This window comes from Argiope bruennichi, chromosome 2 (assembly GCF_947563725.1).
Source record: "Argiope bruennichi chromosome 2, qqArgBrue1.1, whole genome shotgun sequence".
Taxonomy (NCBI): domain Eukaryota; kingdom Metazoa; phylum Arthropoda; class Arachnida; order Araneae; family Araneidae; genus Argiope; species Argiope bruennichi.
In genome coordinates this window covers 81,378,730-81,450,818 of record NC_079152.1, presented here as the reverse complement: position 1 = coordinate 81,450,818, position 72,089 = coordinate 81,378,730, and the positions used below count along the sequence as shown (strand labels likewise).

Here is a 72,089-nt window from a genome sequence, read left to right as displayed (position 1 = left end):
GAATATGCTTCTTTAATTCTACGAAACTCACGATTCGATATTTTCTCAGTAGATATCAAATTAGGTAGATGCCTAAGGTCGCTTTGCAGATTGATTAAAAAGATGTTTTTAGTCTAGGTGCTAAATATATTTATAAAAAAAATACAATCTCTATGAATTACAAAATGTAAGGATAGTATTAATACCTTTTCAAAAATAATTAATCAAGTTCCTACCTATACATACTACTTTATACATACCGAATGTCTATTTAATAATATAATTTACAAACGTAAAAACATTGTTAGCAAAAATCGTAATAAATAAAAAAATAAATAAAAATATGGATTTTTACTAACATATTAAAATAAAAAAAAATAATCTAACATAAATCTTTAGCATGTTGTTAAATTAAAAATTTGTTGAATTATGCGTTGTCTAAGACTTCAAAATTTGTAAATACACCCCGACTTTTTTTAGTAGACAACATGAGTTCTAGCCTTGTTGTCCATTCATATTTCTACAATGATTAGCTGTACTGTTAACCTATTTATATTTCCTTCTATGCCCGATATTGTTAATAATTTGGTATAATCGAAGAGAGGAAACAGTCTTAAGAAACTACAGTTTCATATTTTTAATCACATATAAATACTTTTCTGGGTGAGAGCAAAACATCCATTTAGCTGTCATTAATCACAAACCAAAACTACAGCTTCTTTCATTCAGCATGCTATTGCATATAATTTGTTATTATTTGAAATGGCGGCGTATACACCTATAGCGACATATTTTTACAGACTTTTGAGGAAGAATGTCGATTTTTAAAAGTGTGGTTTATTATTCCTAAAAGATGTTTTCTGATTTTAATAATTATTTTTTATTTCAAAGTACATGGTGACATTTATCTTTGACGAAAAATTACAATGGCTTTGATATTACAATACAAAATTAATTAGAACATGAAATGGGCTGTTGTTCAATCTATGTATTTTGATTTTGAAACTCTTACAAATTTAGTTGGTTAGGGCTTGAAAAAATGTTAATATTTTAAAAAGAAATTAACATTAATTCGGGTACCATACATTTATTCTTACTCTAATAGCACAAGTTTAGTTTTACAATCATTATTATGTTATGAACATGATAAACGTCCATTTAGATTCATACAGTAATTTTCAAGTCCTCCATAAGTATCAAATTTGTATTGATAAATCGAGAAAAACTTGCATATGAAGAATTTTATCACAAAATCTATCATTAAACTTTAAGCTTGCATTCATTGTTTTTCTGTTATTAAAACGTAACTGGGTACAGGCAGTAATTAGGAATGGGGACTCGCTCTCTTTTACCTTTTGTCAGTGGAAAACGAAAAAAAAAATTACATTTTATTTATTATTTATACTAATTTTTGCTGACTGTAGCTGCAAACGTATTAAATAAAAAAGTGAACAAAAATTTTCTGAATGCCATTATTTATCATCTACATCATTTTTTTATCAGTAGCTAAACCCTATATATGCTTTAAGTCTTTACGAAATAGTATTTACGAATAAGATTGAGTTTTTATCCTTAGATTTTCTTCTGATAATCAGGATCGTATTCGCATTTGACTCTAAAAATTGTCTTCGTGCGGTAATAAGAAACAGACATTTAATGTAATAAAACATATTTTTTATATGTACTTGAATAGTTTGCTATATGATATGAAATTATATTTAATTTAGGAATGCAACAATTAATTTTAAAATTATTTTATATTAAAAAGTCATTTAATATTTTATTTACTAAGACATAAATTAAGGCAGTGTAAAAAGCCAATATTAATAGATTTATTTGCAAGATGAATAATTTATTTTAATTTTTTTTACTAGTACAAATTTAAGACAAATAATAGATATGATTGTGAAAAAAAATGAGTAAAATCTCTTAAAGACATGCTAGATTAGTACATCTAGTACATAAAATAACTGGTATTACGCATTCACAAAAACGTGACTGTTCTTCTATGAAAATCACTATCGAATTATTAATTTCACAAAAGAGATTATAAGTTCTTAGTATCGTTTGATTCTGAAAAGCGGTTAACAAAAGTGGTATTTTTATTCGATGCATCATTTTTTTTTGGTGAGAATATTTCATGAAAGTTTTAAGAATGTTTGCTTAGTGAACTCTGTCGACGGAATTCTTGCATCAGTAAGAAAAAAAAATCGATTTCTTAAGTTTCCTAAATTTTTTATGAAACTTTCTTTAGGAAAACGTAACACATGAACAAAGAATAACATCAACGACAAGAAGACTAACATTAGTTTTAAGAATGATCTTCGTTTGGTTTCACCACAGCAGAATTGTATAAAGAAATACATCTAACCATTTTACTTTATTTTTCTTCAAAAAGGGCTCCTGGAAAGAAATCGACTGTTTATTTAAAAAAAAAGGAACCCTGTTGATATAGTTTTTTATTTATTTATAAGTGTTATAGTATTTTTCTGTTGCAAATTTCGAACAATAATTCCGGTATTTTTTGGTGCACAACTAAGTCATTTCGAATAATTGAAAGTTAAAGTAAAATGCTAATGTGTTGACTTATTTTTTACGACAATTTAAATGCTGTAGTTGAAAAACTTTTAGTTCCAATGTACTGACTTATTTTTTTAAGGCCATTTAAATGCTTTACTTGCAGAACTTTTAGCACTAATGTGTTGACTTATTTTTTACGACCATTTAAATGCTTACAGAGCTTTTAGATCTAATGTATTGACCTATTTTTTTAATGCTATACTTGCAGTACTTTTAGCTTTAGGTACTTGTTAATGAAACTGGATGCGCTTATAACCGATTAAACTTTCTAATTATGTTGAATCAATCTATCACTTCTTCAATTACTTGGCTATCCATTTTGACTTCCATCTCATTCTGACTCCGATGTTTGTAGATTATTGATTGATTGATTATCAATCGCAGAAAACAAGAGTAATGGTGGCAAGGAAGATTGAAATATACCGTAAAATTATTTTCTAATGATCTGAGACGAAAAGAAAGGATCTCACAGTTTACGTTCCAAAATTAACGCCCATATGTCGAAAAGATGCTCTAATTATTTTAAGGTAATATATGGCTGCTGGGATTTTCTATTAATCTATAATCTGAAATTAAAGCAGTAGATAATAAAAACTGCATAGCAAAATAAAAAATTAAAGCTAGTTTTGGAAAGTATCTAACTAAACCTGTAGAGAAAATATAATTCTTTAAACTGCTATTTGCTAACCCTATATTATACTCACAGTGAATTTTTACATTTTATTATGCATGTTTCCTATGTTATTAATTTGGCCAAATTGCATCTAGTATTCCTTAATATATATTTGTTGAGAACAATTGCTAGTTTCAAAGATTTACAAGTTCGAATTAAAGATATTTTCCTTGATTGGACATTTACAGTGTACTGAAGAAGAAACGAATGTACTATCTCTTGAACTTTGTTCGTAATGCTAATATATTTCTTTTTTATTCGGATTTAAGTTCCATTTGGATGTTTGACGAAAATTGGATGTTTGACGACAAAGCATATGTCATTACTTTGAATCTCACTCAAATGCTAAGCATTTGCGTTAACATTCAACTCCCTTTGCACACAATCCTGATGATAAAGATTTTATTTTTTAATAAAAATTAGCAAATTTTATTATAGATCAAGAATATTCTTTTTTATATTAAATATATAAATATATTAAATGTTTTTACAATAATATAAAATGAAAATTCAACTCCCATGATTCTATATACAGGGTGACTGTTAAAGTTTGTTTCAGCTTTTTAAATTGAAAACAGCGTCTCGTATAGACAAGAAGATAATGAGTATCCGTAGTAAAGTAACTACAATGATTTTATTGAGACAGGTTACCGCGCATGTAGTAGTGGAATAAGAAAGTTAGAGAAAATAAAGGATGTCGGCCCAAAAATCCAGTAAAAAAAAACGTATGCTGTACCATAATAAAAACAGAGGAAAGTTTTCATAGAGTTATTTGTAAAATTGGCCTAGATACATATGATAAAAATTATGAACATTCCATTACTTGAAAAAAGTTTCGTTTGAAAGTGAAAAATATGTATCCCGGTATTAGCATACAGTTTATCTTACGTTATAAACGGCAAAGGGAAATTTAAGCATCAAAGCAAAATAATAAGAGAAAAAACTGAAAAATTCACTTCGAGGATACATTTTTTAATTTTAAGGTGAATCCTTTTTCATGACACGAAGAATGCATTATTTTAATAACACATATCATCAATAATTTTACAGATAACTCTATGAAACTTTTTCCTAAATTTTTATTTTGGTATATCGTACATATCTTCCTAATTTCATCGATTTTCTTAATATATTGACCATACTCACTTTACTATTAGAATATTTCACTTTCCCTGCTGCACAAGATACCATATTGCTATACAAGACCGGTTATTGAATTTATACAATGGATACAAAATCTATACGGACTTCACCGAACACTCTGTACATATAGGAAAATTGTATTTTATGTAATTGTATTCTAGATAATCACTAACAAAAATTAAACCATTTTTAATATATGTAATGGAAGAGTTCTACAAATTAGAAGGTTAGTTTTTAAATTTGCATATAAAATATAAGACTGTAATAAATGAAACATTTTAAAAATACAAAGCATTAACCAACGGATGATAATTAACGGCAGGCAGAGCTATGAATTCACAGCATTTCCCTTTGACAGATATTCGACCGTAGTTAAAGTAGCCAATAAATTTTATAAAGGTAATGCGAGGGGCGTACATTAAATATTCATCTTTATACATTATTGTTTATGAGATGCAAAGTCAACTACCTATGTCTATGCTAATTATAATTCAACTATTTAAAGATTTGTTGCAGTTATATAGTTATGGTCATTGGACTAATGAAGGGATATAAAGGAAACAGATTTTTCCTTTGTTCTTATTATATAGATAAGTACCTGGAGAGCATTGTGATGAAATTGATTTTTTTTTCAAGAAATGAGTTTGGTCCCATTGGCGTTCTATGAAATCTTAACAGTGCTTTTAAGTATTTAAACGTACTGGGTTATATTTCTTCATGCTCCATGTCTTTTCATTTGACAACGAAAATGTACAACAGCTTAATGCATTCTTTCGCAAAGTTCTAGAATGTCATGTGGATTAAGATATTTCTTTTATTGCAATGATTCTCGAATTTTTCGAATAGGAATTCTATTTAGTGCCTATTGTTTCATTTAGAGCAAGACATTCGAACATCAATGCCTTAATCCTTCATATTGCGACTGTATTTGAAAGTGCAGATTAAATAATGCGGATATAACCGTAATATGGCAATATTTCTGAAGATATTCAAAAGAACACGAATAGAGTATCGACAGCAACAAGTAGATATAAAAGCAGAAATATAAATTCGCTAATTTCTAAATGCATTAATTAAGCTCATTTTTTCTTCTGTTCTGTAGTTATTCTGTACAAAAGCATATTTAATAATACAAGAATAAAACTGAAAGTTTGATGGTAAAATATTTTGGTAAACAATGATTTAATCATGAACTTTACTAGATCAGCTGTCATTTCTGTTGCAATCATGGTATGATAACATGCAATCAATCACGTTAGTTGAAGCATGCCAGGCTGTGTTCAAGTTCTATAATCCTCCAAATGTAAATCTCTCATTATAAAATGAAAGATTTCATACAATGTTATATGCGAGTGTATGTAAGGCTAAGAAATGCTAATTTATATTATACGCTCGCAAGAAATCCTGAAGCAAAAACATAAAAAAAAATTATTATTGTTTTGATTATAGACGATGTGTGATAAAAAAAAACAAAAATATATTTCCCTTTGAAAATGCATCTGGATGCATTTTAGATTGGAAAAATCTATAAAAGATATTTTTGTTTATATTTTTTAAAGATATTAATGAAGCCTGAGTTTCCAATTTCAAAAAGTTATAAAGAATATATTAAGATATGCAAAATAAGATCATATGTGAAACTAATTGGCATTTCATTGAATTATCATACAGATGAAAAAGAAATAATGTTTGTTACTTTTCTTTAAAAAAATTATGTAAAGATGTTTAAGAAAATATTTTCTTTATTTTTATGTTTTAATGATACAAATAAATAATAGCTGACTCTTCATTGTGAAGTTTTGTAGTATAAATTAATGGCGCAAATAAATATAGCAATGCGTATTTAATATTGACTAAATCACATGCCTAAATTGTGTCGATTGACCGGTGTGTGCTTCTCGGAAGTACTAGGGCCCTATAACTGTTTTACAACAGAATATTCATATATTTCCAAACAATACAGAGGAAAACTATTTATATATTGCAATTTCAGATACTTCATTTTTGATATTAGTTCACATTTTGTTGATATAAATTGCAAAAATAATTTGGACATCAATATTTCACCAATGAAAGAAACTAGCTCCAGATATCAGAAATGGAGCATTCATTATGTATGTTCTTTTCATTTTTTATAACATATTTCGTTTGTGACTTTTTATAACAAAATAATTTACATAAAAGTTTCACTACTGATGCAGATCAAGGACTAACAGTGTTATTACTATATTAAATGCACGTTACGTAATTACATGCGTCCTGATGTGTTTTATTGTTATATCATTAGGTATTTAATATGCATGGATTTTTGAAAATAAAGTTTTATCTTTCTTGGAGTATGTTATGTTTAATTAGTAAGAAAAATTATAAACATTTTTGAATATAGTGAAATAAATTATGAACATTTTTTTCAATAAAATAAATTTTAAAAATGTTATTCCTTCCTTTGCACTGGATAAGGTATTTAAAAAAAAATTATAAGCATAGTAGAAATTAAAAACAGCTAGTGGGATCTTCCCTCAACTTTCCTGAATGTTATCTAATAAAGATATGCATAAAATAGTGGACTTTGAATAAGCCATTGAATGCCATAAATAATAGATAATAAGAAATATTGATTTTTGGCGTGAATTAAACACTTTGGTGAATATTTCGTGGGATCCTTAGTGATTATTTTGGCCGCATTTTTCCCTCGCCCGCGGTTACAAGCATTCAAAAATCAATTTAATTGTAACTAAAGTTTGACACAGTATTGCAATTGTATTCACAAATTATTTGACTAAATTTCACATATTTAACCCTTTCTAGCACCGTGGGAAGTATGCTTCCCACCAAATTTAACAATCTTTGTATGAAATTATGTAGGTTGGCATAAGTTCTGACACATTTTTTTAGTAAGTCAGAAAACTATATGCTTCAGTTCTTTATCTCATATAAAATGGCGAGTCTTGATTTGTTACTTAATTATTAATTAACCAAATTAATTAATTAATTAAATAAAATCTATCTAATAAGCTAAATGAATCCCTTTTCTTATTCTAATTTCAAGCCTAAAAATTTTTTAACATAATATGATTGGAAAAAAAGGGCCCTTTAAAGGGTTAAATCATTGTGTTTTTTTTTTATTTACCATTTGTACATGGTTATGAGTCTGCAGAGGGACAGAAAGTCATTCTCTTAAATAATTTCACTCCAAATTTGAAAGGAGCAACACTTGAAATATTAAATATGTGCACAAAATTTTAGACATCTAGCTCTCTTTGTTTTGCAGTTATCGCATTAACAACCGGACATACAAATTCCCTCTTAATGGATTCTTCTCAAAATTTAATAAAAATCTGTAGATTTCAAATAAATGTCATATACTAAATTTCATCCATCTAACCCAAAGTTTTTATCATGGTTATAGCGTTCATAGAGGAATAGACGGATAGATATAATCCTGACAAGATGTTTCTTGGACTCAGAGAGACTGAAATATTAGATTCACCGAAATCTTGAGAATGAATTGTTTGACGAATACAATACTTTCTCTATATTTAATATAAGATAAAGTAACAAGTTCTCTAAAGCTAAAGAAAACTTCTCCGAACTAAATTGCATTTTTTTTTTTGATTTCCTAAAAATATCTTTTTTTACAAGCTTTTCCACTAAACCCACTTCATAAGTAATCCATCATTTCTGAAGTCAGAGGATGGCACTTTAGATTCACTCAGTCTGCGAGGCAGGAAAAACCATTCGTCATCTACGAAATAGAGCACACAGTTATGTGTCAACTGCATAATAGTATCACTTGTTTTCTTTGAGAAAATGATGCATGTTCCATCGAAACAACGTTTATTATCTGCACTTAAGCGGGGAAAACGCTGAGTTTGTTTTTACATTTATCTAATTACTTCATACTAGGAGTGCAAAATTTATTATGCAGAGATAAGCGTCAGTTATCTCTGTTACGACAGTTCTCTAATGTGATGGGACAAAAACTATGCTAGTAAGGATTACTTTCTGTTTTCTCTTTATAATTTATCTCACAGCATCATAAAAAAATCTTTCAGATAGAGTTTTTTTTTTTTTTTACTTTAGAAACTATTGTTGTAACCACTACAACTTTGATAGAGTTTTTGAAACATAATGAGAAAATGATATAAAATGAAAATCTTTGATATAAATAATCAAGATAATAAATATTCTGATTAAAATAAGTCTTATCTGCGTTGATGAATAAAATAACCACAATTAATATCAAAAGCTTGCCAAAAATTCACTGTAAATAATTTCTTGATTGTATGTATTTCTAGTAGTATTATGGTCTACATTTTGATGCATTTTTATATAATTATTTAAAATCAATGGGTTGATGGAATACGGATGAGTATTATACACTCATTGTCACTTGTTCTAGAATTTTTATATTTTATTCATTTATGTATTCTTGTCGAAAATACATTCTTCTAACACTTCCTAGATGTTAGTCTCAGTTTTAGTAATCAATATATAATATAATTAGATATTGATTCGTTAAGTTAATGTTCGACTAATTTCAAAATTATGTTTCGAATAATAATAGTTTTCAAGAAATTCAATTTAATATTCAATAATTTTCGAAAACTAATTATTTCTTATAATATGTTCCTTATGAATTACAATCGAATATCATTGACTTACTGACTCATCACTATACCTTTTGAAACAATGGGAATTATATTTCCAAGCTACAATTTGTGGCCTTAACTTTCAAAAAAAATTCACATACAATCAAAATATATTGCAGGAATATAAAATATTGTCCATGTTTATAACTGCTGCGTATATAACAAAAATTCCACAATATATTTATGTTAAATGAATAATGAAATGCTATTTTTCCCTATCATCATCTTCATAGTTTTCCCTCTTAATGAGAAAAGCATGAAGCAAATAAATATTTTTTAAAAAATTTATTATTAAAAAATAGTCTCATGATAGCATATAAAAAGCATTTTAAGGGAAAACGAACATTTAATATTGAAATTCTAGATTCTTTAAAAAATGATTTGAAATTCTTTAGTTCAATTGCATTTCTGATGCTTTTAGATTGAATAATATTTTTAAATATGATTGATATCCACGGCGCAATGAATTAAATGTATCAATAGTTAAATATGTGTGTCAAAGTATTAAAAATTAAAAGAATCAATTTATAAGTTAATTTTATTTTAAGTTGAAGAAAAGATGTAACAAATTCTTATTATTAAATATAATTTCCTAAAGAATTGATTCTAAGTTAAACATATTCATTCAGTTAAGAACTATTTAACAGGTTGCTTATTTCTTGTTGACTATTTTAAAATTCATCCAAATATGTTATATTTAGATAGATTGAAATAGAAAAGAAAAAATAAATAAACCATGAAAACAACGTAAAACTATGAAAAACCCAATATATTTTCCATATATATAATTATAATGTGATAATGTAGTATAAAATAATTTTCGTTATTTAGAGGTATTTGAAAGTTAATGAAAGAAAAAATAACACATTTCATATACAGATAAGGCTGTGGATGGCGTAATGTATATGTCTTTCGAGGCACTGAAATTTCTCTTTTTTTTAAAATTTTTTTCTTATTCAACTATCCAGAAACTAAAGAGATTCTTTTTTTCTCAATTTCACCAGCTGAAGAAAAACGCGCAATTAATTATTTGACGGAACAATGAAAAGCGTTTGGATTCAGTTCAGTGATGAAATCTAATTTTTAAAATTCTTTAAAAAAATTATTGAAAATTTCCAAAAATTCAGAAAAAATTTACATAGCAATTAAATTGATATCATTAAAAGAAGCAGATTTTTAAATTTTAAAATGGTATAAAAAATCAGTTTTCTGCAATAATACTTTCGTGTGTTATCGCGAGAAAATTTTCTTCAATTTTTAATTAATTAAAATTATAATCTAAATTTTAAAAATTGCTTTGCGGTGCACGTTTTAACTCTTCAGAAGATATATTTGGCAGTTCTAAATTTAAAAGTAAACACTCCCCTGCAAAGCGCCAAAAGTCACGCATATATTAAGCTTAATTATTAAAAAAGATAATTTAACCCAAATTTTTACTAGGTATAAGTTTTATTTCAACGTTTTCATTGAAGGTTTATTATCTTAAATGAAATCGTTTTTCCAAATATTTTACATAAGTTTTAGTACTATTATTATTAACAATTGATTTTCAACAAAATTTATTAATAAGAAATTTTTACCGTCTAATGTGTCCAATAAATAATAGAAATAAATATGTAAACTATATATATATATATATATATTAAAAGGAATGTCAAACATATGTAAGAAGTTACTTTTGAAAGTAATCATCTTAAAGAAATATCCCGGATTCTATATTGAATATAGTTTGAAGATTGTAAAATATGTAAGAAATGATGTCATATCCGAAAAATTATGAAACCCCACTAAAAGTTGATGTTTCGAGAATTGTAAAATTTATATATAATGTAGATTTGGAATATTTTCTTATTTTAGAAATAGCACAAATATATGCATCATTTTTATTATTAAGATTTCTTTCAAAAGTTTATATTCTAGAAAGTCAGCTTACTCGAATCAAGTTTACGCGAAATCATTAATTCCGTGTATTTTTTTTGTGTGTGTATGGGAGGGTATCTCGGATTACAATAAGTAGAATAACTCATTACTGCAAACATAGCATACTAAAAATAAATAAGAATCTGTATTCATTAAATATTGTCCCGGTATGATCATTATTATCTGTTATATATGTATGAATATACCGCATTTTATATTTTTGTAAGGATTTTTGAAAGTAATAATTTACTTTTGGAATTCTTCTTGATAATTATTTCAAAGAAAAATATACTATATGAAGGAAATATAAATGATATCGCTCTCTAGACTTTTAGGGATCACTGAAATTGTTTAGGAGCTACTGTAGCTTCTTCATCAGAAGAAGGTTTCTGTTGTTCTAAGTTTTTAACTTTGGAATTCACATTTCAGTGTCCAATTAAATATCCATTTAGATATTTCTACGTTAGATGGGAGGATGACATATCTCTATTAAATCTTTGAAGTTTAAACAGTAAGGACGTCCTCTTCATCTGACAGGGCTCAAAACTGAAACATTGCTTTCAAGCTGACCTTTAAATCAATTGATAAGTTAATGCAGCCAATGAAACCTTTAAAAAGTAATGTTTATCATAACAATAAAATTCAAAAAAAATATTTTTTTTTACAATTTTTTATTTATCTTTTTTTATATTTGTAAAAATATAATTTTATAAGTTACTTTAAACTTACGTTCTTAGTTGAATGGCTCTTCTGAAGTCAAAATGTTGCATATTTCCAATTATTAACTAATATCTTAAAAAAATTATCGTGAGCTAAATGGTCAATATAAATTTAATTTCGAATTCGTATAAGTAAGTTTTTGTGATAACATGTTTGAAAAAACAATTCTATATTTGAAATAAAAATGAATTAGGAAAAGATTAAAAGTTTCGAAAATCGAAACAAAAAGAATAATTTCTAGGAAAAAATCTAGTCACCAACTAAATTTATTTTATCATGAAAAATGAGAATTCATGTACATTTATTATAATAAGTAATATGTAATTGATCAAAATAACATAATGATTAAAATTCCAATTTATTTGTCGTTTTCATCACATCATGTTATTTTATTTGTGTGTATCATTTAAGAAAATGTTTGGGGCGATCGAGACTAAAGAAATTTTATTTTAAAAGCGATGAATAAGCATGAATTTTATTTATATATATTCTTTATAGTAATTATTGATCTAATATATGATCAAAGGATCTGAAGTTCATTATTTTTGTATCTGTAAATATATATTTTTAACTTGTTGATATTAACAAACACAGTACTTCATGACCAATCAAAAATCTCAAAATTTTGAAAAGGAAATAACATTTACATAAAAATATTAATATAATACTATTAATAATAGTTAAATCATAACGTTATTCATTTACTCAAACTTTAATGGGATAAAGTTAATATTTATGATTTTTAATGATTTTTTTCGCACAAATTACATTTTCTCTGGCAGTAAAAATTATAACTTTCTTTAAGTTGCAAATAGACAGATCAAACCCATGTTGCTAATATGCGCTATTTAAATTATGATTCAAAAGAAAAGTTGATAAGAGTTTGATTTCAAATGAATAAAAGAAAATTTCCGTACCAATGCATTATCGTTAAATTTTTTTGTAATGCTGGTACATTCTCCCTTTATTCTTTCTTTACAATTAAAAATCTTAAATATAAAAAAAAATCTGAAAATGAAATAGAAAATTTTAGAGTAAATTTATTACAAGTTATTAAATTTTCAACTACCCTTTTACTTGAAATTTAACGCAAATTTAACAAAATTTTGAAAGAATTTTTTAATACATTATAATAAATAAATAAACAAAACACCGAATACGGAATGTATATATATGTTTGTTTGAACTATCAAACATAAAGACGTATACATGTGATTTCTGTTGATTGTTTTTAGTTATCTCAGACAAATATTTGTCTTATTTTAGCAAGCAAATCATCTATTTTCATTTTCTATAATATAATATATAAAATATCATAAAAGCTTAATTTTTTTTGTTTTGAAATATCTTCTAATCATTTAATTTCAAATTCAAAATTAATCTGAAAACATATTAGACAATAAAAATTGATTGGTAAAGTGATTTTTTTATATCAGAAATGACTGGAAAAAGAAAAAATTCTAATGGAAATAAAAATTTTATAACAGAAACGCCTGAATAAGGCAAGGAATTATTTGAATATAAAGCAAAGCATTATTTGAAGCAAGGAATTATTTGGAAATTCGCATTAAAATTAGTAAAAATAATAGTAGATCAATTTAGCAGTAGAATTAGAGCTTCCACTTAAAGAAAATATTTCAATATCTTATTTAACTTATTTTTCTTTGAAATTCCCTCTATTTGAAAGAAAAAAAAAAACTTCTTCTCAACTATTTACTTTAACAATAGGATCTGGGTGTAAATCCTTGAGCTGAACGGAAGAATTCGTATACAAATCAATCTCCAATAGAACAAATTTGTTTTGATTTATCGAAATAAGCGCTCCTTAAATCTGCCTTATCCAGTTCACCGATATCTTTCTCCTCAACACTACTGATTTACGAATATAAATAAATTGATAATTGAATCTCCTCAATACTACTGATTTACGAATATTGAGCTTTCGTTCCGACTCCTTCAACATGATCAATCAAATTGCGCACATTTGTAGACAAATCAGACCCGGATAATTCTAGATAAGTTATTTCTTCTAAATTTACAGCTTCCATTTCTTGTGAAAAATTAAAATCATTAAATGTCTTTTTTAAAGAGTTTTTTTATTTGCTGAATATTGAGATATATTGTTCATTTCAATCAGGAAAATTTTCTTTCTGTTCTGTGCTTCTAAATTTATCTGAATAATTCGACGTAAATGGCATCATTTAAATGTATATTCTATTAAAATAATGTGAGATGCTTTGCTTTAAAAAATAATTCTTACACTACGTTGAAAATGTTGCATATATATTAAAATATAATGATTGAGCCTAGATAAATTTATTTTTTTCTTTATTGATGCCATTGATATTATATGTCTGACGTGATATTTCCTATTTCACAAAATAAAAAAAAAAAAAAAAATAAGATTTTTTCAAGACTTTTTTAGATTCAACCAACACTTTTGAAATAATTCTTTTTCTCTGGATTTCAATTCAATCGTCGCTATAAAAATACGTCTCCAATCTAGCAAAAAAAAGTTATCAAAAACTATTTTTGCGGATTACTGTAGTCTGTAGAAGAATATTTTCATTGTTTTTCCAACTACCAGAAAACGATTGTTGTTCCATTTCTAAGCTTGAAACTGCTTATTTTCATTTTATATTTCACGAAATAATATCTATGTATTATAAATATGATAAATACATAAACTCAATTTATCCACACTTTCCAGTTTTAACCTTTTTTTTAACTTTTTAAATCCAAAGATAAAAACACTTTCGCTTCCATTTCAGAACCTGTAATTTTTGAAAGATTTTCAAAATCTATTTTCTTCAGCTATTTTTAAAAGTCGATAGAACAATTCTCGAAATTGCACTTTCCAAACTAAATGGATCTCTTTTTTCTTTGTATATAAAATATGGTGTGCTTCCCACGACGGACTTTTTTACAAGCGAATAAGTATGTTGCGTTTTTTTAAATGCTTATGGTTCAGATATTTTTTAAATACTATATTACGATTTAGTTTCATCTTTCAATATTAAAAAATGCGTAATGCGTGAGTGCGTGCGTGCCTACCTGCTCGTGTGAGAGTGAGTGAGCGTATTAACATACGTTTCTTCCAAAAGTGCCATGATATAACAAATGTTTAGTTCTTTCAAACGCGACATGATGCAACAAATGTCTAGTTCTTTCAAGTGTGCCATTATATAACAAATGTTTAGTTCTTTCAAGCGCGACATGATGCAACAAATGTCTAGTTCTTTCAAGTGTGCCATTATATAACAAATGTTTAGTTCTTTCAAGCGCGACATGATGCAACAAATGTCTAGTTCTTTCAAGTGTGCCATTATATAACAAATGTTTAGTTCTTTCAAGCGCGACATGATGCAACAAATGTCTAGTTCTTTCAAGTGTGTCATTATATAACAAATGTTTAGTTCTTTCAAACGCGACATGATGCAACAAATGTCTAGTTCTTTCAAGTGTGCCATTATATAGCAAATGTTTAGTTCTTTCAAACGCGACATGATGCAACAAATGTCTAGTTCTTTCAAGTGTGCCATTATATAACAAATGTTTAGTTCTTTCAAGCGCGACATGATGCAACAAATGTCTAGTTCTTTCAAGTGTGCCATTATATAACAAATGTCTAGTTCTTTCATAAATGACGTCCTTTAATGAATATGAAATTAACTAATTGATTCCTTGACATTTTTGTCATAAGTATATCATTGTATATAAATGGTACACTCATTATATGAATAGAAGGTACTATTCAAAGAGAGAGAAAACTGCAATACATATTCTGAAAATATTATATTCTTCTTCTCTGATAACAACGGAAACAACTTTGTAACTCTTTCTAAGGTAACATGAATTTAGTTTGTTTCTTTGTCACCCAATTATATTAAAAAAAGTTAAGGGGGTTTAATTTATTTTTCTTTTTCAAACTGCCATTCGATCTATGAGAAAAATTATAAAATTAACAGCTTACGAATAATTATAGAGTTTTTTCGAAAGTAAATTAATTTTTTAGCGAAAATGGAAGATGATTTTTCTTATAGTCTATAAATATTTTACTGAATTTTTTATTCTTCACTTTGGTCAACATCGATCAGGCAGCATCATAATTCAGCATTCATAAAACTTCTGATCCTTCTGAAAGAAGATAATCTGAGTCAGTCTTAGATTTCTTTATTTGAAGTATGGTCTTGCCTTGAAAAATTATAGAAACCCTAAAAACTATTAATCCGTTGGTGTCAATATCTGGAGAATATGTTGAGTAATAATACATCTCATCCAAGTCATAAAAGCATTTGATAAGATGTCAAATTTTTATGAAGTCTCACAATATCTTGGTTTTCACTATATATTTTCTGTGATCAATGGGATTATATAGGTAATAGTTTTCGAAGTGCTCTTAACTGTTTTATCTTTTATATTTGATGTTCTCTTGCATTTAACATTATTGTAGACAGCCTATTTCTTTTTCCCAACGGATATTAGTTTTTAAAGTGAATTATGGGAATCCTCTGATTAAGTTTTGAAAGAAAACCCTAGAAATTTTATGTGACCATAATCGGTCGAATGCGATAAATTTAATATCTCAATGATTTAACATGTTGTTATTCGGTGGATAGCATCAATCAATGGATTATAATCGATTATCAGTCATTAAATTATTTAGCAGAGTTTAAACTTATGTGCGTACTAGTAACGTCAGCACTCTATGTTATAATTTACAGAATATAACTGTGGGTCTCACAATTTGTTTGATTATTCTAAAAATATGGATTTCAAATTTTTATAATAATAATAATAACAAAGCCTTATAAATCAAAACCTAATAAGAAGAAAAAAGTTAAAATAAAAAATCTACTTTTTAGTACCCTAATCAGTATTACTTTAATAAATACACTTATTCTGTTTTAAGTATAGAGCAATGTTATACAAATTATATTTCTAGGTGGTGAAAATATGGCCTTTATAGCTCTAGATATAGAATCGTATGAAACATTTAACAGTTCCATTAATTCATGAAAAAGTAGCAGCAACTTTCCCTAGTTACAGGAATTTATAGTTCACATATCAACGACGTTTTCCTTTATGGTATTTCCATGGGGCAACAAAACCACACATAGCTTTATATAAAAATGATACATATGGTGATTACTTAAAAATGACACGTGTCACAAATATTTTTTAAACAATATTTTTATTGACAGTATTCTTTGTTATAGAAGTTTGGCAACATTTAATTTTATCTATATTCTTCATGCAAAATATTCATACTTTTCCAAAGCGGAGAATTTCAAAACTTAAATTTAAAAAATTGCCATTGAGTGAAAACTTCCATTATGGAATCTTACATGGCATGAAAGTTGTATGAATGCATAATTTTAAATGTACTTTAGCAATTAATTATATGTTTCGCCTTAACTACTCTTCTTTATTTCTATCCACAGCAATATGTGTGTATTATATGAGTAGACATAACCCCAGAATGGTCAAAGTTATAACAGGCCAAAAAAAAAAAAAAAAAATAGTGAGTTAATTATTTTACCATTACCTGATTTTAAGTAAATAATTAAAATACCATCTCACTGAATTCTGATTAAAGATCTCAGAAAAAATATATTTTGATTTAAAATTAATACTGGGCATGAATTTCCAAAGTTTAGTCCTAAATCCAAATCCATTATGGAATTACTGACATTAAAAAAATTCCAATATTAAGCATTAGAAGTTTTATATGTGTCGAAATGAATGAAAAGATTTTATATACATTTCAACAATGAAAAGTTTTAGAAGTAAAATGGACAATGAAAACGATAAATAAATTATGTATAAAATACTTTTTAAAACTTATTGAATCTAAACTATAACTAAATTAGTATAATTCAGAATATTTTTAATGGTATGGAACATAAATTTTGTTTTAGTGCAATGATGTTCTCAAAAGTCATCTAAAGAAAAATTTAATTTTCAATTAAAACGAAAAACCAGCTAAGAGGTGCCTTTCAAGCCGCCATCAACAATTATATATGACAAATTTGGTAGTTGTTTTTTCAGTGCTTCATCCTGTGTAGTATAGAGAAGCTCCAACGGGAGACACAAGTTCACTATTGTAATTATGTATATGTACGTGTGTATGTATGTATGCATGCATGTAAAATCAGTTATATATCTAAACTATATTCTAAAGCATCAAAAGCATCAAAAATTATTTTTGTGAAATTGCTGTCGAACCTCCATGTTAATATATTTAATATTCAGGTATGATTAGAATGGTTGTTTACACCAATCTTTATATTTAATTAATGAGCTATCTATAAAAATCATTAAGTCTTTTACAACTATAAATTTTACAATATTTAATAGCGAAAATAATTTTTTTTTGAAGTGTAACTGAATATTTTTTCAGGAATCCATAAAAAAATGTCACGGAGTTTGAAATGCAAGCGAAAATATTTTTGCAGATTATTTAACACAATTTTAGAATAAAGTATTTTTTTTTGTGAGGGGGAAACGTTTCATGATTACTGAGAAAAATCAAAAAAAAAAAAAGGATTTAATTTCATTGAAAGACCCTGGCAACTTCGTTAAATAGACTAGAAGATTAAATGCTTTCATCAAGAAATTTTTCAGAGACCGGGATCGTGAACGAAATTCGCAAGAGCTAAAGAGAAATCAATATCACAACTTGAAAGCGTCTTTTAAAATAAAAAAAGAATGATTTTCTTGGTAATATGATTTTCTAATGAAACTTTAAGTTCTGTCGTTGCAATATCAGTATGATTATGTTGAACATTTATTAACTGTTATTGGTTAAATTAATTGCCCAGCTAAGAAGAAATTCCTTGAAATATAAAAAGTAAATGTTTTAATGGTGCTAATAAGTTTTTCTCCGGTTATAATTTCCTTACTATTTTCTTAAATATAATGCAATAAATTAATTTCATTCTAATTTCTTTATAAAAAAAACAAATTAGAAAGGCCAAATTTAACACAAACGTCACTTGATGCTACCATGGATGTATTGAATTTAAAAAAAATTATATCTAAAAAAAATGTGATTGTTTCCAATCATATAGGGCACAATAGATAATGACGAAAAAATTTACAGTGTGAGTAATAATCTTTAATAATTAAAGAATACAGTAGGATGCATTTTTAAAAACAATTATACATCACATTCTAAGTAAAAAGCAGTTAAGATATTTGTAACTATAATTCTGGCAATTATTGTAATTTCATATAGTTAGATATATTTCGAATGTTGACATATGAAATTAAAGATTTCTAAATTAATATTTCTTTCAAGAATAAACTAGCCAAAAATTTTGAAATAAACTTACATTGAAAAAGAATTTTCTTATTCGTTGAAAATTTGATAGAAATCAATAAAGTTGGGCTTAAATCCATATAATAAATTTAATCCTCTTAACTGAAAGCGTTTTTGAGTTATTTTATTCACATATAAACATAATAACAAAATGTGTTTTTAAGATTCAAGAACACATGGAACACAAGAACATATCCAGTTCGAATTTTTAGAAAAATACAATATTTCTTCTGTACTTTTTACGTGAAAATAAAAATATTAAAATCACAGATTCACTCTAGTTTACTATTTATATTGAGACCAATTATTTAGCTTCTGAATCCATACAATTTTTGAATACTACTATTTATATTCAAAATTTTCTTCCTAAAATATAAAACAATTTGAAAATCGAAATATACAAAAGATTTTATTAATCAAGCTACTAATAATGAAATAAAATATACAAAGAAAGTAGATTATTCCTCAGAAAACATTTAATTTTTAATAATCATTTTCTCAAAGTTTAAAATATTATCTAATATTAAAAAGATTTCTATTAACAAAATGGAATAAATGAGAAAATAATGGATAGATTCCCTTTTCTTCGATGGAAACTATTCCTATTGTGCTCTTCAAAAACATATTAACAAGTAAAGAGAACTGATGTTTGAAAGCAGGATTATTATGATTAATTAAAAAAATACTTGGAAATTTGTAATCTAATGGAAAAAAATCCATTTTTATAAAAAAATAAAATACCCTTGTATTTAAATACAATATGTATCTGTTAAGAAAACTGTAGTTCTTCAAAAATTGGTATAATTATAATTATAGAATAAATGATGAATAAAATAATGATATAAATAATAAATAGAATTACGATATAAATAATAATTAGAATTATGATATAAATAATGAATGATTATAGAATAAATAATGAAAAGAGTTATGGAATAAATAATAAAGAGAATTATGTAATAAATAATGAATAAATATGGAATAAACAATGAATGAACGATATAAAGTAATATTTATTGTCTTTCTTTTATATATTTAGTCGAAAGTGGTATTCTGCATAAAATTAAAGAACATGAGTTATCTTGCATTGGAAAATCTGGAGAGATTTCAATATGATATTCATGTTGATGTAGCCTTTGAATGTGAAGCAAAATGAAAAGCTGGGAAAAATAAAAGAATTAAAAATTAATATTTATTTCATGAAAATATAATTTATTGTTAATATTTAAGGAAGGAAAACAACCTCTTGATCTACCCGTCAATTCTCTTCATACAATAAAATTCCATCAAGACTTTAAGGTAGCAATGTATCTTAATGCTTAATTAAATTATTGAAAAAATAAAACATGATATTTCTATAAATTCAGAATATTTCGGTCTCATTCCTGTTAAAATCAGCAAATCAGTCATCCATTCACAATTAGATAGTATCTGAAAACAGAGATAAACAATTGTATAAATAAAATAATAAAAAGCATGGAAGCTTTAGGAAGAGGATTAAGAAATTATACATATAATAATTTCAAAAAGATAGTTTTTGGTATGCAAATTAACTTGTAGAATGTTAGTTCAAAACTAAACAATCGTAGAGACAATTTTAATTGAAAATATTTAAGTGAAACCTGATTTATATAATGGAAAATTTGTTGAAACTTCGCGAAAAATCTGTACATAATGCATTATGTAGTATTTAGTACAATGTAGCATATAGATCATCGTTTCATGTACTAAATATTATAATTCACTTTCATGTTTTCTTAGAGTATACTTTGATAAACAAAATATTCGCTATAAAAAAAAGTCAACTAATCAAAAAGTTTTATTGCAGTAAAGTAACCATCTTCATAAATCCTGTTATTTTACTTAACCATTTCTCATAAGAGATATAATTTTGTAGTTAATTTTCATCGAATTTATGATATGATAGAGATCTTAATTATTGTACACTTGAATTGTATAATACGATACATTATTTCTAACATTTTCAATTAATTATATGTCAACTCATTTTCAACTTAACCATATGTCAATAGTTAAAAATTTTGATTCCACATCATTAACGCCAACTAATAGATCTAATAACTAATTTCAGATTTTTATAATATTTATAATGATAAATAATAATATAAATTTTAAAAATAAATCTAGACAACAATTTAAAATTAAAAAAATATGTCTACTTATTAGGCAATAATAATTTGTTTATAAATGTTTTAAATTTTTATGATGACTCATTTAACTTTTATATGTTTTCTTGAGAAAGCATTCTTCTATTTCTTTCAATTTATAGTCAAATTTAGATTTAACTTTTCGACATACAAATTATAAAGCAAGTTAATTTTTAATTTAAAAAATTCGATTTCTGAATTTTGATATATATTCTATTTCTACATCTAGATGATTAAAAAATAACCATTATTATTTTCAATTATAAGGGTCGTTCTATGAAGAGGTTTCCTTATTTTCTTTCGCAAGGAAGCTGTATTTAAAAATTAATGAATCCACTGAAGCAAGATCTATACAAAGCTAATTAATTGTTAGGCTGAGGGATTTCAATAAATTTAATTTCTATTTTAAGCAATTAATAGTTTAGAAGATGCTGAAAATATGAAAAGAAAAAAAAATCTGATCTTTTTATTCATAATGTAATAGTAATCATTGGAAATAATCACATTGCTTAATGGTTGTAATCAAAAAATTAACTGTTCAACGGACATCGTAATTATGAAAAAATATATATATACTATTAATAAAATATTATTAAAATTCGTAATATAGTTGACGCTGTAGATTGTTTAAATATAATTTTAAATATATTCTTAACATTTTTTAAAATGAGAATTTAATATAACATAACCATTTAAAGAATCTCCAAAAGCATCATATTTAACTCTAAATTGGAAACCTCCGTAAATCTGAAACTGCATAATCATGCATTCATAAAATTTTTGCGTTGTAACTAAATTAAAAATGTTAATTTATATTGAAAGTATTTACATTATTTTTACATCATTACGAAATTATATTATTTTACAAAAATTTTTCCACAAATTTCAAAAGTATAGTATTTTAGATTTAAAGCAAAATATGCAATTTCAGTAATGTTACATACCCAAAATTTTGCATAAAATTAAAAATTACATTAAAAATTATCTCATTATATTTCATTTTTATAGAACATAATATTTTTGTCCTATCTTAACGTGATATAAAATTAATTTTACAATTTGAACTTTTGTAATAATTTCATATAGAGAATTCCTCTCTGCATAAGGTCGGGCACCTATTTTTAAATCGTTAGAACTTTCGAAAACGCACCAAGTGACTCAGTGGAAAAGTACTTAATCTCACTTGAATCATTAAATAATTGCCCGAATCATTGTGAATTGTAAAATTTTATAGATGTGTCTAATCTTATTATTGACGTTTAGTAATATATTCTCAATACACTAATATTTTAAACAAAAAATTCTTCTCTAGGCGATGAAAATGAAAGTTATCGAAATGCGCATATTTTTTTCGCTGTTGTGTGTGTCCATATCTATAGGCTTAGAAATATGCTGCAACATAATGATAAGAATTAGCACTCCATAGTTTTTTTTTCTGAAACAAAACGTATTTTGCAGAAATAATTTTATATTATGAGGATGATATAACAAATTGTTAAGAAAAGCTCAAAGGAATATCTCAGAGATTAAGATAGTATATTTTTTTAAAAAATACACATTGTTCTCAATAAATCTTAACAATATAATTGGAATTAAAATGTTGTATATGTACTATAAGTACTATACGTACTATGTTTATTCGGCTTCAATGAATTTTGAAAAAAATAATTCATTCCAGACTTTAACATAAGTGGTTTTTTTTTAGTTTTTAATTTTTTTTCAAATTTAAGAAGCTGCTAAATGTACTGTTTTATAAATTTCATATGTTTTAAATGTATTTAAAGGTATTTGTCATAAAGTATCTTTAAAAACGTAGTTTAATTCTTAGTATTGTTATTATATCTATTCATATTCTAAACACACAAAAAAATGAATCAATTCTTTGCTCAATGGAACTCGATATACGGGTAAGACGAACGAATTTTTGAAGATTCTGAATTCTCATGCAAACGATTCTTTAAATAATTTAACTCTTAGTGACAAGGAATCATGGCATTAGTAAAAAGACAATAATAAAGCAAGATGAATTTTTCTTTCATGTAACATTTCATTCCTGAATAGGGGATTTCGTCCCATCGTATGATGTTTCATTGTTGTATAAATATCTATTTTTTAAAATAAGTTGGCTGCTCATGCATTGAGGGAAAAAATAAAGTTACATTTTCATCAAAAATCATACCGCTGAATAGTGGTAAAATCAATATTCATCAATAGAACCACTAATACCTAGATGAGAAGTCGTAAGATAAGTAAGCGATTTTGTAGTTCTCGGCTTACTTCCGTTTCATTAATGGAATGTACCTCAAGGGAATAACTTGTGATGGCTCTTAATCCAACCATTAAGTATTAAATCCGTATTCCATTTTACGAATGACCAGTCTATCCACTTCGACCGGCCATTCTACTCGAACTCCCTTCATGGACGCTTAGATTGAAATCTCAACAAACCTCCCTGCCTCCTTTAATGGACCCTAAAGTTCCTCTCCTTCCGATTTCACAAAATTATCATTCCAAATGACCGTTTCAAACGGAATAACTGAAATTTGAAAGTATTGGATCTACAAATTTTGAGTCCAATTGGATTTGAATTTTGATTGAGAATTTTCGCATATTTTTATTATAGTGGCCGGTTTTAAAGTTCTATCAATCCATTGACGTGGTTTGGAATGATCGGGAATGTCCGGTTTTAAGAACTGAATCATAATTATCATTCAGTTTATCCTGGATACTTTAGGAACTGAATGCTAATTATCATTCAGTTTATCCTGGATATTTGGCAAGACTTGGACAGGGCAGTATCAGTATCTTGATGCATGTTATGTTTTGACTTTGAGATCGACGTTTACAAGATACAATTTTATTGGAGATTAGTCATATTTGAGTGTAGTTCGTCAAATCTGCTGATATGGTTCAAAAAATTATTTTGGTGTTTGCCATGAAAGTTTGTATAATTGTGAAGGTTGTATTGTAATCTAATCATAAATGAAAATAAGATTTGATTCAAAATAGTTCGCTTGTAATATCAAAATGGACAATAATCTCTTCAATTAAATACTTCTGTCAAATATGTACCTAGAAAGTTGTACAATACATCAAAAAATCTGATATTATCAATCTTTATTATCATCTTCTAGTACCAACAAGTTTAGAAAACAAATATTGAAATAGTAAATATATCTTTAAGCGTATAGAATATTGTAACCTACTTAGCATTTTGAGAATAATCGTTTTAATGTACTTTCAGTTTCTCTTATATGTATCTATAGCTAAATTTATGAACTCAACTCGAAAACTCTAATGTACCGTCCATTTAATATTGGAAGGCTATAAATAAAAGATATCCTAATTATGAGAAAAAAGTAGTCTAAAAAATTTGTAAAACGGTAGGCGCTCAGATCTCCCTAAATTCGAAAATAAGACTTTTTTTCCAAAAAATGCCAGTCTAAGTTTGAACATGGTAACTAGGAATGCAGTAAGAATAGGGATTAAGCCTAATGCCTGATCAATTAAACAAAAATTTTAGATTGTCAAATTCTTTAAAATAAGATTCCTGAAAGTTGTCTCTATGTCCTTTTGTGTGTATAAGGACATGATTAAAAAAATACAGAAAAAAAACTTAAATAAATGACATCATGCAAAAGGTTTTATTACTATCTTATTTTTTACGCAATAATGTAGATGGAAAAGTTTCATTGTTGAGAAAAGTATACACTTAAACTGTGCATTTGTGACTAATTTTGAATTAAATAAATAAAACTGTCTAATTTTTTAACTATCAATATGTCTATAAAAAACGAAAAATCAAATATTCAGTACGGAATATAATCCTTTACGGAACGCTAAAAAGGATTCACTTCATTGTATTATGAAGTGTGAAAAAGATCGAATATTTGTTAAATTTCAATTTAAAAAAATGGTGGACTAGGATAAATGTTGGAATTCTTGTATTTTACTTCTCTGAGAAAATAATATCTAAATTAAAATCGCATAGGGAAATAAATATTTTTAGTTAGGATCATGTCATAAAATTTTTATTGCTGATGAGTTAATCGAAAGGGATTTCTAAAATGTGCTATAAATATAATGACAAATTCAATTAGGATTTAGGAAATAGCGTTCCAAAAAGATTATACGAGTAAATATTGATTTTTCAAAATTCAATTAAGTAGTTAACATTTAAAGATTTATGTTCTGATCTGTAATTTAAAATCAAATAAAATTCCATGATTTAAGTTTCGGTAATTACATCGTATTTTTATAATTAAGTTGTGAAAGGTTTACAGCACTTATTTAACTCCTTATCATTAGAACACTTAATTATTCGAAACTAAAACATATTGTCTATTTGCTAAAGAAAAGATATCTTTGTGAAGAAATAATTAATAAATGAGTGATGAAACTTCCATTTTTTTATTCAATGAACTATGCTGTGGATTTATCTTTCTGGAAAAAATTATTTTAATGGAAGACAAATTTCGCTTTTCAAAATGCTGTTTACTTTTAATAACATTGAACTTTCTTCAGTTCATACTGAAAATAATACAAGTTTTTTTCTTCAATATTTGAAGATCTCGTTTTTGAAATTGAGCAAACATGACTTTAAATTCATTTCTTTGTCTGTTATAAAACTTAATGCTGGTATATTTTCCCATGTCTTCGACAAAGATTTTACTAAATCGAGAGAAAATAATTATTTTCTATGATGAAAAAAATAACATTTTGGAAGCCATAAGTAATATTTGAAACTGTTTTAAATTCAAAGAAAAAAATTATAATAGTCTCTTTGGATCTTCTAATCAATTTCATTGTATAGTAAATCGATTTTTTTTTCTTTTGAACTATTATATCCTAAATTTAAGCAGATTTATGGTATATTGATACCATAATCACTTACCAAATTTTATTCATTTATTATGTTGCAGATTTTAGTTATCGTACTGAAATGCACGGGGTGAAGTAGAAAATTTCCTTGTAAATAGATTTGAAGCATAATTCAAGTAAATGATTTCGAAGCTGAAATGATGAATCAATCAGACTGAATCAATTATATTTTGAGATATGCTCACTGAAGAAATGACATATTTTAAATTATATATATATAAAAATATTAAAATGTATAAAATATATTTATTTATATATTTATATTGTTATTTTTAGCCATCAATTTAAATTTAAAGTTAAAAAAAACTAAAGCTTTTTTCTTTCTTTTTTTTAGAATTTCTGTTTGAAGAATAGTTTTTCGCAATATGCTAAATAATACAATTGGAATCTAAGTCTTCATTTCACAGACCGTTTTTGAGGAGCCAAATTTTATACAAATAAATCTCCCCCTAAATAATAATAAAAAAAAATCATAATTTATGAGCTATTGCTCTGAAAGTATACAGTGGTTTAATTGCATTATTCTTATGTTGTAAAAAAAGCTAAATTCATTAATTTTTTTAAAGAGAATAAAAATAGCCTTCACGTAATATTTTGTTTTTATTTATTTTAATATTAGAAACAACTTTTTCTTCTCACTCTGAGGTTTTCTTCAAAGTTTTTTTTAATGCAATAGTTCACTAAAATTAAGACATTTTGTCCAGAAATTTGCAAAAGGAACTATCACCTTCCGATTCTTTATCTTTAAAACTCAACAAGAAATTCCATTCTGCAAAATCTAATTACAGTTAAACATATTCCACAAATATATATACTACAAAAAATTGAACCAGTACTTATTTTCTTTACTATTTTCTTGCTTTCTTATATATTCGGCACTGCTGGATAAGAATACTTTGATGTCTAAAATGTTTATATAAAAATACATGCGTATAAATTATTATATAAATTATTCTTATTATCTGAAAAGTTATCAGTTAAACCAAACAATTTTTAAAGCCGTCGAAAATTAACTTATTCAACAACGTATAAATAAACATGTAATAAAGAATATCACTTCCTTTCATAAAAAGTTTACATAACGATGAATATTAATCTCTAAATCATGTAAAAAATAAACATGTAAGAAATAATTTCACTTCCTTTCATAAGAAGTTTACATGACGATGAATATTAATTTCTAAAAACATGTAAGAAGTAAACATGTAAGAAAGAATTTCATTTCCTTTCATAAGAAGTTTACATGACGATGAATATTAATTTCTTCAATCAATATTTAAATATCGATCACTAATCTACCTACGATGAAAATTTCCTGAAACCTAAAAATGTGAACCAGAAATACCTGGCTTCGGCAAAGATTCATATTTACTCATTTTTCGAGTTTCATATTTAGATAGTTAACGTAACACTTTTCAAAGCAAAAAAAAGGCTATTGGATGGAAATCGTACGGATGGAATCAGTAATACGAATAGAAATCAATGATCTCTTGTCGGAAGGTGTATAATTATTTATATCCAGTGTTATTTTAAATTATTAAAATTTAAAACATATAATAAATTTTCACGGCACCTTAACTAAAGACCCTTTTATTTGTCACAATACTCATAATCCATTCAAAAGTTCTTATAGCGTGTACATATTTTATGTGTTTCACTTTCATGACTTAAGCGAAAGAGACACACATCATAAGAAGAACTGTCATCAAAAACATTAAACAAAAACTTATTGGTTTAAGTTCGTCTTCTTTCATTTGTGGTTTTGTTTAAAAATGTCACTTCCTAAGAATCTAAATATTGTATAACATAAATCATGATTTAAGAAATATTGAAAATTCCATATTTAGAAACGTTGACCAATATTGCCAAAACTATGTTGTAAGTTCCTAGTTTAACAGCGACATCAATATTGAAAAAAAAAACATTATTGCTCATTTGTGTTGGACAATATTATATTGCATTTTGATATTAATGTTTTTCAAGAAATCTGAGGACCTTGATGCGTTTGCAAATACTCAGATTTTGTATAATTGTCTCCAGAATAAAAACGTTTAATTTTAATTAAAAATTTAATAAAGCATTTTAAATTGCCCATTATTTATTTGAAGAAGAATAAATTAATGAAATAGAAAGCCCACTAAACATAATATAAAAAGTTTTGCTTTAAAAAAAATTGCTGTTAAATTTTAATATTTTTTTAAACATATAAAACATTTTAAAATTATTCTGTTGAAAGAAACTATAAAGAATTATAATGAGAAAAAGAATCGGTTTATAAATTTCTATTTAATCTTTTCTTAAATTTAATATTTTAAGAAAATAAGCATTATAGTAAACCTGTAAGACACTTTTGCGGGTAAATTTATTTATTGTTAATAACCTCATTAAAAACATCCATTGAATAATGGAATATGAACTCCATAGGTATTGTCTTTTTTCAAATTCAAATGATATTATGATATGAATAAGATGCACACTGGTAACTGTCCAGCAGTTTATTGGACCCTCACCAGTATGCATCATAGTCATCACTCCTAATTAACCTTCTGAATTATTAATTGCTTTATAAAGTATTATGATTTTTAATAATCCGTTTTTCAAATAAAATTCCTTCTAATTCCAATTCCAGCAATATTTTTCACTAGCAATTATTAGTAAGAAAGCTGATTTTTTTCTTCAACTCCATATTATATTCTTAATAGAAAATCATTTCCTCTTAGCTCCACATCATAAAAAAGTAGTCTACTTAAATAAAATTTTCAAAATTAGATGTTTTTTTAAATTTTATTTTACGCATCAAGTCGAATTACATACATTCATATTTTATTGACAAAATCTAACATAACAATTCAAGATTTTAGAAGGCCCTGTGAAATATTATATTTAGAATATACTCCATAAATCTTATATTTTCAATTAAAACGTTCCTGATAACATTGTTCTTTAAAAAAAACAATATTATACAATATTTTTTTCAGATTTTTAGACAAGCATATTTTTCAGAAAATATTTCATCTAAATATGGCATTTTTAATCCCGAAATTTATCTTAAAAATTTTTTTTGTAGCGTTATTTTTTTCTTATCAATTCACTAACCTTTTAAAAATCACATTTACATATTAGTTTATATTTCAGCTTTCTAACTTAAATAAAACGAGAGAAACTTAGTGAGTCATCGGATTTTCATTGATGCTTAGATAAGAGGTTGTAAATGTATTTAATATAAAGTGTTTTCAGGAATGAAATTAATTCACTAATTATCTGCAATTGTCCTTCATTAACTTTTTTAATGAATTTTAGATTTGTTTAAATTGTCTTATACTACAACCTATAAAAGTTAGCAAAAATATTTAAATGATTTTACTATATAACATAAAATATAATAATAATTAAATTAATAATTATTTTTTAATTAATTCGGTTCCCATGCAATCTATAGAAATAAAAACAATTGTCGGCTCTGTCACAAAATATGTCAAAATATTTCATGTCTATAACTCAATAAATAACAAAGTCAAAAATAATCTCTTTCACAATTTTATACTACAATCAAGTAAAAAGAATCATATTTATAAATGAACTTGCTTAAAGCATGAATAATGTTTCCAACATTCATTGTAAGAGGAACAGAAACGTGATTCGCATGTACAATATCCATCTTTGAATTTTCTTTATTTAATTCAATCAGTTACTAATAAGTAATGACACATCTATATTAAACCTTAGAGCATAAGCGCATTCATTCATTAAATGCCCAGGAGAGTCAGCTCAGCCTTTTAGTTTTAGAATAATAATTCGTCCCCTGGGAGGACAGTGCACGAAAGAGGCCAAAAGATACAAGGAAGAGGAAGAAATTGAAGTACAATAGTAAATAAAATATGGCAGGCAATAAAGATTCTGGAAAGAAATCAAGGAAATTATATTTTGAAATGCTTAAGCTTTAACAGTATTACACGAATTTAAAATTATATAAAATATATTATATAAGCAAGAAATCGTAATAAAGATCAGTTAAGAAATAACAATAATCTCGAGAAAAAATTACAATAGATTCGAAAATGTGAAATAAAAAGTTATAAAAACTACTACACGTTATGAAAAAGAAGAGAAAAAGTAGATTTACTAACCAAACAAAATATGTTTATAATATTAAGTTTTGGTGAAATAAAATTTTCCGGAACATAAAATTAAGGAAGCCAAATATTAAAAAGCAGAGAAGAAAAAATAAATCACATAGTGTGAGTGTGTGTATGTGTGTAATGATATTTTTTAATATAATTTAAATCTTAGTAAATTTCCTAAACTTTATCTCAAATTAGCCCATAGTAAATATTTTTATAAATTTTCTCTTATTTCCTGATCCGGTTCCCTTTTCCAATTATTTCTAACACGCGCTGCAGAAAACTAATGTCTATTACATTTTCTCAAGCTCCGAGCGAAGTGGTAAAAATTCCTAACACCCACACGTACCTTTCAAAGAATCTTAAGATTCTCTTTCCTAAGTTCACGTGTGACAATTCAACCCTAATCAGAATCGCATAGTAAAATCAATGAAGGGACAAATTTCATGCTCTACTGCTCTTGTGATGCGATGTAAACTGACTTATCTCTTATCTTTTCTTTCCTGTGCATGCAGAAAACTGATGAGTACATAAAATGACTACTGCGCAAAATAGATTGAAATTATATTTCAAAAGGCCGCTCATCTCTAAAACTATGTTTACAAATACAATCAGTGGCCAAATTTTTATGATTACTTTATACTTGCCACTAGCATTCGCATGTTGCTGCCACTAGAGGGTGAGATAGATATAAAAAGAAATTGCTGGACAACTGAACAATTAATTGCAATATGTTAATTGAAAAGAATTATACAAAAAATATAATTGAACTACATTTGAAACAGAGGCGATTGTAGGCGCTCGAAGCGTCAGAATTATATCAGCAAAACGGGTGCACTTTTGTGGTGCCCGAGAGTAGCAATTATTAATGCTTGCAGAATATCAATCAGAAAACCGGGCGTCAACGACAGGTTTATGGTCGTCACAAGCTACTGAATCATTTATTTGAAAGGAGACTTGCCACAGCTGTCCAGTCCAATAGATGTGATACAGTTTGTCAAATTTCAAAGGATCTTAATCAAGAAGTAATTGTAAAGATCTCTGAACGAATCGGCCATTGCACATTACAAAATATAAATGATGGAAACCGACGATCTGTGCTAAATCTTCTACTATCTTCAGTACATCCAACAAGTACAAATATCTCCAGTTTGCAAAGGAGCCTTTGGGTCGGACTGTAGATGACTGGAAAAGGGCCGTGTGATTCATAGTTTCAATTGCATCATACAGATCATGTGCGAATGTGGAGAGTGGAGTTTGAAAGCATGGCCCCAACTGGCATTTCCAGAACATTTCAAGCCGGTGGAATCAATATAATGATTCGGGGAATTAATGTACTATGTTTTCTTTGCATTGTCGGAGTCCATTGATTCATGTAGAAAAACTTGTGAATGCCGAAGAGTATTTACGTGTTATCTTAGGTCAAGTAAATCATATTATGTCAATGGCGTAACCTAGCGAGAATGGATACTTCTAGCACGACTATTCTCCCTGTCATAAACCTTACATTGTCCGCAGATGGTTAGATATGATCAAATGTGGCATCAGACAGCTACACCTAACAATATCAAATTTTTAGGAACTATGTATTTCATTGAATGTGGTGTCAAATTCCTCATACCACTTACCAATCTATACTTATAATAAAGCTCAATGTGTGTGTGTGTGTGTGTGTGTGTGTGTGTGTTGGCGCTCTACAGGCCAGACCGTTTGACATACAGCTACCAAATTTGGTACATGTATACATTGGAGGTTGGGAATGTGCACCTGGGGTTTCTTTTTTCGAATTTTTAATTAGAATTTTAATTATTAATTAAAAACTAACTTTCCCGCCAAAAAAATCTTCCATTTTCCCCACCGCCAACTTTTCCGCCAAAAAAATCTTCCATTATCCCCAGCGCCAAACGAGAAAGGCTTCAGTTTTTTTTCTCCCAACAGTAATGAGGCTAGGGTTAAAATTTTTCGGCGGATTATTTCAATCGGTTCTGTTTATTTTCTTAATGTTTGATGCATTTAAAATTAAACATTGTTAATGAATCAATCTTTCAGATTCATTCTGAAGTACTTTTGAATTAAAATAAAGCAGAATAAAGGAAATTAAAAATTTCTAATCCGCATAGCGTTACCCCAACTGGCGTAGAAAAAATCACGTATTTGCGTTACGTAACCGGCGAAGAAAATTCACGCATGCGCATTCTGTTTTGATTGTTGCCATGACAACGTTATCAATGGATGATTTAAATTATTTTTGGGTTAGTTGCATGCTTTTGTAAGTAAATTGTATTTATGTTAGTTATATAGTTTTTTTAAAACCTGTTTTCACCCATTTATTTTAAACGATTCGTTTTTTTTCTTAGTGTTTGATGCATTTAAATTTAAACATTGTTAATGAATCGATCTGCTCATAATGAATCTAAGAAAATTTTGTTGACCAACTCTTGAGATATTACATAAATTAAAAAAGATATTCTTTAGTGCCCATAAAGTTTAAACGCTGAGTGACTCTATTTTCAGTAATCAGATTATAAAAAAATGCTTTGTTTCAGTAAAAAATATTATTATATTAATTGAAGATAAATTCTTTCCACTTTAATTTAAAGCATAAATTCTACGGGTGCTAACAGAAAATGAGAGAGATACATATTACGTTATGACTGAAGGCCTTTATAATATTATGAATGAATTATATGATAATCAAAATTTGAAGTTTAAAAATATTTTGATGAAGAAGCTATTAAAGTAGAAATTGCATAAAATATTTAATTATTAAAATTTTAACGAACATTAAGATTGGCGAACCGGCTGGTCGCCAAAGGCGGCTAGTATCTCATAAAATCAAGGTCCGTTCAACCGATGGAAATAATGTTTCAGATGTAGTTATTCGGATGTATTAGTCCTGAATTCTGCGAAAGGCAACACAGTGTTTATAGGTACTGAAACTCGAAATTTTCGAATGGAACCTATTATTTGTGCATGAGTAACACGTCCGTTTTTTGAAATATACTATCTATGCTGTTTAGGATTTTCGCATTCGCTGAACACTTTGTGAAGAGATAAATGTATCTATATAGCCTAATGTATGTGTGCGTGCGTGAGTGCGTCCGTGCGTGTGTGTGTGCGTGTGTATGTTGGCGCTCTACAGGTCAAACCATTCTATCTACAGCTACCAAATTTACCTTGGAGATCCGGAATGTGCACTTCTGAGCAATTCTTTTTTGAATTTTTAATTAATTAAAAATTAAGAAAAATTTTGGTATTTTTCCGCTATAACTTCCAAAACTATTACAAAACAGAATTAATTTTCCGAAACATACAGAACAAAATTAATTTTTATATCATTTTGAAGATAAAAAAATAATCTTTTCAATGATACCAATATTTTTACTAGTAAATTGAATTTATATTTTTAATATATATTTTTTTACTCATATTTTTCAACAATGTATTTTGCTCGAAATAAAAATAAAATTTAAGCTGCACGAGCGCGTTGAATGTTAATAGGGAAAAATTACTTTTATTAACAAGTTTCCATTATATTGACAAAAACTCAAATTAAAAAATAAGTTAACTATCATTCCAAATAAAATATTTAAAAGTGTAATTTTCAGTACGGTCCTTATGAAATGAAATAAATATGAAGTATGATATTCTTTAAAAAGTAAATCCAAGGAAACTTTTTCTATGACCTTTCGCAATATCTATATTACTAATTCAATTAAGCAGTTTTATTTTAGGCAAATATGATTTAATATGTATAAGATATCTACTCTAATCAGAGACCAACAGCTAATTTGAAATCCTTTAGTGATAGACAGACATCTTAGTACTATACATGCAAACAAAATGGTCTAAATGAAGTAAATAATTATATTTTAAGAAAATGGTGTCAATAAATGCTGATGAATTAAGAATTTTAAATTTTTACTTATATCCTCTACCCTTTGAATCATATTTATCACAATATTTTTGAGCGGCTAATATTTTAAATAAAAAGTTTTGAACTCCAATCAACTAAATCAATTACTAAAGCTGACCGATTTATGAAAATTTCAATATCACTATTCTGCAGAAACGCTTGATTTTTGATCACTTAATCAATAGTCTCAAAGAAGCCAATCATCTACCAGAGTTCCTCAAGAGTGATTGGCCTAGAATACGGAAATCTTAATTGTTCTAATGTTCTAATATTTAAAACTTAATAAATCTGTTAGATTTGAACAAAGAAAATAAAGACATTTATTTATTTATTTAAAAGATCTAGAGTGAAGAATATTTTGTAGAATATGAATCCATAGGTCCAAAGAACACTCTAAAATTTAAACTTCATAATTTTTTGAAATATGTTTATAAACCGAAAAAAAACTATTATTATCGACAACAATTATGTCCTTTTAACTATAAAAACTAAAAACTGAATTTTCCATTTAATCCGTGAAATTTTTGTTAAATAATTCTTTGAGATATTATAAATTGAAGAAATTATTCTGTATTGCACATAAGACTTCAGTTCTCATATTTAAAAAAAAACAACATATGCTTGGATTCACTAAAAAAAGTTCATTGCAGTTTCATTATCTCCACTTTAATTTAAAATTAAATTTTGCGGGCATTGATAGAAAATTAGAGATGTGTAATACAATTAACAAAATGGCTTAAAGCCTGCATAATAGGATAAGTTAATTATACGACTATCAAAATTTGAAGTTTACCAATATTATTACCTATTATGAGAACAACTTTCATCAAAAATTAATTGAACATTTTAACCAGATTTAATACTGGCGAAACGGCTGGTCGCCAAAGACGTCTAGCTAATAATAAATAAATAACTATAATAAACTTATATGAGCCCTGGGATTTTTGATATTTAAAACAGTAATGCAAAAATAAGTGTAACTAATACATGTATTTTTATTCTTTTATTTATAAATTCAAAAGCTGTATTATTTAATAAAAATTTATAATTAATTAAATAAAAGAAACATTTCCAACACCAAATTTTCGTAAATATATTTTACAATTTATGGAAAAATTTCTTTATTTTGTTATTTTATCTCTAATTTGCTTAGAAGTTTTACAATTTTTGTACAGAAACCTTTTGTACATAAATTCAAAAGCTGTTTTATTTAATAAAAATTTATAATTAATTAAATAAAAGAAACATTTCCAACACCAAATTTTCGTAAATATATTTTACAATTTATGGAAAAATTTCTTTATTTTGTTATTTTATCACTAATTTGCTTAGAAGTTTTACAATTTTTGTACTTAAACCTTTTTTTTATAAAGGGTTTATAAAACTTATTCATTTAATTTCATTGGAAAGCTTTATCAAATAAAATTTAGAAGTAAAACAATCATTTTAGGTATGAAGTCATAAATCATGTCTTAAGGATGTTTATATACAAAAAAAGATAGGCGATAACTTCAAGCCTTTCTAGTTTTTTCAATGTGGATATTCATCTATATACATTACATATACATGTATGTGTATTTATTATTCTGGGATCACAAGTAAAGTACGCATATAGAACCAAATTTACATAAAACACGAAATTATCCTCGAATAAGAAGACTTTCGTCATTTGTTTTGGTTCTACTTGTAATGTTGATACTTAAAACACAAATAAATGTGATGCAAACAGATTAAATACATTGCAGTGATACTAATCCTTCCGTTGAACGTTCTTTCGTTTGTTCATTTTTAGAGATAAGTTTAAATGAGTTTCTCTATTTTAATGGAAACTTTCCAGTAGAACGGACGAACATCCTTATTATGCTTCGTAGTGGAATCAAATTTTGGAAGACCTTTTTATAGTTGCAAGGAAGAAAATCTTTTCTCCGTTAATCGAATAATGACTTTAAATTTTATTTCTTCTTTGAAAGATAAAAAGGGTAAAAATCAATGAAGAAGAAGGGGTATTATTTTCAGAATAAAACGCGTCATGTAAGATTTAGCAAATTATTGATTCGCTTAAATTTAGAACTTCCTTAAAATAATTGTAACAGCTTCTTAAAGTCATTTAAAAATAAGGAAACACTTTTCTTATTTTATGGGATTATAAAGCATCGATCGAAAGATGAGAAAAATATCAGTGCATTACATAATGTAAAGGAAAGTGTTTGAAACACTATACTCTGTTGGTTTAGAAGATCTCAACATTTAATATCTAAATCTAATTAGGTTTTAAAAGATCTCTTAATCTATTCAATTTTACTTCTTGAGTTTTACTTTCCTCTCTCTTCTTTCCACTAGTTTTTTTTTAAAATTTGAGCTTGGATTTTAAATTTGAATTGACACATTAAAATTCATGTAGTAATTAGACAAATTAGACAAAATTGAACTTTTATTATGCAGCACAAGACTTACCAGAAAAGAGTATTTCGTTTTCTACACATTTTTACATAACGTACGCTTCAATTAAAAATCCAGCACTTCTTTTAACCCTTTGAAGGGCCATTTTTTTCTAGTCATATTATGTTAAAATATTTTTATGCTTGGACTTAGAATAAAAAAAGGGACTCATTTAGCTTATTAGATAAATTTAATTTGATTCATTAATTAATTTGTTTAATTAATAATTAAGTAACAAATCAAGACACATCATTTTGTCTTATATAAAAAACTAAAGCATAACTGACTTACTAAAAAAATTTGTCAGAACTTATGCCGAATTACATAATTTCATACAAAGATTGATAAATTTGGTGGGAAGCATACTTCTCACGGCCCTAGAAAGGGTTAAATGTCATACATGGAAAAAAAAAACTTCAAACAACAATATAGCAAATTTATGATATTACCAAATAACTATTTATAGCCTTGTATTGCATGATACATATATGGCTAACTGTAAAATCTTAGTATGTTCTATACAGAATGATTTAACGTTTTACAAATTTTTTTCAAATTAAAAACTACATATTTTTGTCTAGGGTTTTGCTGCTGTCATGTAAAAGAGAACATCAACTGATGTAAAAAGTCGCTTTATAAGTTTTCACCTAAAAACTTTACTGGTATAAAAATTTGTTGAGAATTTAAGGAGCATATTTGAAATCATATCACTTTGCTTTGCTGCAAGCATAAATTTTTTCATCCACCTTTTTTTTAATTGAAAAAAAAACTAATCGTAATATTGTTTTTCGGACCAATAAATTACCTACTGTGGGAGACAGTTTTACTGTTACAGTAATAGCAGCTGAACAAACATGGACAGTATTGGCGACAAAAATAAAGGACCTCGGGTAATCGAGATTATAGGCAATAGCTCCCTTATGACTCGAGTTCCTGTTTGTTTTAGGATGTTTGACTCTCTGTCATGGATGCTGTCACGAAGATTCAGGACGGAGACAGAGTCAGTATTGCAGTTGTTGAGTTGAGCTGATTCAGTAGTTGAGCAGAGTCTCTCTTAGCAGTGTTGATCTTCAACAAGTTCTTGCTAAACACTTTGTGTTACTTCGGGCGATTTGCTGCTTTTATGTTGCTATTTACGGCAAGTGACGTTCGATTCGGCACTGTTTTGCTGTCTTTATCTATAAGTGTGTTTGTTGAACTTTTCATCTTGCACGAAAAGGATGGATTTTCTGTAAAAATATATTATAAACAAACACAAAAAAATTTATGTATACATATATTTTAATACATTTATACACACATAAAAATGTATGTATAAATGTACATGTATCCACTTTATAAAAATGTTTGTATGTAATATATACGAAAGGAATGTACTAGTAATTCAAATATTGCTGACCTAACCAGAAAGTTTTATTACAAAATATATGCCAAAATTATTATAAAAATATAGAAATGCCAAGCTAGGGATAAATATTTTAATAAAAAAAGTAATGTTCGTAGAAATTCAATATTATCTACATATTCTAAATTTATACCGATTGCTAATGTTTATATATTTGTGTGACATAACATAGTGTTAAGAAATTGTTATGGTACATTGAACTAGCCGATTTTGGCGACCAGTTTACTCGCCTTAAAATAACACAAAACTATGAATTTGTACGTGGAACAAACGTACACAATAAGGCAGACACTCGGCTTTTTTTATATATCAGTTTTAATAATTTTTTATAAGATAAACGCAAATTTATGGAAACAGATTTGTTTGTCATTATTTTACTTTCACTTCTAAAAAATAATCGCAAAGCCATCAACAGACGAAAAATATTTTTTATGATGATCCTAATGGGCGTGATTAATTTAATTTTGGCAATTGTAAATATCCTTCGTCTAGAAGAGTGAAATATGTTTTGATGAAAGTGAAATATATATATATATATATATTATTATTATTATGTTTTTGTCCATTATTAAAATAGAGATATATGTCATTAATAAAACTTCTTGCCAAAAGTAATTGACAAGCATTTATAAGTCGTGGTAAAGTGTCGAATAACAATAGCTAAAATTGCAAAATCATGAATGTTTAGAATTTATTTACTTTTACTTTACATAAAAATTAAAATCACCAATTTTTACACATTTTTATAAATATGGTAAAGAATAACGAATAAATTTTCTTGAAATAGTTCTCAAAGCATTGAAGTAAAGTATCCGGTAGTTTCATAACAATAAAGGAAATATTTCATTTTTTTTTATTAATTACAAACTTTGCATTCCTCGCTCATGCCCAGAATTGCTCCAGTAAACAGCATTATGGCGCATACGATTTTTTTTTTTTTTTTTTTTTTTTTGCAAACTAAATTTTAAATTACCTAAACCTGGAGAGATGAAATAATATTTTGTAACCTTATTGATGTTAAAAAATGCATACTTAAAACTGCCTTAAGGTTTCTTGTTATTTAATAATGGATGAATATTTTTATGCTTCCTTCAAATTCTTTAGTACTCATTAATAATTTACGGGAGAAATTTACGATCCTGAAGGTTATAAAACTGGACTGAAACATTCTGATTTTTCTGCGAATCGAGCACATTTCCTCCTTCTTAATAAAAATAAATTTGCAGACGCCAGAAATATTTTTAATATTATTATTATTTTTATAAAATATCTTTTATTAAAATGTTACAAACATGGTTAATTGCCTCTATTTACAGAAGCGTTTGATTCCATTAATTGATAAAAATAAACACACTGAAGGATGCTCCAGACTAGACGAGCTGGTTTTCTATTAACAATATTTCGGATTTTATAATCGCAGATCGAGTAGTGAAAGTTATAGGACAAAATTTCATGTACATTTGTAGAGTACTTAAGAAGCAAAAAAGAATATTTGCAGGAGACTTTAAATGCAAGTATATTGTAACATTAATAGGATTTTGTTTCTTTCAATAGGATTTTGTCTTTTCATAATATCCATGGAATAAATATGGCCAACATTAACTCATTAACATTCGCTACAGTATAGAACAAGAAATGTAAATAAAATGTGATGTTTAAGGTCTCATAGCTAATTTTTTTATGTGCTTAGATTAATTCGCAAACGGATAAATCGATAAATGGCAAACGGATAAATCGATCCGATAAATTTATACATGACATGAAGCGTATATTTACTATTATTGTTTGGGTTATAGAAACAACAGAAATTTTGGGTTATATCTGATAATGAGGCCGACCAAAAGAGAGGAGATATTTTTAACTCCGCCAGGGTTCAAGCGACGATATTTACTATATATACTGAATTTTCACTTCCTACATACCATGTTTACACTTCAAGATTTCTACTGCTGATTTTATATGGGATTCCTTTAAATTCTGCTATCAATATTTGTTACATTATACAGCAACTTTTGTTCATAAATACTAAATACTAGGAGTTAACTCTATCTTGACCTAGCGTTAGCAATAATTTAAATGAACTAAATGTCTTGAAAATCAAAATCGATCTTGTAGTCAGCGCACTATAGCACCTAGTACTACTACTGTGAGGTTCATTTCACCAATCATACAAAGATACAATCCATCTTTGAAGTAGGAGTAACCAGATCCTACACTATTATTGCACCTACGAGGGGTAGCCAATACCAACCAAAAAGATTGCATAATAATAACATTACTGAACTATAAAATATATAGAAACAGTTTAATGAATGTTTTAAATTGTTAATTGAAAAATTAATTTTTCTATTATAAAAAAAAATATGAGAGCAATTTTATCTTTAGCATCAATTATCATTTGATCAGTTATGAAAATATTTATTAAAAAAATGTGTTTAGAAAAACAGTAAATATACGCTTGAAAAGTAAAAACACCACTGCCTATAGGATTTCTTCATCATCCATTCATACCAAAATTTAACGAACAAAATATTTACAGTGATATAACTGTTTGGATCCGCCTAATTGCCCTGTCTCTGATTCTCATCTGCTTTCACAATATAATATTTTCATTTTAATTAATTACATGAAATTAATATTTATATCAAGACAAACACATTTTTTTGTTGTGGTTGTTGTTGTTCTGTTGAATTTTTGAGTAATCTTGCTTGAATAATACGGGGAGGAAAATGGAAAAGCAGCTTCAATAAGATTTGTTAAATATCTTGATATTGACCTTCGATTTTGGTGGAAGGATTAATCATTAAATCCATTTAACTTGCAAATTTTTTAGTCATCATTTTTGTCGTCTCAAATTTAGATAAAAATTATTCACACGACACTTTTTATTCATGTATCATCTGGTGATATGAGATAATTGCGCTCTTATATACATGGGCAAAACGTTGGAAAAGTTGGTTCCAGAGTCAGAAAGAAAAATTCATATTTGCCAAACAGACATTATTCCTATCATTGTTTTTAGAATTCAAATAGAACGATCAGATTATATATTCATCAAAATATTTAGGTTGAAATTTTTTGATATTTGAAATACATTTTCCCATTATACTTTATAAACTAATGCAAAAGACTGAAATTAATTTCTGTGTTTTAATTCATAATAATATTTCTTAACATCTATGGAAATCTATGAAAAAATATTGTTTTATATTTTTTGCGTTTAAATATAACTTAATTTCTCTAGATAATAATCGAAAAAGTTTTCTTCTTCTTGAATTTTTCAACCAAAAATTAAGATAATCTATTTATTATATAAAAGTGGCTCTTGCTTAGTTTAGCATTGAATTTTTTTGATGAAAAAAGAGAAAGAAAGCTTTCTTACTTGGAAAAATATTTAACACTATCGGTAATGGAAATGTAAATGTGTTTTCTAAATTTTTTATTCCCGATTCTTAAAAATCTTATTAAGCCTAAGTTTAGTATAAGAATCAATTTAAGAGCATGAAGAAAAAATAATTCAAATTAAATTCCATTTGTTATATGATTAGGTAAATCCAAAATGTTATTACTGTTGGAATTGTTTGGAAATTTTTCACCTGGATATAATTTTCCCTATTCTTGTGAAAAATAAAAAAGAGATAACAATTGAATTAGAATGCACATAAATGAAGCAAGTTAACACAAGTATGCAGGGGATAACAATTGAATTCATTAGAATAATTTACTCAAAATGTCTGCTATAACTACACATATTTACCGATTCTTATATAATTTGTATGTTTAGTTATTTATGCAAATGTATTGTAAGAACAATTATTAATTACAAATTATTTTAATTAAAAAAATCAATGTAATTTTTATTAACATATTATTTTATATACTTATTATAATACGATAGCTTATTTGCTCTTACACTCAATCTCATCTTCCGTGCACATATGATTAGCTACAAACAAAAGATATAAAATACATATGAATATTAGATTTTTTTTTTCCTTTTGTAATACAGTCTTACATAGAAATGAATCTTTATATTCGAGTTGCTCCTATTTTTACATCTATAATTGTTCTTCCATTCATAAAAATAAGATTTGTATTGTGTGTGTGTGTGTGTGTTTCATTTTATGTCATCTTAGAACTATAAGGATTGACTATCCTTTTTTAAACTAGAATTTACGAAATACGATATAGTTAAGAAATTCCTTGTTTATCTGTGTTAAGAAATTCCTATCCCAAAGCCTCCTAATTATAGGGTTTTTTTTTTTACTTCCTTGCAATCCTGATGTAAGGATAATAAAATGAAGAATCCTTATCTAATCTTAATACTTCAAATTTAAAACAGAAATGGCTGTTTTATTGTTATATAAAATAATCATTGCACCATGACAAACTGTGAATAAATTTGTAACTTTTGAAATAAGGGATTCAATATAGTCCTTACTTTGAAATAAAGGATATATTAAAATTTTCTTGAATTTTAATGAAGGTTAATGGACTTTGCTGAAAAATATTAAAATTCTTATCCTCTTAATTAGTAATCGGAAGATAAGGTCATTATGATCAGCATTAGATCAATTATGATAGTGTAAGTCATCATCATTAACTCAATAATGATCATGCTTTCGTCATTTTTTGCTTTTCTTATCAACATCATTATCAAAAAATCTTGTCTAATACATCTAGTCATTGAAAGAAGAAAAAAAAATGAATCAGACTATTTTATTTGAAATTCTAATAGAAGTGTTTTCCTATGTTAACGCCTTCTCGATGTAGGGACTAAATTGTAATTAGAGTAAATAATATATTGCAACAACTAGACCACTGCAGGGAAAAAAATTATATCATCACAACTAAATACATATGCAGATTGGCAAGTATTCATAAACTTATTTGCAGTCAATATTTGTGTTTATTCATTCATATTTACAAACGAGTAATCGACAAATATATCTTTTACTTTCTATCCTTTACCTTACTAAATTTATCCTTTGTATTACTTACCAGGGGAAATTCTAGCACGACAAAGTGAATTGAAATAGGAATTAGATGCTCTGTAATTTACAAGGCACTTGTCATACCCAAGCCCACTTAGTCAACGATTGTAAGCCGATATTTTTAGTGCCTCTTGTTTTAGTAGCGTCATCTAAGACCCAGCTACTCATGTGTCACAACTCTTCTTACTGGGAGGACTTCATTCCAACATTTCATTCACATATCATAATTGAGACCTGAATCACAGAATTATCACCTCTTAACCGCACCCCCAGGGGGGTTGTCTCGTCTTGGAGGACTTTATAACACGAAAGATTTGCACGTGCACCAGCCAACTTATAAACGGAGAGTCTTCGGCCGGTGAAGTTCGAACTTACTACCCAAGGGTTTCGAGACCATAGCCCTACCAACCAGGCTATCTCCGGGCCAGATTTAGATTTTCTTCTAAGCACATGCTGAATGTAACAATAATAACTTCCATTTTAGAGCTGGCTTTCCCAGAAACAAAACTGGAGGCATCTTTAATGTACCTGGATTGCTCTGAAAGTAAATTAAGCAATAATAGTAACTGTAACTTTTGTAAACAGTTTTCATTAGAACGTTATTAGTCGGTCATATAAAATATATCAAGTGTTAACATTCTGAAATGAAATTATTTATTTTCTGGTTGTGGTATGAGAATAAGACGCTAAATTTGGTATTTAACTTGAAATATGTATATGATTTTGAAATATGGTAGGGAGATGGACTCAGTGACAAAAGAAAATAATCCTTTGAAATATAACATAATTATTTGAACAATTAATCAATTCCAAAAATAAATTAATCGATTCCAAAAATATTTCCTATAATATGTTAGTAAAAATGAGAAGAACTTTCATTTATCACAGAGAAAGATTTTTGATGAAGAAAATAATAATATATGATACAGATATTTAAAATGTTAAATTCATTTTTAATAAACGAAATATGTATATATATATATATATATATATATATATATATATATATATATATATATATATATATATATACCTTTAGGGCTAATGTAGGTAAAGCTTGTTGAAAAAAAATTCACATACAGAGTTCGTTAATTTTTAAAGAATACAAAATTAAACTAATGTCAAATATGAAAGTCTTAGCTTGAAAATGTATTTATCTTGATTAATCTAATTCTTAATTTTATACTGTACAGTTTCGTCATTGTAATATATTTAAAAATTATTTTTATTTATAGCAAAATGAAGTGCATACAAAATTGTATTTAAGATTGTTACAAAGGGCATATATATAAACGTAGTAAATAAATATTGAAAAGAAGTATAGAAAAAGGCTTTTATTTGTTAATAAGTATTAAAATTAAAGGAGAAACTATATACAAAATGGTATTAATAAAATGATAGTCTGCCCTGATTTTTATACTGGCTAAAATAGTTTTTGTGTAATAACATACTCCGAAACTATTAAGGAATTTTTTTTATCAATTTAATTACTTTTTAATTCAAAAATACCACTCATTATTGTAGGCTTGAGGTACATAGAAATCAATTTTCTTTCTCTATTAATGTCTTTTGCATAGGATTAGCATTTAATTAAATTATTTATTTATAACCGAGCGATATTCTGAAAAGTTAAAAATAGCGTATGTTTATCAAGAATTGACATTGTATAAAATTTTAAATTTTAGTGCTCCGGCACTACGGAGAAAAAGGGATTATAAAATCATATTACTGATACGCTTACAGTTAATGAATGGTAACTAAGCATTATGGAAAAGAAATGAAGCATATTAAATCACATGATAATATTTTTTAGTAAAAATAATTTTACAATTAATTAAATGATTTAATAATTTATTAAAATAATTTTATAAAGAAATTACAGAGAACTTTGATTAGAATATGCATTCAATAAGCGTTAATATTTTGCTTTATAGCTTATTTTTGCTTATGTAACCTAGCTTTCTAAAGCAGCATTATCTTCTTGAAAGAGTTGAAAACGAAGACTTCATTGTTGGATTATTTTTTAAACGCAATCAACCCACTGAATCCGTTCTTTGCCAGTTCATAAAAGGTAACATAAAACTTTTTTATTTCATTATAGTAATATAATTGTTCCATTTTCATGAAAGTCCGACTGAATTTTTATTTTTGCTATACTGATAAACTGAAAACTGATTTTAAAACTGATTTAAAACCATAAAAAATATTTATAAGAATAATATTTTATTTTCCTTATTAAAAATTACGATAATTTGAGATAGAAAAAAATTAACAAATATTTCATTTTATTACAATTTGCCTCTTTTTTTTCTTACCATAAGGTCTTGTTTTGAAATTTCAACAAGAGCCTTATTAAATAGCTCTTAGCATAGGTTTCAAGTCATGTCAATTTAGAATCTCGAAAATAAGAAATTAGTCTTACTATTCTAATTTCAATTAATATTAAATCTGAAATGAGATATTTTAAAATTAAAAACAAAATTAACAGTAAAAAATGTTCAATCATTAAAAGAATCTCTCAATAAAGTTATAAAGAAAATCATAACAGACTTATTAGGATAGAATCTCAGATTTTGTAAATTAAGGTTACTAAATAATAATTTGTCAACATCATTAAAAAGTGAAAAATTTTCTCAGTTTTTCCATATTTTATTTTTAATTATATAATTAAAAATACAATACTATAAAAACTATTTACAAAATATGCTTTTAAAAGTGTAAATCCTTACAAATAATATTTGCTTATTTTATCTTTTGAATCATTGAAGTTTGGTGAATTTAAATGTGAAAAAATCTTTATTCAACGTGTTCCTCATAAATAACGAGAAGTAAACTAGCTTGCTTTTCGGAACGGAGATCTAATTTTCTATCTCACTTTGAGCAAAGATCGTGTTTTCTTCGAAAAGTCTTTCTCACTGTGTTTATTTTTCTCAAATTTATATTTTATTTCCATCGCATCCAGATTTTATGAAAACGTGAATCAAAAACATCTCCTATCTTTTCTAGTTTATTCTTGAGACTTTTTCTCATATATTCATATCAAAAGCTGACTTGAGAAATGAAGCTGAAATGCATGTATATATTTTATCCTTTGATTTAATTTTACAATTATTAATGGAGTATATCAATGTTAGTACACAGTAGAATAAAATTTATAAATAACTGTGTGTTCGGCTTGCACTGGATTTGAAGATTTACTCTGATGTGTTTAAAAAACATCTCTAAGTTATAATGGATGAGTTCAATTTATTTTATCCCTGTTTGGACGTATAAATTCTGTAAAGTAATGGAAGAAATGTTGAATATGAATAAATTCAAAGAAAGTACGAATGATGAAAAAGTGTATAGCATAAATTAAAAAAAAAATCTGATTTTAACTGATTTTTCCGATTTTAATTTATTATAAAAGAAAAGATAAAGCAAAAAATTTCTTTTAATTAACAGAAGAATTACAATTAAAACTATCATTTGTGACATAATAAATACGCCTTTGAGAATTAATTTACGTTACTAAAACATTTGATTGTTAATTCTTCTGAACTTTAATTATATATTCTTCTATTAATTCTGATGTTTGAATATTTCTGGAATGTTCGCTGTTATAATGATACCAATGTGTGTACCTTTATAAATTTTATATGTGCATGCGTGTTTGCCGTATATGTGTGTTTCAGTTCTACAATTTAGATTGTTTGACTTAGAATTGCCGATTTGGCATATATATATATATATTCTGGAGGATGGTAATGGAATTCAACTTAATATCTGTACATCCAAGATATTTGAAAAATAAATAGTAGCTTCTGAATTATTGTCGAAAGTTTTATTATTCATTTAGCATTAGCGTCATTTTTTCAAATCTACATAGCTCTCGAGTTTACTTCATGACTAGCAATCAATTGAGTGAAAAATATTGAGAGGCATAATAGGGAAGTTTCAATATAGTAATTAATTAACTGTTTTGACTTTCCCAATTAATCAATGTGTTTATCTCAATAAACCTCTGCCCTTGAGCCATTTCCATTAACACCAGTTTGATGCAAAAATAAATATTCAAAATGTTGATATGTACTATTTTTGTTGTTATTGTTAATTATTATACAAGATACAAGATGAAAGTTTTGTTTTCAGTTTTTACAATGCTTATAAAGCGAAAGCAATTTTAAAAAACCTTCGGTCATGGATTTCGAATAACTTATTATAAGCGCTATTGTAACCATTTTTTAACTTTTCTTATATTATAAAAAAAATATCAAAAGTAATAAATGAATTGAAAAAGCGTTTTTAATATGTGCAAATGGAATGATAATCCTTTATGACTAAAATTAATTTTTCGATTTAACATATTTAGCGATATCTCTGGTGAAAGCAGAATTTTTAAAATTACGTTAATCACCGAATGGAATATTAAAATCGAATATAATTTCTTTTTTTTGGTGTTTGCTTGTCTCAAAGGCCATCCTCCGAACCTGCAATTCTGATTTCGTTTATTTATTCTATGTGTATGTAAGAAAAAATGAAAAGTATGTTTTTACTTCTTACAGTTTTTGTTTAATATCTTAAGAAATGTTATGCATTTTAATCCTAACAAATAATTTCTAACTAATAACTACTATGAAAATTGCGGATAAACAATTTTTTGCTCTAAATATTTGAAGCATCAATGTAAATATTGCTTAAATAAGTTCGTAATCTAGAATTTATATTTCTATAAAGTTCTAGAATTTCTATTTATGTTTCTATGAAGCTCTGTGGAGGCGTTTGGAATGGATATTTTGGATTATTTTGACTTTCGCGCATAAGAAATTAACCTTGTCAAAGTAAATATCATTTCACAAAAACTTCTTTTATGTCAGCTAAAGAATTAAGTAGAAGTTATTTTTTAATTATAAGAATGTCATTTAATTATATTTTTTTTCTCTGAAACAATGAATTTTTTAAGATTAATTTTATAAACCATACTAATGGATAGAAACGTTGTTATTTTTTCTCAAGTAATATTTTTTTCTTTTCTTTTTTGCTTTATCAGATCATTGAATCGCTTTCTTTTGACTCTATAATTTTGATATAAAAATTTTGATTGAAAATACAGAAGCAATAATTTACTCTTTAAATACTACTTTTTTTAAAATTGCTATATTTTTAATTGTTATCTATATGTTAAATTTAATAAAGAAAGCCAAATTTCCTTGGAAAAACTGGAATATTTCTTTCATTTTTTTTCATATAAAGTATTTGATCTATATATATATATATAATTGTTAATGCTGCCTTAATGCTTTCTTTTGATAATTTAATATCTTTTTCAGATTATTTCGTATCGTTTTCAGAAGCATCATATCAAAAGTATTTTATTTCATTCAATATATATTGAATGATGTAGATATTTTGGAACTTTCTTCACCTCTTAATTTTCTTTTTTATATGTGTTTTATATTTAGGCGAAGACATTAAATATTAACATGTTTGATTTCGAAAATAGACGCTGCTAATAAAAAATCATTTTCGAGTAAATTTTATTAAATTCTTATTTTTAATTTTTATTCTTCAAAGTCAAAATTTTAAATAGTTATGTATTCACTAGCGATATTCTATTTGCTCTAAATGTTAATATTTTTTGAGGATACTCTAAAGACTGAGGGAGGAGGTTAATATTATATATAAATAGCAAACTCCATTGACTGAGTCTCTATTCATGGAATCTTCAAAACAACGAAACCTAGACACTTTAGCTAGAAAATGCTATTTTGCTTATAATTTCATATTAAGGATGTATTTTTTAAATGTTAAACTAAATTTACAATGAAAAAATTAACTGAAACTTAAATTTTTTCGGGTATTTTTTAGAAATAAATTATTTCCCAAAAATAGGTTTACATCACATTCAAAGCATTTATTGTTTAGTGGCACCAGTTTGAATATCGTATTAATTCTTGTTTAATTTCAAAATACGTTTTAAATGTCTTTTGTAGAAAATGTTTCTGTGGTTGTGATAAGTTACACACCTTTATTAGTCAATTAATTTAATTAATATTTAATAAAAATTAACATAATTGTTAGTATAATAATTAATCAAAATATTAATTTAATTAATAATTAATTAATTTTCTTTATTTTATGAAATATTGCACACACTTGTTTTCCCAATAATAAAATTACTTTAAAATATTTACTTTATTCCAACATTAACGCTAATAAATATTTTCATTTATATTTTTATTTAATAACATGATGTCTTTTAAACTGTAAATTAGATAATGTCTTTTAAGCCTTTTTCGTCCGTCGTAACTCCAGTTTTTCGAATAAAAATGCACTTCTTGTGAAAAATATTATTATTTTTATGGCATTGTTATTAATTTTCTTACATTAAATAAAAAAACGTTTTAAACAAAAGGACCAGCATATTAATCTGTAAAATTCTAACAATATCAAATTGATTTTGCGTAATCTGATAATAGGCATTTCTCTTTAGATTTGTTTTCTTTTTACAGTTTTATTTTAATTTTCATGACGATTATAATTTTTTAACTTATTTTTTTCTTTTAAATATTTTTATTAAAGAAAAAGAAATGAAAAAAGACAAATTTAAAATTTGTTTGTCTGACCTTTTTAAAAGTATATTTTTTTTTAAGAATTTGTCTTTTGTTACTTTTTATTTTCTAAATATAGATTTTTTTGAGCCTTTTTAATTTTGTAATATTCAAATCTTGATATATTATTTCCATTAATAATAACCAATTTTTTTAAAATAATTTCCAGCTGATATAATTTTAAATAACATCTTTTTAATTTAAGATTAAAAAGAAATGTTTATTAAAATGTTGTCCATTTTCAACATTTATAATTTAAATTTAGAAGAAGATATGTAGATTTTATTCTACATATTTCTATAAAATGCTTATATTTTCTTTCATGGAATTTGATATTCAGGGAATTTGATTTTTTAGATTTTCTAAGGAAGTAATAAGAAGGAAAAAAAGGCAATATTGTATTGAAAATACAACATTGTTTTTAATATATTATAATGATGTCTATTTAATATTGAAAAGCGGGCTACATTTCAGCATTTTTCACGTTCAGAATTGGCAAATAAATTCCTTCAAACCCATTTAAATTAATTTTTTTTTCATTGCCCAATGGAGTTTTCTACATGTATTAATATACAGTCAGTTATTTAACCAGATATGGTCCCAAAGGGAAGCACTTCCACTCTTCCACATATTTTTTCTTGATCATATTTAATTTTTGTCTGTCAATTTGTTAGAAATGAATTTGCAGTAACAAAGGTTTTGTTTTTATTATGGTATTTAAAGTTTTACTGTTTTATTTCAAACGTTCACGGATAACTAAAGATGATTATATTTATTATATTTAATATTTTCAAAAATTTTATCAAGTATAGCATTTAGTGTTCATTTTTAAAGTATTTAAAAATTCTCAATTATTTAAAATAATGCATTCTCAGAATAACTAAACAGAATGCCTTTAAAAAAAAAGGTATTGAATCCTTCTTTTAACTTCGAACCTAAACTTAAATCTTTCAACAGATCCGTGTTTATGTTGAATTTAAAAAAGAATATTTGTTTATGGTGGGGAATTTAAGTAAAATTATTTTCAAATATATCTGCATTTATTTCTTTTTTAATAGCAGATCCATTTCATTAGTGATGGGGAGGGGAGAAAATAATCATTGAATTTTAGAGCCTACTCTTTTATCAGAAAATTCTCAATAATATGTTCATGATATTGTTCGTTATTCAGATGCTAATTGTATTACGATGTTGATGCTGTAATCGAAATGTGTTACAGCTTCACGCCGATAGATGGCGTATCTGTCGAGTACAAAGTTCTGTTAATTCCTTTTTTGTATCAGAACGTAGAGTGTGTAAGAACGATTCTGTGAGGAGACGAGGCATCCAACTGTGAGAGGTGTCCTAATCTGTAACAGTCTACATGAAGTGGCACAAAAAATGTGTCCGAAAATAAAATGGTGTTCACCAGAAAGAAATGAGTAATTATTTGAAGAGAATTACATTAAGTGGTCCGTCGACTACGCAGTATTGAATCATCGAGAGTTTTGAGAAGTCGGCAAGTGTTTCTGTTTTGCCGCGTGTGTTTACTTGATATTGTTCTCAGTGATTTCTGAATTGTTTAGAGTGATATCCAATGAATATAAAGTGTAAATTCCTATGATTGGACTATCCGATGATTGGATTATTATGTCCGTTTTGGTTTCAGGGTAACTGTGAGTATACTTTAGTTTTCCAAATTTATGTATTAGTTTCGTTTTTATGAGTTGCATATATTCAGAGTTCTCTTTTCAAAATGCTTTCAAAACTTAAAAAGAGTGAATTAATTGAAGTTGCCGAGGAACTAGAAATTAATATTCCTGCAGGTGCCAAAGTAGTTACTATTAAAGATTTAATTGAAAAAAGCGAGATCTATAAATATAATTATGAATTCGTAAAAACTGTAGTTGAGTCAATAATTGATAGGAAAAAAGATTACGAGAAAAATGAAGCACAGAAACTAGAATTGGAAAAACTTAAACTCGCGCAATTAGAAAAATACGAGAAAAATGAAGCACAGAAAGTAGAATTGGAAAAACTTAAACTCGCGCAATTAGAAAAACAACTTGAGCTTGCGAATTTACAAAAAGATGTAACACAAAAGGTTAATGTGACAAATAGCGATTCTGATTCTAATTTTAGTTTATAAAGTTTGATAAAAAGTGTCAAAACTTTAACTATGCCAGTTCCTACACGAGCAGAGTCGTATAATTTATTTTTCCAATCGCTTGAAAGAGCTTTCAAAACCAAAAATGTCTCAGAACAATTCAAATCAGAAATCCTATTAAATATTTTAGGCGAAAAAGTTACCAATTTAATGATATATTTAAATGAAGAAGAATTGTGTATGTATGACAAATTAAAAGAATTAGTGTTAAAAGAATTTCAGTCCACCCCACAAGAAGTTTTAAATAATTTCCGTAAAGCGAAAAAACGCCCAAACGAAAGCTATATCCAGTTTGCATCGCGACTTAGTGCAGCCTTTGATTATTATTGTCAATTAAGAAAGGTAAATGATTTTAAAGGAGTTTGTGAACTCATGGTTTCCGAAAAAATATTTGATTCATTAGATCGTGAACTACAAATTCATATTGGCGTGAAACAAGGAGAATCTTGGTATGTGCCATCAGATTTGGCCAGACATTGCGATATTTATGTATCGTCAAAATTCAAAAATGATAGTAATGTGTTTTCACGACCGCAAATTGTAAACCATTCTCAAAAATATCGTAAAGAATACAGTCCACAAAAAGCTTTTGTATCGGAAGTTAAAACTCCGAAATGTGTAATTTGCAAAGCTAATGAAAATCATTCCCTGAATGTATGTCCTGTGTTCAAAAATATGCTTGTTAATGAGAGAATAGAAGTCGTTAAAAATAAGCAATTATGTTTTAATTGTTTAAATCACCATAAAACTGCTAACTGTTATTCAAAATCCAGTTGCTCCATTTGCAAAAAACGACATAACACTCTTTTGCACTTGGGAAATACTCAAAGCGAAACTGAAACTCGCTCGCAAAATGCTAACGCGGGATTAAATCCAAGGTCAAATGTATTCGTTCCGCGAATTGAAAATCCTAGTCATAATTCTTCACAACTGACGAATGAGTCACCTGCGAAGAGTACGCATTCATTCACTGCTACCAACTTAAATCTAAACAAAATGGTTTTATTAAGTACAGCAAATGTAATGATTCAAAATAATGTAGGAATGTTTATGAGTGCACGTGCGTTACTGGATGTTGGTAGTATGAGTCATTTCATTTCAAAACGTTTAGCCGATAAACTGAATTTGAAAAAAGAAAGACGAAACATTGTGGTTTCTGGACTAAATCAATCTTCTTCTGTTATTAACTGGATCGTAAAAACAAAAATTTCGAACGTTAGCGGAAGCTTTGAAAAGGGAATTGAGTTATTGGTAGTGCCGCATATAAAAGATTGTATCCCCTCGAAACAATTTGACATTGATACGCTAGAATTAGATAGTTTCAATTTAGTGGATGTGAGTTTCAATGAACCTGGAGAGGTGGATATTTTATTAGGTGCCCAAATATTCTATGAACTTTTAAGATCGGGTCAAATTAGGTTTCCGGGAACAGACATTGTTTTTCAAAATACTGTGTTTGGGTTTGTTGCTACCGGAAGTGTTCCAATAGAAAACGAAACTACTGTTCATTGTGGGTTGGTAATAGAAGATTTGGATGCAAATTTAAGGAAATTTTGGGAAATTGAAGATGTTGAGGGGGATAAATTACAAAATGATGAGAGTTTAATATGTGAAGATCATTTCATGAAAACACATTTCAGAAATGACGATGGAAGCTATGTTGTTAAAATGCCGTTTAAAATAGACCCCCCATGTTTAGGCGAATCAAAACACATTGCTACTAAAAGATTTAATTCACTTTGGCAACGTTTGAAGAGAGAACCAGAGTATAGGCAACTATACAGCGAATTTTTAACTGAGTATGAGAATTTGGGGCATATGCAGGCAACTTGCGAAACTCCAAGGTATATTATGTCTCATCATGGCGTTTTTAGGCCAGAAAGTATTACTACAAAATTACGCGTTGTTTTTAACGCATCAGAGGCAACGTCATCTGGACAATCGCTTAATGATAATTTGTATTCAGGATCTGTTGTCCAAGATGATTTGTTCGCTATTTTGTTGAGATTTCGAAAACATTTTATAGTTTTCACCGCTGATATAAAAAAGATGTATCGTCAAATTTGGATACATCCAGATCAGTGTGATTTACAATGTATTTTATGGAAGGATTTAGAGGAAGAGAATTTACGTGTATTTAAGTTGCTCACTGTTACCTACGGAACCAAATGCGCTCCTTACTTGGCGACCAGAGTACTAAAACAAATATGCTGTGATGAGCGGAACAACTATCCTTTAGCCGCTGCTGCTGGCAAAGATTTTTACGTCGATGATATACTCAGTGGTATCGAGGATTTATCTTCTGCCATTGAACTACAAGACCAGTTAATACATTTGTTAAAATCAGCTGGTATGGAGTTTCACAAATGGAGCTCAAATAATCCTGTTTTGTTACAAAATGTTCCAACGTCGGACCGAGAATACAATTTCGACAACCCCAACTCAGCAACTTTAAAAACTTTTGGATTACAATTCAATCCTGAAAAGGATACATTTAGTTTTATTGTTCAAAAAATTGTGAGACCTGCAACAAAAAGAACAATGCTATCGGACATATCCAGATTGTTTGATCCTTTAGTCCTCTTAGGACCTTTGATAATCACAGCGAAGATGTTCTCGCAGAAGTTGTGGATTTTGAGAATTGATTGGGACGATGAAGTTCCCTTACACTTAAATAGAGAGTGGGAAAAATTTAGTTCTGAATTGAGTCAATTGAAAAATGTAAACATAGATCGTCATGTGGTATGTTCTAAAGTTCTGAAAGTAGACCTGATAGGCTTCGGAGATGCTTCGAAAAATGCATATGGTTGTGCTGTCTACACCAGGTCTTTGTCAAGGTCTGGTGAGATAAAGGTGTCACTCTTATGCAGCAAATCTCGAGTGGCTCCCATCAAAGAAATTAGTATCCCACGTTTGGAGCTGTGTGCAGCGGATTTGCTTTCCAAACTTACCGTTAAGGTTCTGTCATCCTTGCAACTAGACATTGATGGAGTACATTTGTACTCGGACTCCACTGTGGTGCTTGCTTCGATCAAAACTCCACCTACATCGTTGAAAACTTTTTTGGCTAATCGAGTCGCTAGGATTCAAGAGTATACTAAGAACTTCCAATGGCATTATGTAAATACTGCTGAGAATCCTGCGGACTTGATATCACGAGGAGTTTTCCCTTCAAAGATCCAACAGTTGGACATTTGGTAAAATGGACCGTCTTTTCTTTCATCTAGTAGCTGGTCAAACTTCAATGATGATCCTGGTGTCTCAGATGGTGGATATCTTCTTAAGGAGAAAGGAACTGCAAGGAACTCAGAACTGAATAAGGATCCTATGATTAACCTTTCCATTTGTAATAATTCTAGTTTTTTAGAATGTCTATTAGAAATAAGTAACAATTATAGTAAAATTGTTCGTGTTTTAAGTTATGTTTTCAGATTTGTCAAGAACCTAAAAGGCGCAGTGAAGAGAGACAACAGGTAAACTGAATACTGAGGAGTTGAACTATGCAGAAGCATTTTTAATTAAAAATGTCCAAATCCAAGAGATTGCCAAAGACGTCAGTAGTCTCCAAAAACACCACTATGTGCTTCCTGGTAGTAAATTAAAAACTTTGAATCCTTTCTTGGATTCTAAAGGATTGTTAAGAGTCGGAGGACGGTTGGGTAATAGTAATTTTAATTTTAATAAAAAGCATCAAATAATTTTGCCAAAAAGCCATAGATTAACTTTAATTATAATAGAACATTTTCATAATAAATATTTACATGTTGGTGCTTCTTCCTTGCTATATCTTGTTAGAGAAAAATTTTGGCCTCTAAATGGACGTAATAGCTGCAGAAAAATCGTTCATCAATGTATCATTTGTTTCAAAGCCCAACCAATTGCACCTTCTCAAATCATGGGCAATTTGCCCAAGGAAAGAGTGTCTCCAGATTTTGCTTTTAATTGTGCTGGTGCCGATTTCTGTGGGCCGTTTTATATTAAGAATAAGGCTCAGCGTAAAGGTGCTTTACAAAAAATTTATATTTGAATTTTTGTATGTTTTTGTTTTAAAGCTGTTCATATAGAAATTGTTTCAGATTTGACTTCTGATTCCTTTATAGCGACTTTAAAACGATTCATGGCTCGAAGAGGTAAATGTGCGAAACTATTTTCAGATAATGCTAAGAATTTTGTAGGAGCTAATAGAGAAATTAAAAAACTTCATGAAATGGTTAGAAAACCAGATGAAAAGCTGGCAGGCTATTTAGCTGCAGAAGGTATTGAGTGGAAATTTATTCCACCTAGATCCCCACACTTTGGCGGTCTTTGGGAGGCAGCTATAAAGTCATTTCAATACCATCTAAAAAGAGTTGTTAAGGGAATAAACTTAACTTATGAAGAGTTCTTAACGGTAATTGTGCAAATTGAGGGAATTTTGAATTCTCGACCACTTTGCCCCTTGTCAGCTAACGAGGACGATTTTGAGGTTCTTACTCCTGCACATTTTTTAATAAATAGGTCTTTAACCTCTTTGAATGAGCCTGATTTGACAAATTTAAAAGAAAGTCATCTCAAGAAATGGCAAAAGGTAACTAGACTTGTACAATATATGTGCAAATTTTGGCATCGTAATTATTTAAGTCAATTACAACAGAGATCTAAATGGATGTTTGACAAAAATAATGTAAAATTAGGAGATTTAGTGTTATTAATTGAAGATAATTTGCCTTGTTATAAATGGGCTATGGGTAGGATAATTAAAATTTATTATGGTGATGATAAGAAAATTCGTGTTGTTAAGATTAAAACACAGTCTAGTATTTGTAAAAGAGCCATTTCTAAAATTTGTGTATTGCCTATGGAACATAATTAATTTGTAATATTTGATGTTGAAATTTGTAAGTTTTGATTCTTATTTCTTAGAGATATTTATTATTATGTATATTGCGTATTTTTTACTAGATTTGTGTAAAAGTTGTAATATTGTTTATGTTATTGAACATTATAATCTCTTGAAACCCTGGGGTTTCAAGGTGGGGAGTATGTTGCAGCTTCACGCCGATAGATGGCGTATCTGTCGAGTACAAAGTTCTGTTAATTCCTTTTTTGTATCAGAACGTAGAGTGTGTAAGAACGATTCTGTGAGGAGACGAGGCATCCAACTGTGAGAGGTGTCCTAATCTGTAACAGTCTACATGAAGTGGCACAAAAAATGTGTCCGAAAATAAAATGGTGTTCACCAGAAAGAAACGAGTAATTATTTGAAGAGAATTACAAAATGATTGAAATAGAAAAAAAATATTACAAAAAAATGAATCAATAAAAAAAAATTCAAACGTATTAATAAAGATTATGTAATTAGAAAATTCAGTATGGTTAAAGTATAAAACGATTACTTTCAAATTTCGATATTAAAAATTATCTCTTTAGTTTTAGTTCCAAGCCACTGATTTATCTGCTATTATGTTGCTTTTAAGTAACAATTTAACATCCGCTTGTTTCCCAGGTACAGCGATTCTAAAGCATTGAAACGATGTTAAAACACTGTATTTATCCCGATTTCTCATTTCTATTTCAGATCTCACGCAACCGAGTATCACGATGCCGAAAAAAAAAGAACACATTTTTCTTAAATGGGCATATTTTCCTAGTGATCATTGTGTATATTTTAGAAAAAATACCCCTCTTCCTTTGTCGTATTTACTGAAAAGTTTCATGTACTACAGATGATTTTCCGAAAGAAAACAAATAATGAATAAATAAAATATTTCATGAAATTGTCGATCAAAAATGGTAGTACCTATCATTACTTTTGTATGTATTTATTTTGTATGAAAATGTATTTTATATGTTTTGAAAATCAATCTCTGATTGGAAAATAAATTTCGAATGCTTAAATATTTCTGGTAAATAATACCATTAAAAATAATAATTTTTTTAAATGCTTAAATAGAAAGCAGCCATTTGTAAACATTCTAAAAAAATCCAATTTCATCATCTAGTTTATTTTTTTATCCTCACAATGAGATGATTTTAAAAAATCAATCCTATGAATTAATATAAAACTCCTAATTTTAAAAGCATATTTAAATTCTTTTATTTAGCTTGTTTCCATTGTTTTAAATTCTTTATTATCAGATAGTTCAAGTAAATTCGTTTCTAAAAGTACTTATAAAAATTTCATTTGCAGTTCGTCTATAATTATATATATCTTTATTAATAATAAAGATGAACATGTATTAGTATGTATGTTTGGGCACTCTACAGGACAGACAGCTACTAAATGTGATCTACAGCTACGAAATTCGGCATATGTGCCTTAGAAATGTGCAACTTGGAGAGATTTTTTAAAAATTTGAATTCATCTGAATTTCGGCGTTTTTCCACGATAATTTCTGAAAATACCATTGCGCATGCATTTTATATGATTCTAAATTTTAAAAAAATATTTTATTGAAAATACATGTGTGTGTATAAATTTGCGCCCATGCCTGATTTCCAATACTTGATTTCATTGCTGCACTGAAATTCAAACTTTTTTCATTCCCACAATAAATATTTAATAGAGTGATTTTCTTTCTTCATTGAAATCAAAGAATTATGAATTCTGTTTAATTTCTGTATAGTTTACAATACAAATAAGAGAGTTAACTTAAATGTCAAGAGACTTAAGAGAGATATATATCGGATATTCTTGTTTTTACTAACGCTACGGTGTACCCTGTAAACAAAATTGAAGTAAGGCAACTTAATTTACACGGCTTTAAAATTAATCAATTTGGCGTAATCATGGATATAATGTAATATCTTTCTAAAATCAATATAACCAATGTTCAGGCAAAACTGCTAATCACCTAAGGGGACTGGCTAGAAATGAAATAAAATTATCGATCTTATTTGAAATAGTTTATAAAATTCCCAGTATGGTCGATAAACTAATAATATTCATTAGAGTAATACTATCTGACAGATAAAATTTTTTGTACACAAATGGTTTGTCATCATTTGGAATAGAAAAAAAGTCAGAAACGAGCTGGGCGATTGAACAACGCTATGCTTGACTATTGAATATAAACTAAAAAGAGAAGTAGTGGAAAAGAGGTTTTTCCTTATGTTCTGTATTTATATATGACATTGTAACTATACTTTGACAAAAGATCAAAGAGTCTCACATTGGAGATGAATGAAAAATGTTGGATTAAGGCCAATATTTTTTTACTATAAATTTCATATTAGTAAAAGAATTAAGTTGGAAATAAATTCAATTTTCAGATTTTTAATCTCAAACAGGAGAAAAATTACCACAATTTTAAGAAGTATTATTTTAAAACACCTCTTTTAAGTCTTGAGAAAGAAAATTTTATATTTCAATAAAAAATCCCAATATCCATATTAATTTTTGAATGTGTTAGCAGTTTAAAATATATCTCACTTCTTCCATAAATATTATAAATACTTTTTTTTCCTTTTTTATTTTTTATTCAAATGGAATTCTTAATTATTTGTAAAGACTCAACTTTACAGTCAGTTTTTATACGCTTTTAGATTAATTAGAATACTACAATATTATATAGTCTTGCGTTGAAATGATATACTATTTCTATATTCACAGAAGTTATCAATTAATTCATTACATTTATGTAATATTGAATCCCCATGAGGCGTGATATCCGATTTGTATTTCAGGAAAAACGATTGATAATTTTATTCTATTTTATTTCATATATATCAGTGTATACAATATAAGCAATAATAAAAATGATAAATAAATTTATCATTTTAATGGATAAGATATAATAAATTTTTATTACAATTCTAAGGTAAATAATTTTTTCTCATAAACCGAAGCGTTTAAACAGATGCGAAAAATTGATAATATAATAATAAAATAGCCTAAAGAAATAAAATGTGTTAAATTCAGCAAACAAAAAATACTGATTCATCTGGCTTTATAGAAATCATGCTATTGAATGAAATTGTTTAGAATCATATTATCCTGAAAGTAAGCTAATCCCAGTCAAAATCTTTATGGGAAAATAAAGCCACTACTACACTGAGAGTCAAATGACTAACATGTGAAAACTGTTGAGTAACATGCTTACAAAAAGCGCTCGAAAGGAAATTAGTATTCATTTTAACTTGCAGTTAAAAATAACAGTGTATTATTTAACAAAACTTAACTTTTTTTAAAAATTTAATGTAGCTTGTTAAACATATCTATCGAAATCTAAAGAATAATAATAAGGATATCATTAGTACATTAATGGTCAATGACAAAAAAATCAAATATAAATTCTTTGAATTCACAAAGAAAAATATATTGTAAAATAACAGAATGATTCAAAATTACAAGAGAAAAACTTTCATTCATTTTTTTATCCTGTATATCATTGTACTTTTATTGCAATAAATACCGCGACTCTTTGTCATTTTTTTAAATGACCTTACTTTCAAACCAATTAAACAAAAGAGAAACAACAAGAACTGCAGAATATGAAATTTCAAATGTAGATGTTATTAATTAACCTTTAAAAATGTTCCAATTAACTGAAGAACGACAAGAACTGCAGAATATGAAATTTCAAATGTAGATGTTGCATAACCTTTAAAAGGCTCCAATTAACTGAATAATTTGTGATATTAATTAAATCCTTAATATTATGCCAACGCGTTGGTACAACATTTAATACTAGAGCTGAAACTCACAGATATAGTTTCCATTCTTAGTTTATTGAATGGCATGATTTTATACATATTTTCATCCATAATAAAATATGAATTTTTATGAATTTAAAAATGCAATTTGTGAATAAATAAAAAATAGATTCATTTTACTCTAATTATAACATTCATAAAACTGATTAAAAAATAAATCCTTATGCATGAACAACAAAAGAATTGAGACTTATTTTTATACAAATAAGTTCAAATGCTCTAAAATAAATTAGGTTAATTATTTTCTATTTTATGGACATGGAATTTAATACCGCAAATTGTATCTAGAATATATAAAATTGGGGAATCTCCAAAGTATATTATAGCAAACAACGAATAATTCAGCAATTTATTTCAGAAAACTCCAGCATCAGCATTTTGGGTAAACAGCTTATCTCAAAATAAATACTTTGATTCCCTGTTGCACAGCTAAATCCAATTACGAAGATGTTTTCACTGAAAAATATCATGAAAAGTGGGCTTATAATGAGATTATACTTGAATAGTATTAGATTCTGATGAATCATGTTATTTCTTGAGACCAGATATATACAGTTTTTTTTATACATTGATTTCATTCTTATGCGTTGCATTTTTACAGCATTTTAACAATTTGAAAAGAAAAATAATAATTTTATTAGTAAATATTTAAACTGTTGTTTTTAAAGCTGATTTAAAGAAAAATAAATGTTTATATTTATGATTAGATAAACATTTTAAACTTCTAGTGAATACAGTATGCGAGGTTGGTAAAGAATGAATAAATTCATGAATCTTTTTAAAAGATTCTTTTTAAAGAATTGATTTATACAAATTATATTATTATATAGGTATTTTAAGGTGCAATTTTACATAAAGGATGTCCAAAAATTAAAGCAAGATTTGAATTTGCCACCATTCTTTCAGTAAAGTGCTGTAAATTCTATTAATATAACCATTTGGCGGCTGATAGTTCAGGGATAGTAAAAATGGAGCGTTACGCGATAGAACAACTTATTCAGGCAAATTTGAATTAAATAAAAAACACAGTTTTTTTTTTTAAATTGTTATATTTGTATTGAATCGTAAAGTACATAAGATAGGGTTATGTATGGAATAAGACATTGAGTAAATGTCTTCCACGGCTTTGCTGGCACATACGCACCCTTTTGTTGAAATTTTCCATGACCATTTTGCATAAATGTAACTGAATTTTGTTGATTCAGCGTTGAATTTCCTCTTTCAATGTTCACGTGCTTGTGGGCTTGTTGGAATAGAACTTAAACTTCAAATAACCCCATAAGAAGAAATCCAATGGTGTTAAATCACACGATCTAGAGGACCAATACTTAAATTTTCGTACTGACTCTAGCCTCCAGACTTTAATTATTTTTGAAATATTTTTCAGAAATTAAAAACAAGTTGTTCTATCCTATAACGCTCCCTTTCTACTAACCCTAAACTATCAGCTATCAAATGGCTTTTTATTCAAGTTTCCAATCCTTTATTGCACAAATGGTGGCAAATTCAAATCTTGCGTTAATTTTGGGCACCTATTATATGCTGCTGACATTTATTTTATCATGAATAAAATATAAAGCAATTATGCATTTTACTTTTTAATAATAATATTCTTAGTGTCAGTGGATCGCATTTCACATGGAGTTTGGGTGTTTTAATTTAAATTTAACCTATTACATAAATAAAATAATTCAACTAAAATATAAATCATTCTAACTGTTTAAGAAAAGAAACGAGTGTTTTGATCATGAGCTTTAATATGAGATTTTACTGAGCCTCTTTATTAAAAAATTGTATAACAAAAAAAGAATTGCAAATCCTATTAGAGAATTCTACTTCATAAATATCCAGAATCCAATCTATTTATAACTCTTCTCCCATTGGAAGGCGTCATAAAAGTCGAGATTAAGAATTTCCTTTATGGTTTCTCCTTCTTGGATTTGTGGTGCTTTCTCCTTCCCTGGTAGATAAAGAAATATGTGGCATTCAGTCGTCTCTACTCCGATAATAGGGCATACTTCCAACGTGTGGGGCTATAGAGTGATCGGTGACGGCAATTAGGATTCAATAATAGATTCCGCCTCTATGCTGTCGTGATGACTATCAATAAATTTCTCTAAGTGCTACAGTAAGATGAAGGCAGATCACGTTTCCAGTTATGTATGATTTTAATGCACAAAATATCTTATGATATTTATATAATACTGTTTGGCATTTGCAATATAATATTATACTGTAAAAACAAAATAGAATATCAAGCGCAACATCAATTTTTAATTCAAAATGTTTCTCGATGTTTTAGATGAAATATTTAACGGAAGTAAAAGATTTAGCATAATTTTTAATTATAGAAATTAATTTAGAAAAAAGTAACTAGTAATATTAGGTTTTTTTTTATATATTTTCAATAAGTTCTGTTTATAAATTATTTTATGCTCAGTTAGATCTCAATATATGATTTTTAAGATGATTAGAAACTGGTCACAGGTCCCTTACAAAATAATTAATCTAATAATAGCTTGCAAATTTTTTATAGTGTTTACAATATCAAAAACACAAAAAATTGAAATTATTTTTATGCAAATTGTGTAACGGAGATTTTACTTAGTGGATTAATGGTAAATCTCTTAAAAATATTTTATAAATATCATGCAATATTTCATTGTGCTATAATTATATATGAATAAGATTACAGAAATTTGCAATTAATATCTGGCTTATGAAATTGGTTTTCAGGTTACATGGATTTAAATAAAAAAAAATGTAATGAAAGTCTATTTCAGATTACATTCATATAAATTTCTTAATTTTTTTATAGAATAAAAAATGTATCTTGAAAAATTAAGCTTTTTATGGCAATCTGTGTAGCAGCTTTTATTATATTGTTTGAAGAAAATATTTCAAGCATATACATATCATAAGAGATTTCATGGACAGTTACATATCAATAGTAACATAAAAAATTACAAAAAAATCTATTCGCAATATATATATATATATATATATATATATATACAAAGTTTTTGGTAATGACTATAGTTCTAAGATGTGGGAAATTGATTATCATTTTACAAAACCATCATTCTGCTTTCGGCAGTTGGTGTATTCTATTAGCATATAAAAATTTAATTGCATTAATTAAATTTAAATTGTAACTTTTTTTATAACGTTGGTTGTCTAAAAGCTTTAATTGCTGCGAAAAGCAAAGAAATGTGTCTTAAAATATATGCAATTGCATAATATTTTTTTCAAAATTGTTTTAATTGTTAAATTATAAATATAACTAATAGATATTGTTTTTCATTTAACAAAGACATTGATTTCGAAACTTACATTCAAAAATTTAAAATTTGTAAATACTAAGATTTTCATTCTTTTTCATTTTTCATTATTCATTATTCATTACTCATTTTCATTTTTCATTATAAAACTAAGAAACTAATTAAAAAATGAGTTTCAATAAGTAAAACACACACAAGAGCAATATAGCACAGAAGAACATACATTAAAATCTCAGTATGTATAGACATATATACCATGTGTATTCAATCACAAAAAAAAATAAAAAATGATGTAGTTAAATCAAGAAACCAAACTAAAGTCATTTAACCAAAAATTCAGAATAGCTCGTTTTAAAAATACTAAGCATAATATGATGAATGGCAAGTACCCCCGTATCCTGTTTAAAATCTTATAGAAGTTATACAATATGAAGAAATTAAAATATTTAAATTTTGACTAAATGTTTCAAAAAGGTTCCTTAAAGATCTTACCGCCGTAAGGAAATCTGTAGACCTCAGACTCAGTATAATCCTTCGAACCAATTATGGCTTTATTAAAGAAAAGAACATAATAAATATTCCGTCTACTACACTAACTAAGTAAATTAAACACATCACGTAGATAAGAAGATATATCTCGAGAGAAAAAGATCTATTTTTCCGGTAAAACTAATAATTCAAGAAATTGGTTGAAAACGCTTAATAGTTTGACTTTTATTACGATAATTAGTATCCCAAGCACTGTTAAATTATTCTACACTAGATCTGACATGATCACAGTGCAAAACATGCAGGGCGATTTAATTTGAAAAGTCATTTCAGAACTCCAAGCCTTAAATAGGTCTTGAAATCCATGGAATGAATATGTACTGTAAAATTAAGTTTAGTGTCACAAAAAATACCCAAATATGCAGTTGAATATCAGTGTGATAATGAAATATCATTAATTTCTTAAATACGATTCAGAAGCTGAGCTTTCCTAGTATGATTTATAATATTTCATTTATCAATGTTCGGGCATAACTTGGCTATGTAGCACAGACAAAGAAAACCAAGATTTATCTGTAGAAAGACAGCCTCAATATATGGAGATACAGAATGGAACAACTTCAAGTCATCAGCACATAAAAGACAGAATAATTGTGACTACTACTGTACTGAGTTACTAAAATTGTTCTTTTGTACTGAGTTACTAAAATTTCACTTTTGTACTGAGTTACTAAAATTGCACATTTGTACTGAGTTACTAAAATTGCGCATAACATTACTAAGATTTTCACCATTCATATTTGTTAGATTAACATGTATTAAAAATAAAATTTTAGGTAGTAATATAGTCCATTTAAATAATTTATGTATCAGTCAAGTAAATATTTTAGGCAAGCAATCTGAAGTAAAGAGTGGACAGTAGATTAAAATAAATCAATCATTAAATAAATATTTAACACATTTTGAGAGTAAACGAACATGCAACTTGAAATTGGGTAGCCTAATCAAATTTGCCTTTAACTTCGCAAAGAACAAACTAATCAATAAATGTTCTCTCTGAATTCAGAGATATTTTGAAAATCTTTAAAATATAATTAATATTCATTTTAATGTTTAAATAAATCATAAAAATGCACAGACAGCAAAATAAAAACTGTGTTTACAGCTTTTTCTGTCTCTCAGATGAATAGTTATAACAATAATAATAAAATTAATATTTGCTATTAATTTCTCATTAAATACATCTATGTTAGAGTTCGGAAACATCCGTTTTATCAAAGGACTCAAAATTTTGATAGTAAATTTATTTCTCAAAAGAAATCAAAATTAAATTAGTTTAACCGATAAAAAAATGTTTAATAGCTGATAACGTATAATAACACCATATTGTCATTGAGAAGACAGCAAAAAAATTGAAAAATCGAGCTGTTTCTTAATCATACAAATTTGTAAATTTAAAACAAGATAAGTTATATAAAAATGAATTTCATCTGTAAATATTCAGAATGATTCATTGTCAGGTGCGTTTAATTTTCTCTTTTATATAATTTAACTAAGGTATTTGGAAAGTTTATTTTAAATTTCGAAAAGAAAACATAATTTCAAAAAAACTTAAAATGGAATATTTCTTTTTCTCTAAAGTTTTTTTTTAACCTATCCTTTTTGTTACTTTCAAGATTATAAAAGTTTCAGGCCCAATTAAAGTTTTTTTTCTCCTCGAATTTATTACGATGCAGTTTATCATTAATTCGTTATAATAACTATTCGTTATAATAATTTAAATTCGCATTATTTTAATTGAAACTAAATAATTCGTTTGCATTTGGAAAGTTTAAGTCTGATTCTTTTTTTTTTTCAATTCAATTTTCTCTCTTCAGTTTCAACTTTTCATTGTTTATTTTTTTAATTTAATTTATTTATTTTTTTTTTTTTTTTTTGTTAATTCATAGTTTAAAAACCTTTTCACAACATTAAGAGAAGGAAGACCACAGATTGTATTGGCTAAAGATATGGCCACATGAAATCATTCCTCTTTTTGTAAGAAAAATGTATTCTTCAACCAACGAGACTTGGTGATTCGTAGAACGAATATGCTTTGCAGCACATGCAGAATATTCTCTTATTAAAATTAGAATGATTACTTAAAGCACTTTTTTCTGTTCTTATCTGGAAGAGAGGTTTAATCATACAGTGTTATTATACTACTTATAGCTTTTAAACGTAGAGTAGAGAGTTTCGCAATTCAATTTGACATCATAATTCTAAATCATGGAGATATTTCGTTAGAAATCGATTGATTTAAAAATAGAGGTTTAATTTTATTTTAAAAATTGTGGAAGAAACAAGAGAAATAAGTTGTTCAGTATTTGAAGAGTGAAAGACCATTTAAACAAAAAAAAGAAGAAATTGAATTTTGGTGTAATTTTGGATAGGTGTTTTTAAATAAAAAAACAGTATTTTCGGTTTGAAGATATGATTTTGCTCATCAACTTTTTTTTGTAATATAGTGAAAAAAATATGAAATTCATTTGATAATGATTTATCAGATTTTATCACTTCATTCGAAGAGAATAAATTATTTACTATAAAAGAAACTCTTACTGCAATATTTCAGAATAATACTATCCATCATTGTGAAAATTCTCCAATAATATCGTTTATTACATAGTTTAATTATACACTCATACCCATAAATTAAGGATAATTCACAGTCAATTAGAAATCGAACTCTAAAATAAATATATCGCATACATATATATTCATCTTCAAAAATCATATGCAAATTGCAGGAAGCCAAGAGATGACACCGACAGTACATTCCAATGACGAGAGTCATGTATAAGGAGTGCAGGCAAAGAAGTAAAACTGTTCCCAAGCGCTTTATAAGCCTTTCAGTGCAATAACCACATAGTTATGACTCAAAGGACGCTTTTGGATGAATTTTTACATGGTATGATTATCGGCCGTCTGGAATGTGGGCGTATCCAGCTGGAAATATCCGAGGAACTTGGAATCGCCCAGAGTGTCATATCCAGGCTTTGGCTATGATTCCATGATGATGGTAATGTGAGTAGACGTTACAGCAGAGGTCGCCTCCGAGTTACAATGCCGAATGAGGACTGGTATGTGGCAGTTACTGCCAAAAGAAACATACAGAGTACAGCATCAGACCTGCCTGGTCAGCTCTCTTCAACTACTGGTACGACAGTTTCAAGGCAGACCGTGTACAGACGCTTAGGGCAGATTGGTCTATATGCTCTTAGGCCTGTTAGATGTGTTCCATTTATTGCAACTCACTGTCGCCTGTGCTTATCCTGGAGTAGAGAGCATGCATTGTGGACAGCGCAATAGTGGGTTTGTGTGATGTTTTCCGACGAGGCCAGGTTTAGCTTGCAGTCTGATTCTCGTCAGATTTTCATATGGAGAGCGTTAGGTACCCGTTACCACCAAGAAAATATCATTGAACGACACCGTTACAGTGGTGCAAGATTGCTTTTTCGGGCAGAAATTATTCTGGGTTCCAGAACTGACCTGCATGTTCAAATTGGAACCATAGCAGGCTAAATGTATTGGGACTTCATTCTGGAACAACATGTATGTTTATTTCGGGGAGCCATGGGCGCAGAATTCTTGTTTATGGAGCATATTTTTTGCTCTTTACCTTTTGTTTAATAACTTTTTTATGTTTAAATTTTGAATAAAAATATTCTTCTCTTCTTTTCAAATTAAATTTTGAATACGAGATATAAAGGCATATAAATATTCTTCTTCATAAGGGATATTTTGTAAATGAACTGTCTTTTGAAGAGTTCTCCCAAAGGGTAAGTTGGGACATCCCTAGAATTAAATATTTTACTTTTGATGTAACTTATAAAATTGAATTTTACTGTAATACTCTTTTAATACCACAGTGGAAGGAATATGATTAATAAAAATTTTGAATTTATCCATTCCTCCACATTTCATCCTGCCGCAAATTAAATTGTAGGAAATTTAATTTGGAATATAGACATTTATAAACTATTGAAAAAAATCATTTTAAATAAAACTATTATTATACCACGAAATTCAAATGTTCTTGGAATAAATAACAAAATCTGTATGAAATCTGTACAAAATCGGTATCTTTAGTTAAATTAATAATTTTAGAATTGCGGGAATAATTTTTCTTTTTTATAAGCTAAATCTTCTATACCCGTAATATTTTGATATGTTTTGTTCCTAAATTCCCCATATTGAATTTTTCAAACAAAACTATGTAGATGTATCTTTGATGTGTAGGGGATGTATTCCCTAAAGAATAGGAGGGATACAAAACAATTTATAAAACTGCAGATGGAAATGCGTTGAACTGGCTTTCCTTCCTTTCGTTTTGTTGTGAATTTTTTTCATATGTCTGTACTGTAAATAAAGAACAAACTTTTCAATAACTAAATATTAACAATGACCCCCAAAACAAGATTAAAATTTTGGTATAAATTAAATTCTTTTTAAAGAAGAATGGAATATATATTGAATAAAATTAGCTTATTATCAATTATTAAATCAATGTATTTGAAAATATTCGAAAATTTATTAAATTTAAATGTTAAGTATTCTATTGAAAATCATTTTCTATGGATACATATGGAAAATCATTTTCTATGGATACATACTTTCTATGGATACATTCTATATCTCTGGGGAAAAGGTTCTAGAAACTAATAATTGGCATTTAACGAGGATTAAAATAAATATATTTATTCTGTTATTATTAAATAAATTCAAACCAAATCTGTTTTAAATTCTAAATTATGTCTAATACTACAGAAAACTATATCCAGGTTATCAGCTAAAGCTTATATAACAGATAATATTAAAATAAATGTTTTATACTATTAGCAGCAGAACTGATCCTTGAAGACGAACCTTTAAAGAAATAATTCTGAAAATTAATTTCCAAAAAATGAAAAAAAAAGCAAATCTATTATTGAAATAATTATTGATAAAAAATTCTGAAACTGAAACGAAGACCATTGCCATAGAACTTTGAGATATATAGATAGTTAATTAATATAACTGTTTAGATAGATCCATATAATAAAAAAAAATCACTTGAAAAGGGATTACTTTTAACAAAGGAATTAGATAAACTAGTTGATTTAAGTTGATCTTCATTTAACAAAGAATTGGATCAATCAGTTGACTTTCTTAATGAATCACAATTTAGAATTAAAATTTATTTTTTCATTAAATTTACTTTCATAGTTTTTTTACAACTGCTTTTCAAAAATTAAAACTAGTACATATAAAGTTAAGTCCCTATTCTTTTTTGATATAAATTTAATGATATCTTTAAAATATTGACTCTTGATATTAAAATGTTTTATCTTTTTACGGTACTACTTTTAATTTGTAGTGTCTTTTAAAATCCAATCAAACTAGGGTTTCTTCTTTTTCGCATTGTTTATTCTGATACAATAAATAAAATGCATGAATTCCATGCATTAGTAAAAATTAAATCGTTCAGTGGCAACTGAGTTTTAAATAGTATACGGACACTATTTATAACCATAGCTACTTCAGTTTAAAGAGATCTTCTGATTTGTATGGAAACCGCAGGAACATCTTATTATTTTTATGAGTGAAACTGTATCATCTATTAACATATATGCTTTTTTCCCAAAGTGCACAAAATGGCTCGTGTTGAGCTGTATATTGTTACAAATTTCCTTTATTACTTCCTTGTGCAGTAAATCTTCTGAAAAGGAAGATGATTTTATAGATATAATAATGATTAGTAAATGGAGGCTGAATTAATGAGTCCCAATCTAGACGACAAACTTGGCAAAAATTTAGTGAATTTTGAAATAATAATAAATTAGCCAGAATAATTAGAGAATCTTGGCTATAACTGAATTTTGTTTCAATATTTGTCCTAGAACCGTGTCTTGATGCCTTGCCACGTTAGTTATAAAAGGGATAGTCTAAATACGAACTACATTCAATGGAGTTGAGCTCAAGCAAGTATTTGAGCGAGGATTTTTTTTTCTGGAAAGTTGACCTCCAGCAGATTCTCTCTGAGCGTTTTGGAGGATTGCTGGTTTTCAATTGGATTTATTGCTTGTGTGCAACATTTTACAGCAAGTGTTTTCTTCTGTAATTGAAATCTGTATTCGGTCGGACTCTTCCCATAAACTTATCTCACAATGATTTTACTGTTATAATATAGAGAATAAAACGATTGCTTTTAGCTTTCAGATATAAGATAAAAAATTTTATTTATTTATTTATTTTTTTTTTTTTGCACTTTGATTATCAAAAGTTATAAATTCATAAATATTACATATTCAATTTCATTGACATAACTTTTTGTGCTTCTAAATTATCACATTCACAGACACTCCAATAAAGAAACTTCAGACAATCATCCAATGGATGAAAGAGTTTCAGATTGTGAGAGAAACCAAAATTTGAATTACCTAACTTGTTGCTTTTCTGAGATGTGTTCATGCACAAATAGAGAAATAAATGTTTGACGCATTTGCTCAAAATGTGACAGAAATCATCAGCTCTTAGCATAAAGGGCTCATTCGAAATTCCACATTTATGTTTTGCAGTGTTTTTGATTTATAGTGGTTACAGATAAATCCATAATTTTTTTTAAATAAATAGATTCAATGAAGTGTAAAATTTATTCAAACTGTGATAGAAATCATCAGCTCTTAGAGTAAAGAATCCATTTCAAATTTCACATTTCTAGTTCGTAGTGATTACAGATAAATCGATAATTTAAAAAGAAGACAAGACCATTCACGCACGTGCCTTAACAGAACAGCATCTCATTTCATTATTTACAATCGCATTTCACTTTGATGCGTACCATGCATCGTCATCTATTATAGAGTAATATATATATACATCAAGATAGAGTAATATATATATATATATATATATATATATATATATATATATATATATATATATATATATATATATATATATATATATATATATATATATATATATATATATATATATATATATATATATATATATATATATATATATTGCACAGAATGAAATTTTAAACTAAATTTGTCCACCAAGTTAATGCTTTAGAATATAAATTTGATTTGATTCTCGTTAAATCTAAATGCCAAATTTTCTATGATAAAAATTCATTCCATGTGTGGGATGAGTTCAACAAGGAAAATGAGTACCTAATTTCCTATACATATGAACGTTATGAACTGTGAGTAACATTATGGAATATACATTATGAACAAGTTGGATCCAATTGTGTCCAATTTTGAAAACATTCATCGTAAAATATAGCATGAGTTGTGTGTTATGTTAATGAAAATATGCATGCAGCCATGAAAAATAATGACAACATGTATGGTTATATTATAAATATAAAAAAAAACTACGCCATTGTGTAATTTACCTTAAATGTTTTAAATTCATTCCATTCGATATTTATAAGTAAACTGATAGAAAATTCAAAACAGTACAAGAATGAAAAAAAAAATACAGGTTTCGTTCATTAATAGAATTTCAACATTTTTCATAAACTGTGAGTAAAATTTCAGTTTTATTTTTACTTACTTATGAAAAGTAAAAGTATTCTTTTCATGGATTCATCTTTTTTTCAAAACAATGTGAAATTAAATGAAAAAGCAATTGCCGGTCGAAATACAATCCTACAACACGTTTTAGCTTGTTCAGCTTGAGTGTTGATGGATTTCAACCGTCAGCCTCTACAAGGTCGTCATTTATCCTTCATCTAGATAATGGCTAACGGCCTTTCCTTGTAATTACTATTGTTCTTTCTTTCTTATTCCTTTTTCTACGCTTGTAGCTGAAGAAGAGATCTTTGTGATTTTCGATTTCGTCGAGACCCTGATTGTCTTTAGAAGAGCAGCATACTGAAACATAAGTGAAATTCAATTTTCAAAACAAAGTTTTTCTGATTTTTTTTAATCTCAAATG

General features: G+C 27.1%; 1 protein-coding gene across 1 annotated transcript; it reads left to right on the top strand.

The window, feature by feature from the left end:
• The first annotated feature begins 55,858 nt into the window (after positions 1 to 55,858).
• On the top strand, positions 55,859 to 66,136 carry LOC129962233 (uncharacterized). The gene is made up of 2 exons (XM_056075973.1): positions 55,859 to 56,218; positions 66,065 to 66,136. The coding sequence occupies exons 1-2, from the start codon at positions 55,859 to 55,861 to the stop codon at positions 66,134 to 66,136; spliced, it is 432 nt and encodes a 143-aa protein (XP_055931948.1).
• The last annotated feature ends 5,953 nt before the right edge of the window (positions 66,137 to 72,089 follow it).

Bases quoted from the DNA above. Each gene is read 5' to 3' on its own strand.
- LOC129962233 (XM_056075973.1), top strand. From the start codon at position 55,859: ATGGTTAGAAAACCAGATGAAAAGCTGGCAGGCTATTTAGCTGCAGAA. The intron at 56,219-66,064 runs GTAACTAGACTT...GTTAATTCATAG, and splicing joins ATCTCAAGAAATGGCAAAAG to TTTAAAAACCTTTTCACAAC.